This window comes from Phoxinus phoxinus (genome assembly GCF_949152265.1).
Source record: "Phoxinus phoxinus genome assembly, contig: scaffold_75, whole genome shotgun sequence".
Taxonomy (NCBI): Eukaryota; Metazoa; Chordata; class Actinopteri; order Cypriniformes; family Leuciscidae; genus Phoxinus; species Phoxinus phoxinus.
The window spans coordinates 35,133-101,137 of record NW_027639413.1 but is presented as its reverse complement, the minus strand read 5'-3'; the positions used below and the strand labels follow the sequence as shown (position 1 = coordinate 101,137).

At 40.7% G+C, this 66,005-nt stretch overlaps 1 protein-coding gene and 1 long non-coding RNA gene across 2 annotated transcripts; one reads left to right on the top strand and one right to left on the bottom strand.

Annotated features, from left to right (window-relative positions):
* The first annotated feature begins 8,928 nt into the window (after positions 1-8,928).
* Positions 8,929-29,760, top strand: LOC306994247. The gene is made up of 3 exons (XR_013796643.1): positions 8,929-8,959; positions 29,394-29,526; positions 29,612-29,760. It is a non-coding gene; the product is annotated as an uncharacterized lncRNA (long non-coding RNA).
* A 14,662-nt stretch (positions 29,761-44,422) lies between these two features.
* Positions 44,423-61,942, bottom strand: LOC306994248 (GTPase IMAP family member 4-like). Its single transcript, XM_079639856.1, has 2 exons — positions 61,288-61,942; positions 44,423-44,546 (listed from the first exon to the last, which is right to left on the bottom strand). The coding sequence occupies exons 1-2, from the start codon at positions 61,913-61,915 to the stop codon at positions 44,458-44,460; spliced, it is 717 nt and encodes a 238-aa protein (XP_079495982.1). The 5' UTR covers positions 61,916-61,942; the 3' UTR covers positions 44,423-44,457.
* Positions 61,943-66,005: the final 4,063 nt, after the last annotated feature.

Below are 66,005 nucleotides of genomic sequence, written 5' to 3'. Positions count from 1 at the left end.
TGTACTGTATGCCTAAATACTGATGAAATGGATGTTTTCAATTGAATATATATATATAAATTATTCTAAACACTATCTGTTCTGATTGGGTGAGCAAGATGCCCATGCAAGAGTATTTATGACCCAAAATGTAGCAATAAAACCATAAGAAAAGTTTAATTTTTTGGGAATTCCTTGATAGAAAAGATTAATTGGAAAAAAAATGTTATAGAGACACTGGCCTTTATTCATACAATTAAAAAAAATCTCTGTTGTTTCGTTAATTTTGGAAATTAAATGTGAAATGATTACAACATAAAAATGTTAGGTTCGATTAATTACAGAAAAAAAGTGCGATTAATTATGTTTTTAATCGTGTCCTTCTCTTTCATATGCGATACAGAAGCACGTGTTCAAGCGTATTGAGTAGCGTACTACTAACACTTTCTATTTTAAAAAAAAAATGCGTTGGATTGTACTGTGAAGGGGTCATAGCACTTACATACTGTTGTCCTACTGCTAGTTTAATTGCTTCTATTGTTTCTCATTTGTAAGTCGCTTTGGATAAAAGCGTCTGCTAAATGAATAAATGTAAATGTAATGTAATGTAATGTATAAGCGTATTTTAGGGACGCAAATGTTTTTTTCTGACGCGTGCTTTGCGCATTAAATCAATTCATTGTCCATTCCTTCTAAATAAATTCGGATATGCCAAATCCATTTATTATATGTTTCATTGCAAACAACAAATAAAACGAAAAATAAATACTGCAAACTTTGACCTATTACTAACAGACGAACATAGAAGAAACTGTTGGCATGAGCACATTGCACATCGCGACGCTCAACACAGCACAAGGCCAAAAGGTTAGTTTGACCTTCCATGCGCGCTCCTGTAACTCATCATGACCTGCTTAATATACTCAAAACTCACACGGAGAATATAATGAAGAGTGGAATAAAGTCGTTAGTTTTTTTGCGCACAAAAAAGTATTCTCGTCGCTTGATACACATATGGTTGAGCCACTGTGGTCACTTGGACTATTTTAATTATGTCTTTAATAACTATTCTGGGCCGACCAGTTTTAATCCCTTAGAAGCCTATGGAGGAGTGAGACAACTCTCAGTTTTCATCACAAATCTCTTCATTTGAGTTCTGAAGATGAACGAAAGTCTTACGGGGTTGGAACAACATGAGGGTGAGTAATTACTGACAGAATTTTCATTTTTGGGTGAACTACCCCTTTAAGCCTTGTTTATACTTTCGCCTGGCTCCGCAGACTGCGCGCGCACCTCTCCAAACGGTCGAGGCGTTTATACTTTCGCGCTCCTGCTCTGGGGTCTCATTTATAAAACTGTGCGTAGGATTCTTACTAAAAGTGTCCGTGCGCCCGAAATGTAAAAATGGGCGTGCGCAAAAAAATATTGAGACTTATAAAAGCGTGCGTACGCCAGAACCTGCAGAACTCACTTTATAAATCCCACTCAGCGGAAGATTGTGCGCACCTGCGTCTCCTCCCCGAAATAACCATATATGGAGCTTACAACGCCTAATTTTACTATGCATATCCTCATCTGCATATCATTTGCATATGATTATTCATCCACGTGATAACATGTTTAACGGTACAAGACATTAGGAAAATATGAAATACGGATGTGCCGTCACATTACATTAATAAATATCATTTAGTAGCCTATCCTTTGCCTTGTTTTTGAATAAATACACAAAATAGTGTAAAATACATTTCAGAGAAAGATTTTCTCAATCTTTTCCACTGACCAAATAGTATTTTAATTGATTTATATTTGTAATGGAAACATAGATAGACCTTGTTGTGCTTTATATTTGCACAATGATACGCAATTATCTCTGAAACATTAAAACACAGCATGCCAACGGAAAAGTGTTCGAAAGCATTGCATCCACAACAAATATTTATAGGCTATTTATTGAATATAATTTTTTTTTTTTTTTACTTTTCAGTAAATTTCATGTAGGCCTACACGTATTTAACTCCATTTAATACTCCATTTTTATATCAGAAGTAAAACCGTTTAAATCATTATTGTATTTCAACTGTTATGTGAACATGCACTGTATTTATGATTAGGACTCATAATGAAGATTTACAGTTTTACTTCATCTGCCGTTAGATATGCGTAAACGGCCCAACGCGCTCGCTGCGCGGACATTTAAGATGTGGATATTTGCTTCAAGTGATAGGCTTGGTGAGTGAAATTATATTTGTATTATCTTTGTCTAATTTTCTTTAAATGTTCTGTCTAAAAGTGACCAAAAATACATTTAACTCCAGCTCACCATCGGTGTCGCCAAACTGCTCCGTCTCCGAAATGGGTCAGAGTTTGCGTGCTGGGGTCTCATTTATAAAGCGTGCGTACGCACAAAACGGGGCTGGAAATGTACGTCCGCCAGTTCCCACGCAAAGGTTGTGATCTATAAAAAACTAACTTGAGGGAGAATGTGCGCATCTTTAAGCAAACTTTGAGCCGTGCGTACGCACATTCTGGAGACAAAGGGAATTGGCGACACCGATGGTGAGCTGGAGTTAAATGTCTTTTTGGTCACTTTTAGACGGAAAATCTAAATAAAATGATACATATACAGAAATATAATTCAAATATAATTTCACTCACCAAGCCTATCACTCGAAGCAAATATCAACACCTTAAATGTCCGCGCAGCGAGCGCGTTGGGCCGTTTAGTGAAACTGACGCATATCGGCAGATGAAGTAAAACTGTAAATCTTCATTATGAGTCCTAATCATAAATACAGTGCATGTTCACAATAACAGTTTAAATAAAATAATGATTTAAACTATGTTTTACTTCTGTTATTATCATTTAGATTAAATATGCCATTCATGGACTTAAACACTTAAACTAGGCCTACATGAAATTTACTGAAAAGTTAATATATATATATATATATATATATATATATATATATATAAATAGCCTATAAATATTTGTTGTGGATGCGATGCTTTTGAACACTTTTCCTTTGGCATGCTGTGTTTTAATGTTTTAACTACAGAGATAATTGCTTATGATAATAGCAGATTGTGCAAATATAATGCACAACAAGGTCTATCTGTTTCCATTAAAAATATAAATCAATTAAAAAGACTATTTGGTCAGTGGAAAAGATTGAGAAAAACTTTCTCTGAAATGCATTTTACACTATTTGATTTATTTATTCAAAAACAAGGCAAGGATAAGCTACTAAATGATTTTTATTAATGGAATGTGACGGCACATCCGTATTTCATATTTTCCTAATGTCTTGTAGCGTTAAACATGTTATCATGTGGATGAATAATCATATGCAAATGATATGCAGATGAGGATATGCATAGTAAAACTAGGCGTTGTAAGCTCCATATATGGTTATTTCGGGGAGGAGACGCAGGTGCGCACAATCTTCCGCTGAGTGGGGTTTATGAAGTGAATTCTGCGCAGGTTCTGGCGTACGCACGGTTTTTACCCCTGGGGCCTCATTTATAAAACTGTGTGTAGGATCCTTACTAAAAGTGTATGTGCGCCCGAAAGCCAAAAATTGTGTACGCAAAAAAATATTGAGACTTATAAAAGCGTGCGTACGCCAGAACCTGCGCAGAATTCACTTTATAAATCCCACTCAGCGGAAGATTGTGCGCACGTGCGTCTCCTCCCCGAAATAACCATATATGAGCTTACAACGCCTAGTTTTACTATGCATATCCTCATCTGCATATCATTTGCATATGATTATTCATCCACGTGATAACATGTTTAACGGTACAAGACATTAGGAAAATATGAAATACGGATGTGCCGTCACATTACATTAATAAATATCATTTAGTAGCCTATGCCTTGTTTTTGAATAAATAAATCAAATAGTGCAAAATACATTTCAGAGAAAGTTTTTCTCAATCTTTTCCACTGACCAAATAGTATTTTAATTGATTTATATTTTTAATGGAAACAGATAGACCTTGTTGTGCATTATATTTGCACAATCTGCTATTATCATAAGCAATTATCTCTGAAACATTAAAACACAGCATGCCAAAGGAAAAGTGTTCAAAAGCATCGCATCCACAACAAATATTTATAGGCTATTTATTGAATATATATATATATATATATATATATATATATATATATATATATATATATATATATATATTTTTTTTTTTTTTTTTTTTTTACTTTTCAGTAAATGTCATGTAGTTTAAGTGTTTAACTCTATTTATTAGAAAATTAGAATGGCATATTTAATCTAAATGTTTATATCAGAAATAAAACATGTTATTGTGAACATGCACTGTAGCCTATTTATGATTAGGACTCATAATGAAGATTTACAGTTTTACTTCATCTGCCGGTTAGATATGCGTCAGTTTCACTAAACGGCCCAACGCACTCGCTGGCGCGGACATTTAAGATGTGGATATTTGCTTCAAGTGATAGGCTTGGTAAATTAAATTATATTTGTATTATATTTCTGTAAATGTATAATTTTATTTCGATTTTCTGTCTAAAAGTGACCAAAAAGACATTTAACTCCAGCTCACCATCGGTGTCGCCAAACTGCTCCGTCTCCAAAACGTTCGTACGCATGGGTCACAGTTTGCGTGGAGGTGCGCACATTTTCCCGTCAAGTTTGTTTTTTATAAATCACAACTTATGCGTCGGAAGTGGCGTACGTACGTTTTCAGGGCCTGTTATGTGCGTACGCAACGGTTATAAATGAGGCCCCAGATCATCAGGAATGTCATCTATAGCCTAGTGTTCTTTACTCACGGAACCAAAAGAGTTATTTGGCCTACACGTAAAATTATTACAACATTGTATTTGTTTTTATTTTAATTTTAGTTTGGCAGACCTTTCATATCAAGTTATATAGGCTAACTATCAGGTAGATATGTCAATTGTGTAGCCTAACAGTTAAATTGCAGGTTTATCTTTAATACAGAATTAACATTATTTAAATTTCTTCATTTGCCTCGTCAAAACATGCCTTGGTCTCTTATATTGACGGGAAACATCTTCATATCGCACGTGCTCATATGTGACCATTCGAGTTTCATTGTGTCATTTAGATCCAGAAAGTGTTTTTTTGAGTCACCAAGCTCTCCGAGCAGATTCATAATATAATTAATATTCGACATAACCAGCTCGAGCGTCGTCCTCTCCCGCGTGCACGCGCTGTGTAATAACGCGCGCCCGAAACGCGTCACTACAGACGGACTAACTGCACCCACACACCGGACGCGAATAGCGTTTTACGCGCGTAACGCGTCTTTGCATTAGGCTTGTTTGAGATGCGCCTTGCCTCGCCTGTAATGTAGTCGAGAGTAGGCGGCTGCAGTGATGGGAGGAGTGAAAAAAGTGCAGGCAAGCCGGACAGTTCTCTCTTCTCACAGTGGATCTGACCGTGGATCTGACAGCTGTGAGATCAAAGATGGATATCGCGGGATTCACGGAATTCACGCTCGTGCACAGTGTTGGTAATAAACTGGATGTAATTTAAGTTCTGTTGCTTTTATATGAAAATAAATATAGCTAATGAACAAGACACCCAAAGCACTTATTCAATCCCTCCCACTCCAAATAGGCTACGTGTTTATCAATCATTTGTTTCTTTACTACAGACGTGTTTTTATATATGGCCTATATATATATATTTTTGTATATATATATAAAAATGACATAATCACATAATCCATAGAGATCGCACTGTCAGAGAGTTTGGGAATACTCACACATAATTTATACACATAAAAACACGAAATCAGAGTTTTAAATTCAAACATTTCAAAAAAGAACAATACACGGTTGTTTAAACCAATGAGCTTGAAGCTGTGTCGTCAGCAAGTCGTTTCCCATCATGCTTTTGAACCGCGCAGTCGGTGGAGAGCAACTGCGCGCGACTGCAGAATCCGACAGGTGTGCCTTGCGCTCGCGAGAGATTTTTGACATACGTCAGCATGACATCAGAGCCAGGCGGAACGCAGTCGGACACATTTCTAACCGGCATGCATCTCGCGGTGATCACCGGTGATCGGTTCTGCGCAGATTTTGCTCATCTCAAACAAGCCTATTGACTTAACATTGAAATGACTCGCGCCTGACGCGCTATTCGCGTCCGGTGTGAACGCACCATAAAACTGATCATATCGATGATCATTTATGCATTAATACATGACGAAATTACAATCATATGTGTAGATTAAAGAGCAGACACAGATAAACCTGTCGATGTAACTGCTACACGATTTATAACTGATAGTTCGTAGGCTATGATATAAGTGAAAAATAAGCATATCGTGCAAAAGTTCATTTATTTCAGTAATTCAACTTAAAAGGTGAAACTAATATATTATATAGACTCATTACATGCAAAGTGAGATATTTCAAGCCTTTATTTGTTATAATTTTGATGATTATGGCTTACAGCTTATGAAAACCTAAATATGTTCTGATATTTTGAATCTGAGTTTTTTCATAAGCTGTAAGCCATAATCATCAAAATTATAACAATATAATATAAAATAACAGCTTTACACTGTAAAAATAAAATAAAAACACGGTCAAATGACTGCGGCTGAACAAACAAACAAAAACCGTAAAATGACAGTAAAATATCAATATTCAAACAAGGAAAAACATGTAAAGTAAGTGTTTTATACACCTTTTAAAGAAAAATTCTGCAAAATTGTAGTTCGTGCAGGATCATGGCGATTATTATTTTCTAATACAGATATTAAACTTGAAAGACGAATATTGTTATGTGATTATATGATAATCTTTTATTATTAATATATGATAATTGTTATTATTAAATGTGTGCCAAACTGTAAAATTGAAGTAGCCTACAAACACAAATATAATGCACAATATTGTTATATAAAGTTGCCCAGAGTGACAAAACGGGTTCGATGATATTCGTGATTCCCGAGAGCAAAGATCGAGTATCGAGCGCACCATCTCACACACACACACACACACACACACACACACACACACACACACACACACACACACACACACACATTTGTGTAATTTGTGCGAGTGTCATATTTCATCTAAATGTAAAAGAGAGTTTAAATCCTTCTGTTTTCTTTCAACTGTAAATCTGTTTACTTTCATCAAAGTTTCCATTAAAATACTCTATAGAAATTTTCCACGCACATATCGTGATTTGTAAATCAATAAAAATAAATAAAATAAACTACACTATGAATGTGCGCACATTAATGCCGCGGTTTTTATTTTTTCATGTGTTTCGGGCCACAAACTAAAAAGCGGGGCTAGTTGTCACACACTTCAGCATGACGAAACTACTGTTGCCATATCAACACACACAGAGGAAATATTGCGCCGAAATTCAGGAATCCTTGGAATTTTTAAGCATTTATTTAACCATAGCAAAAGTGAATTTCTTACTTATGTTTATTTTTCATCTCCATTTTTTTTTAAATTAGACAAATCTGATATTATTTTAATGTCCAATATGTTATTTAACAGTAATGCATGTTGTCACACTGCGTTGCAATGAGCCTCTATAAGAATATGATTATGTTCTATACTATTATGAATTATGAGAAAACATGAGAAAAAATGTGAATAAAGATTGAGAGTCAATGTTCAGAAATGATTAATTATGATTATGTTTTTTATAACTATGCTGTATATCTGTGTTTCCGTGTGTTCATTGTCAAGCTCAACAATTAGTTTGCTTTTAATTATAAAAAAAATGCAATCATTTTATATTAAAAAGTTAATAAAAGTATTTTATAGACAAAATATTTTAGTTTGTCTTGTACATTTGTTTGATTAGATCAGATTTTAATCTGTCATATGGTCATGTTATGGGGCATGTTGTCACAGTTCACTTCCGTTCTCTCGGGATAAATCAGGAATAAAGTGTACACTGTATTAATGAAACACACAATTGTGCTAGACGTCGGAAATTAATGTGGGACATAATAAATCATCTGAACCCTAAAAAGATTACACAGACTGAGAAAGTCGAAGAGCGATGTTGTGCCCGCTCTCTCCTAATTTATATATATATATATATACTGTTATTTATGCACAATAGTTCGTATATCGTGTTAAGTGTGTTAGCTAGTTTGATATGAGCCAATGATTGGCCAGAGGTGTCGTAGGAGAAGCTACACGTTTAATAGCCTCTTCTTTATTTCTCTGTTTTTCCCTGAGAGTCTTTAAAAGCATATGGTTTATAAGCATAATGATATTCCTGATAAACTCCTGTGAAGCTGCAGAAAACTTTAATCTGGGTAGAGCTGTGTTTATTGTGTATGCATGATGGCCTAAATATTTCCAAAATTGCACACATGCATGAAAATATGTTAATGTCCTTTAAACATATTTTAATGATTATCTTAATAGGCCATGATGATGATTGCATGTGATAAACAATTTAATGTCTATATAACCTTGATTCTTTTCCCAAAGAAGATTGACTTGTGCCGATAAATATCCCTGTACACTTTTATTTTCACTTTGTTTTAAACAAGGCATGTGTATTTATGTTTGTAATAATACAAGTTAGCTGTAAATTACATTTTATTATGTTTAGATCACGTGTGTGTGTGTAAATAAAGTGTTTTTGTCACGAAATGTCACAGAATCAGTTGCTTTTTTACACTAAATGAAACTACGATCATGATGATTTTTTTATATTTGCAGTAAACGTGAAAACGACTAAATAGTCTATTATTTTAGCTGCTGAATAATCTTCTTTATTGTTCTGGGAAACTTAAACTAAAACATTGTGATGATGAAATGAAATGGCCCCTGCTGCCATCTCCACACAGTGAACACACACACACGCATTGGCTCCTCCCCCCGAGTGACGTCAGCTGCCGCTCGCGCTATACGTTCAGGATGCAGTTTCATTCATTCCTTCATTCATCTCATTTAGCAAACGACCCGCTTAAGGTAAGATGTGTTTTATATACAGCCTATATTATATGTTTAAATGCAGTTTGACCCTGAACCGTTTTCCTGATTGCCAGGTTCATAAACCATAGATAGGCATATTGCCAAAAAAGATGAAGTATTCTTGCAGAAGAAGAAGGGATGCTGGAGTGTAACATGTTTACTATGAACAACGCGCGTGACTCTTCTGAACATGTATAACTTGCGCGCCTGTAAAGTAAATCAGCGACTCGTTGTTCCTGATGCTGGACATGATCTCAAATGCTGTTTTTAATATTCTTTATCATCATCAGCATCTGCAGCCTCCTCGTTTCCCGCGCGGGTCCTCGAAATACTCTTTCACTTTTCAAAGCCGCAAAAAAAAGTCTGAAATATCTTTTTAAAAACAGTTTTAATCGTAGCTAATGTCCTTCATCTTTCTGATCACTCTGAGAAATTCAGCTCTAGTCAAGTACATTTTTCAATATAGCGAAATAGCCTCTTCTTTTTTTACATCACAAAGATCTGGCAATAAAGTAGGCTACATTGACTAAATTATCATTTTCGCCGCAGTAATGACGCTATAATGCCTCGCTAGAACGCGATCGCTTCGCTATGACGCTTCCTGGTTTTGTTCTGTTGCGAGCGCACGTGTGTGATCTATGCTTTTTTTTAAACACACGATCAGTGTTTTTCATCATCAGAGATGCACACGATAGTCGGAAATAGACTGTGTGTGTGTGTGTGTGTGTGTGTGTGTGTGTGTGTGTGTGTGTGTGTGTGTGTGTGTGTGTGTGTGTGTGTGTGTGTGTGTGTGTGTGTGCGCCACTGTGGCACACACACACGACCGTCAGATTTCAACGCTGAAATTCACACTGTTGGTCACCATTGACTTTTTGGACTAAAAGCACAAGTACGATCTACTTTAAAAGCTGACACCTGGCAATTTATTTTAAATTTAGAATTAATTAGTGTCACAATGAAAAAAATGGTTATAAGTAGCTTCAACGTATTGGTAAAGTTATTAAAAAATGTATTTTTATGAAATATCTTCAGGAAAATAAAATTGAAGTTGGCATTGAATCAATCTAGAAATGCGGAGAACCCGATGCGCGGGCCGTCCTGCTTCCCTGCTCAGCGTCGCAGGCGCGGGTTATGGACGACTCGCCACTCCATGTCCCTGCATATGAGGAGCTGGAGGAGTCAGTATGGCTAGAGGTTTGGACCAGTGGAAGTGGATCTGTTTGCGTCTCGAGACACTGTCCCACTAAGCAAAATGATGTCCAAAACACGTCTTTTCAACGTCTTTGTCACAAAAGTCGGACGTTGACAAGACGGCCACTGAGGAGCCAGAATGAAAATTTTTATGACGTCTTTTTTTGATGTGTTCTGCACGTCCGATTTAGACGTTCATGAACCCTTAGTTCGTACAAGATTAAAAACTAGTTCAAATGTGGTCATTGTGGACATATTTTCAACATCATTTATGGTCTCATTTAGACATAATCACTTTGACTATTGTCAGATGATCTTAGTGAGATAAGATAATAAGATAATATATACTTTATTGTCCGGAGAAGGGAAATTTGTTTTGGACTCTGTCCAGTCCACAGCTTTAGGCTACAGAGACAACACAAAACACAAAGTTACAAAGAATAAACATATCTCAACACCTCCTCTCATATAGTTACAACTCACATATTGCGAGTTCTTAGAAGTATGCATATTGCACAAATGAGATCATGCACACACACCACTACCCTGCAAATCCACAACTAACATATTACACACTCCATACGGTCTAAAATAGCACAACTAACATATTACACACTCCATACGGTCTAAAATAGCACAACTAACATATTACACACTCCATACGGTCCAAAATAGCACAACTAACATATTACACACTCCATACGGTCCAAAATAGCACAACTAACATATTACACACTCCATACGGTCTAAAATAGCACAACTAACATATTACACACTCCATACGGTCCAAAATAGCACAACTAACATATTACACACTCCATACGGTCTAAAATAGCACAACTAGCATATTACACACTCCATACTGTCTAAAATAGCACAACTAACATATTACACACTCCATACGGTCCAAAATAGCACAACTAACATATTACACACTCCATACGGTCTAAAATAGCACAACTAACATATTACACACTCCATACGGTCCAAAATAGCACAACTAACATATTACACACTCCATACGGTCTAAAATAGCACAACTAACATATTACACACTCCATACGGTCCAAAATAGCACAACTAACATATTACACACTCCATACGGTCTAAAATAGCACAACTGACATATTACACACTCCATACGGTCTAAAATAGCACAACTAACATATTACACACTCCATACGGTCCAAAATAGCACAACTAGCATATTACTGTCACAGGTCGAGGTGGGCCAAGCCAGACTGCACCCACCCCTAGACCAGGATCACCCTGAGGAGCGTGTCAAAGGAGGAGGCAGGAGACAGGAATAAAAAGAATGACAGGCTTTATTAAATATAAAAACAATTTGAAAATCCTAATCTAAAATTCCTCTTCCTTCCTCTTCCCAGGAATCCAAGGCAAGTGGGGGGTCAGGCTCACTTCCTTCTGGCGCTGGTGCCAACTCGCAGTGGCAGGTACTGAACAGGTGGGTATCACAGGTGAGTAAATGAGTCAGGCTTACTTCCTTCTGGCGCTGGTGCCAACTCACAGTGGTAGGTACTGAACAGGTGGGTATCACAGGAGTTGTAAAGGGCGGGCACTTCGCACCATACAGGTGGGTTTCAGGGCTACAGCAGACTCAAGTCACAAGCGGAGCGGGGCTTTGGCTGGCCCAGACAGAATCAACGCTTCAAATAGAGGTGAATAGCTCTCACATGGGTGGCAGGAGACAGAGTCAATAGCTGAACAGGGCTTTCACTGGGACAGACAGCATTCAAACTTCAAGCAGAGGTAAACAGTTCTCACGTGAGTTGCAGGGGACAAAGTCACAAGCTGAGCGGGCGTTCACTGGAACAGACGGAGTCAACACTTCAAATAGAGGTGAACAGCTCTCACGTTGGTGGCAGGAGACAGAGTCATAAGCTGAGCAGGGCTTTCACTGGGGCAGACAGCATTCAAACTTCAAGCAGAGGTAAACAGTTCTCACGTGTGTTGCAGGGGACAAAGTCACAAGCTGAGCGGGCGTTCACTGGAACAGACGGAGTCAACACTTCAAATAGAGGTGAACAGCTCTCACGTTGGTGGCAGGAGACAGAGTCATAAGCTGAACAGGGCTTTCACTGGGGCAGACAGCACACAGACTTCAAGCAGAGATAAACAGTTCTCACGTGAGTTGCAGGGGACAAAGTCACAAGCTGAGCGGGCGTTCACTGGAACAGACGGAGTCAACACTTCAAATAGAGGTGAACAGCTCTCACGTTGGTGGCAGGAGACAGAGTCATAAGCTGAACAGGGCTTTCACTGGGGCAGACAGCATTCAAACTTCAAGCAGAGGTAAACAGTTCTCACGTGTGTTGCAGGGGACAAAGTCACAAGCTGAGCGGGCGTTCACTGGAACAGACGGAGTCAACACTTCAAATAGAGGTGAACAGCTCTCACAGGGGTGGCAGGAGACAAAGTCATAAGCTGAGCAGGGTTCTCACTGGGACAGACAGCATAAACTCCAAGCAGAGGAAAACAGTTCTCACGTGTAGTGGGCGCACGGGGGCTTTTCCTTCTGACATCCAACAGGTGACTGCAATCGATCTTGCTAGACTCTTATGATGGACGGTAGACCAGCATAACACATGGGGAGTGCACGGCGATAAAAGGTAAATCTTCCACACACACACGACAGTCCAATTCCAAACATGCAACGTGATGGGAAACGTCAATTTCAGCACTACAAATCCACTCTTCAAGTGCAAAGTAAGGCCAACACTCACCCAGAGGTCTCGATCTGAAGAGCCGATGACAGTCAGAGTTGGGACAGATGCAGTGAATAATTTCCTCACCACTACAAGCGGCTTCACTTCGCTGGTTTCAATGGCCGAGGGGGAGGCTAGAGATCGACAAGGAATCAGTCTATTTCACTCAGTGCGATGTATACAACGTGATCCAAGCACTTCAAACCAGTATCCAATTTAGTGTAGAAAACATGCGTTTATGAGATTCAATTTGTCAATCACTCATCTCACTCTTTCCCAGTCCAGACGACGAATTCCACTCTTCACAACTGCCCTCGGATCCCACAAGCAACACTCCTCTTCTTTCACGATGATCCTTCAGCTGCAACACTCCACAAACATTTCCCAACGGGAGAGAACCACACCAGATCGCCGGGGGAAGACAAAGAAACAACCACACAACGCGGAGAGAGAACACTCCAGATCAACGGAGGAGGAACAACAACCCCAACCTTCTCTTCCCCTTGTGTTTTATCCTCTCAAAATGCTGGCGTGGCCTCAATCAGGCACTCAAAGTGAAGTCCCCACACCTGTTGCCAATCTGCCGTTTAGTTGTCATGACAACAGACACACACACCGGCCCGGGGACAGTGTTACACTGAAAGTGCCCCGGCGGGAACACTTCTCTGGTGGAATCAGTTCCGGGGATTATTTGTCACCCCGTGACATTACACACTCCATACTGTCTAAAATAGCACAACTAACATATTACACACTCCATACGGTCCAAAATAGCACAACTAACATATTACACACTCCATACTGTCTAAAATAGCACAACTAACATATTACACACTCCATACGGTCTAAAATAGCACAACTAACATATTACACACTCCATACGGTCTAAAATAGCACAACTAACATATTACACACTCCATACGGTCCAAAATAGCACAACTAGCATATTACACACTCCATACTGTCTAAAATAGCACAACTAACATATTACACACTCCATACGGTCCAAAATAGCACAACTAACATATTACACACTCCATACTGTCTAAAATAGCACAACTAACATATTACACACTCCATACGGTCTAAAATAGCACAACTAACATATTACACACTCCATACGGTCTAAAATAGCACAACTAACATATTACACACTCCATACGGTCTAAAATAGCACAACTAACATATTACACACTCCATACGGTCTAAAATAGCACAACTAACATATTACACACTCCATACGGTCCAAAATAGCACAACTAGCATATTACACACTCCATACTGTCTAAAATAGCAGAACTAACATATTACACACTCCATACGGTCCAAAATAGCACAACTAACATATTACACACTCCATACGGTCTAAAATAGCACAACTAACATATTACACACTCCATACGGTCCAAAATAGCACAACTAACATATTACACACTCCATACGGTCCAAAATAGCACAACTAACATATTACACACTCCATACGGTCCAAAATAGCACAACTAACATATTACACACTCCATACGGTCCAAAATAGCACAACTAACATATTACACACTCCATACGGTCCAAAATAGCACAACTAACATATTACACACTCCATACGGTCTAAAATAGCACAACTAACATATTACACACTCCATACGGTCTAAAATAGCACAACTAACATATTACACACTCCATACGGTCCAAAATAGCACAACTAGCATATTACACACTCCATACTGTCTAAAATAGCACAACTAACATATTACACACTCCATACGGTCCAAAATAGCACAACTAACATATTACACACTCCATACTGTCTAAAATAGCACAACTAACATATTACACACTCCATACGGTCTAAAATAGCACAACTAACATATTACACACTCCATACGGTCCAAAATAGCACAACTAACATATTACACACTCCATACGGTCTAAAATAGCACAACTAACATATTACACACTCCATACGGTCTAAAATAGCACAACTAACATATTACACACTCCATACGGTCTAAAATAGCACAACTAACATATTACACACTCCATACGGTCTAAAATAGCACAACTAACATATTACACACTCCATACGGTCTAAAATAGCACAACTAACATATTACACACTCCATACGGTCTAAAATAGCACAACTAACATATTACACACTCCATACGGTCCAAAATAGCACAACTAACATATTACACACTCCATACGGTCCAAAATAGCACAACTAACATATTACACACTCCATACGGTCTAAAATAGCACAACTAACATATTACACACTCCATACGGTCTAAAATAGCTCAACTAACATATTACACACTCCATACGGTCTAAAATAGCACAACTAACATATTACACACTCCATACGGTCCAAAATAGCACAACTAACATATTACACACTCCATACGGTCTAAAATAGCACAACTAACATATTACACACTCCATACGGTCCAAAATAGCACAACTAACATATTACACACTCCATACGGTCTAAAATAGCACAACTAACATATTACACACTCCATACGGTCTAAAATAGCACAACTAACATATTACACACTCCATACGGTCTAAAATAGCACAACTAACATATTACACACTCCATACGGTCTAAAATAGCACAACTAACATATTACACACTCCATACGGTCTAAAATAGCACAACTAACATATTACACACTCCATACGGTCTAAAATAGCACAACTAACATATTACACACTCCATACGGTCCAAAATAGCACAACTAACATATTACACACTCCATACGGTCTAAAATAGCACAACTAACATATTACACACTCCATACGGTCTAAAATAGCACAACTAACATATTACACACTCCATACGGTCTAAAATAGCACAACTAACATATTACACACTCCATACGGTCCAAAATAGCACAACTAACATATTACACACTCCATACGGTCCAAAATAGCACAACTAACATATTACACACTCCATACGGTCTAAAATAGCACAACTAACATATTACACACTCCATACGGTCCAAAATAGCACAACTAACATATTACACACTCCATACGGTCTAAAATAGCACAACTAACATATTACACACTCCATACGGTCTAAAATAGCACAACTAACATATTACACACTCCATACGGTCTAAAATAGCACAACTAACATATTACACACTCCATACGGTCCAAAATAGCACAACTAACATATTACACACTCCATACGGTCTAAAATAGCACAACTAACATATTACACACTCCATACGGTCCAAAATAGCACAACTAACATATTACACACTCCATACGGTCTAAAATAGCACAACTAACATATTACACACTCCATACGGTCTAAAATAGCACAACTAACATATTACACACTCCATACGGTCTAAAATAGCACAACTAACATATTACACACTCCATACGGTCTAAAATAGCACTACTAACATATTACACACTCCATACGGTCTAAAATAGCACAACTAACATATTACACACTCCATACGGTCTAAAATAGCACAACTAACATACATATTACACACTCCATACGGTCTAAAATAGCACAACTAACATACATATTACACACTCCATACGGTCCAAAATAGCACAACTAACATATTACACACTCCATACGGTCTAAAATAGCACAACTAACATATTACACACTCCATACGGTCTAAAATAGCACAACTAACATATTACACACTCCATACGGTCTAAAATAGCACAACTAACATATTGCACACTCCATACGGTCTAAAATAGCACAACTAACATATTGCACACTCCATACGGTCCAAAATAGCACAACTAACATATTACACACTTCATACGGTCTAAAATAGCACAACTAACATATTACACACTCCATACGGTCCAAAATAGCACAACTAACATATTACACACTCCATACGGTCCAAAATAGCACAACTAACATATTGCACACTCCATACGGTCCAAAATAGCACAACTAACATATTACACACTCCATACGGTCTAAAATAGCACAACTAACATATTACACACTCCATACGGTCCAAAATAGCACAACTAACATATTACACACTCCATACGGTCTAAAAAAGCACAACTAACATATTACACACTCCATACGGTCTAAAATAGCACAACTAACATATTACACACTCCATACGGTCTAAAATAGCACAACTAACATATTACACACTCCATACGGTCTAAAATAGCACAACTAACATATTACACACTCCATACGGTCTAAAATAGCACAACTAACATATTACACACTCCATACGGTCTAAAATAGCACAACTAACATATTACACACTCCATACGGTCTAAAATAGCACAACTAACATATTACACACTCCATACGGTCTAAAATAGCACAACTAACATATTACACACTCCATACGGTCTAAAATAGCACAACTAACATATTACACACTCCATACGGTCTAAAATAGCACAACTAACATATTGCACACTCCATACGGTCTAAAATAGCACAACTAACATATTACACACTCCATACGGTCCAAAATAGCACAACTAACATATTACACACTCCATACGGTCCAAAATAGCACAACTAACATATTACACACTCCATACGGTCTAAAATAGCACAACTAACATATTGCACACTCCATACGGTCCAAAATAGCACAACTAACATATTACACACTCCATACGGTCCAAAATAGCACAACTAACATATTACACACTCCATACGGTCCGAAATAGCACAACTAACATATTACACACTCCATACGGTCTAAAATAGCACAACTAACATATTACACACTCCATACGGTCTAAAATAGCACAACTAACATATTACACACTCCATACGGTCCGAAATAGCACAACTAACATATTACACACTCCATACGGTCTAAAATAGCACAACTAACATATTACACACTCCATACGGTCTAAAATAGCACAACTAACATATTACACACTCCATACGGTCTAAAATAGCACAACTAACATATTACACACTCCATACGGTCTAAAATAGCACAACTAACATATTACACACTCCATACGGTCCAAAATAGCACAACTAACATATTACACACTCCATACGGTCTAAAATAGCACAACTAACATATTACACACTCCATACGGTCCAAAATAGCACAACTAACATATTACACACTCCATACGGTCCAAAATAGCACAACTAACATATTACACACTCCATACGGTCTAAAATAGCACAACTAACATATTACACACTCCATACGGTCCAAAATAGCACAACTAACATATTACACACTCCATACGGTCCACAATAGCACAACTAACATATTACACACTCCATACGGTCTAAAATAGCACAACTAACATATTACACACTCCATACGGTCTAAAATAGCACAACTAACATATTACACACTCCATACGGTCCAAAATAGCCATACGGTCTAAAATAGCACAACTAACATATTACACACTCCATACGGTCCAAAATAGCACAACTAACATATTACACACTCCATACGGTCCAAAATAGCACAACTAACATATTACACACTCCATACGGTCTAAAATAGCACAACTAACATATTACACACTCCATACGGTCCAAAATAGCACAACTAACATATTACACACTCCATACGGTCTAAAATAGCACAACTAACATATTACACACTCCATACGGTCTAAAATAGCACAACTAACATATTACACACTCCATACGGTCTAAAATAGCACAACTAACATATTACACACTCCATACGGTCCAAAATAGCACAACTAACATATTACACACTCCATACGGTCCAAAATAGCACAACTAACATATTACACACTCCATACGGTCTAAAATAGCACAACTAACATATTACACACTCCATACGGTCTAAAATAGCACAACTAACATATTACACACTCCATACGGCCTAAAATAGCACAACTAACATATTACACACTCCATACGGTCTAAAATAGCACAACTAACATATTACACACTCCATACGGTCTAAAATAGCACAACTAACATATTACACACTCCATACGGTCTAAAATAGCACAACTAACATATTACACACTCCATACGGTCTAAAATAGCACAACTAACATATTACACACTCCATACGGTCTAAAATAGCACAACTAACATATTACACACTCCATACGGTCTAAAATAGCACAACTAACATATTACACACTCCATCCGGTCCAAAATAGCACAACTAACATATTACACACTCCATACGGTCTAAAATAGCACAACTAACATATTACACACTCCATACGGTCCAAAATAGCACAACTAACATATTACACACTCCATACGGCCTAAAATAGCACAACTAACATATTACACACTCCATACGGTCTAAAATAGCACAACTAACATATTACACACTCCATACGGTCCAAAATAGCACAACTAACATATTACAACACTCCATACGGTCTAAAATAGCACAACTAACATATTACACACTCCATACGGTCTAAAATAGCACAACTAACATATTACACACTCCATACGGTCTAAAATAGCACAACTAACATATTACACACTCCATACGGTCTAAAATAGCACAACTAACATATTACACACTACATACGGTCCAAAATAGCACAACTAACATATTACACACTCCATACGGTCCAAAATAGCACAACTAACATATTACACACTCCATACGGTCTAAAATAGCACAACTAACATATTACACACTCCATACGGTCTAAAATAGCACAACTAACATATTACACACTACATACGGTCCAAAATAGCACAACTAACATATTACACACTCCATACGGTCCAAAATAGCACAACTAACATATTACACACTCCATACGGTCTAAAATAGCACAACTAACATATTACACACTCCATACGGTCTAAAATAGCACAACTAACATATTACACACTCCATACGGTCTAAAATAGCACAACTAACATATTACACACTCCATACGGTCTAAAATAGCACAACTAACATATTACACACTACATACGGTCTAAAATAGCACTACTAACATATTACACACTCCATACGGTCTAAAATAGCACTACTAACATATTACACACTCCATACGGTCCAAAATAGCACTACTAACATATTACACACTCCATACGGTCTAAAATAGCACAACTAACATATTACACACTCCATACGGTCTAAAATAGCACAACTAACATATTACACACTCCATACGGCCTAAAATAGCACAACTAACATATTACACACTCCATACGGTCTAAAATAGCACAACTAACATATTACACACTCCATACGGTCTAAAATAGCACAACTAACATATTACACACTCCATACGGCCTAAAATAGCACAACTAACATATTACACACTCCATACGGTCTAAAATAGCACAACTAACATATTACACACTCCATACGGTCTAAAATAGCACAACTAACATATTACACACTCCATACGGTCTAAAATAGCACAACTAACATATTACACACTCCATACGTTCACACTCCATACGGTCTAAAATAGCACAACTAACATATTACACACTCCATACGGTCCAAAATAGCACAACTAACATATTACACACTCCATACGGTCTAAAATAGCACAACTGACATATTACACACTCCATACGGTCTAAAATAGCACAACTGACATATTACACACTCCATACGGTCTAAAATAGCACAACTAACATATTACACACTCCATACGGTCTAAAATAGCACAACTGACATATTACACACTCCATACGGTCTAAAGTAGCACAACTAACATATTACACACTCCATACGGTCTAAAATAGCACAACTAACATATTACACACTCCATACGGTCTAAAATAGCACAACTAACATATTACACACTCCATATGGCCTACAATAGCACAACTAACATATTACACACTCCATACGGTCTAAAATAGCACAACTAACATATTACACACTCCATACGGTCTAAAATAGCACAACTAACATATTACACACTCCATATGGCCTACAATAGCACAACTAACATATTACACACTCCATACGGTCTAAAATAGCACAACTGACATATTACACACTCCATACGGTCTAAAATAGCACAACTAACATATTACACACTCCATACGGTCTAAAATAGCACAACTAACATATTACACACTCCATACGGTCTAAAATAGCACAACTAATATATTACACACTCCATACGGTCTAAAATAGCACAACTAACATATTACACACTCCATACGGTCTAAAATAGCACAACTAACATATTACACACTCCATACGGTCTAAAATAGCACAACTGACATATTACACACTCCATACGGTCTAAAATAGCACAACTAACATATTACACACTCCATACGGTCTAAAATAGCACAACTAACATATTACACACTTCTTACGGTCTAAAATAGCACAACTAACATATTACACACTCCATACGGTCCAAAATAGCACAACTGACATATTACACACTCCATACGGTCTAAAATAGCACAACTGACATATTACACACTCCATACGGTCTAAAATAGCACAACTAACATATTACACACTCCATACGGTCCAAAATAGCACAACTGACATATTACACACTCCATACGGTCTAAAATAGCACAACTAACATATTACACACTCCATACGGTCTAAAATAGCACAACTGACATATTACACACTCCATACGGTCTAAAATAGCACAACTAACATATTACACACTCCATACGGTCTAAAATAGCACAACTAACATATTACACACTTCTTACGGTCTAAAATAGCACAACTAACATATTACACACTCCATACGGTCTAAAATAGCACAACTGACATATTACACACTCCATACGGTCTAAAATAGCACAACTAACATATTACACACTCCATACGGTCTAAAATAGCACAACTAACATATTACACACTTCTTACGGTCTAAAATAGCACAACTAACATATTACACACTTCTTACGGTCTAAAATAGAACAACTAACATATTACACACTCCATACGGTCTAAAATAGCACAACTGACATATTACACACTCCATACGGTCTAAAATAGCACAACTGACATATTACACACTCCATACGGTCTAAAATAGCACAACTAACATATTACACACTCCATACGGTCTAAAATAGAACAACTAACATATTACACACTCCATACGGTCTAAAATAGCACAACTAACATATTACACACTCCATACGGTCTAAAATAGCACAACTGACATATTACACACTCCATACGGTCTAAAATAGCACAACTAACATATTACACACTCCATACGGTCTAAAATAGAACAACTGACATATTACACACTCCATATGGCCTACAATAGCACAACTAACATATTACACACTCCATACGGTCTAAAATAGCACAACTAACATATTACACACTCCATATGGCCTACAATAGCACAACTAACATATAAGAATTAGAATTAACAGAGGTTTAGATGTTGATATTTGTTTAATTTGAAGTTTCACCATTGTGGTGATCAGTGTTTGCTTTAGTTTGCTTGGTCCCCTTTCCTTCTACTTTAGCTTTTCTTTGGCTGCTGTACTTGTGTGTATGTAACATAATTGTTGTTGCAGAGAAAAGCCAAGATACAGTATGAGGCTTTATCAGCTCATGTTGATGATGACATAATCATGAAAAAATGGGCATCCAATAGTGTATTTAAAGTATTGTGTTTATATTTGGCATTCATATTAACCAACCTTGTGGATCTGCATTATTTGTGCTGATAGCATGAAAATTATCACTTGCTTGAAGGTAGAAAAAAAGCATATGCACATGAACAGTTTGAGCAAGGGTTTGTATCATCTAGTCACACACAGACATAGAGATTTTGGATATGAATCACCATAACGGTGACAATAAAAACAAAAAAGCTTGGGAATTAAGGATGAGGTTAAAAGCTACCCATCATGCATTGCAGCATGAAGCTTTTTTTTATTGTCACCATTGTTGTGACTCATATGCAAAATATTGATGTCTGTATGTGACTAAATGATACATTCGCTCAAAACATCATGCGCACATGTTTTTTATACACCTTCAAAGAAGTGTTAATTTTAAGGTTTTTGGTTCCAATATTGCAGCCACAAAGATGGTGGTTATGAATGCCAAAGTATCTGACAACATCAGATGCTACTTTTGTGATGATTTCACCATCATCAATAAGCTGAAAACACCTGATCTCCAAATTGTTTGCTTTATATGCCACAACAATTGTGTTATACAAACACAATTAAAGAAGTCAAACAAAAGCTAAAGTAGAAGGAAAGGGGACCAAGAGCCCAACTAAAGCAAACACTGATCACCACAATGCTGACACTTCAAATTAAACAAATATCAACATCTAAACCTCTGTTGGGGTTCACACCGGACGCGGAAGCGGCGCGGAACGGAAAATCATGCACGGTCCGGCGCGTGCCTGTTCACACCAGACGCGTATTCTTCACGGAGGTCGACAAGCGCTTCTGCTCAGTTGTTGTTTATTCAGAGCTATTTTTTTTACATCATGGGTAAGTAAATAACCTCATAAAATGAATACACCTTGTTTCTGTAACCAAGAAGTTTGTACACTTCTTTTATTAATCCGTTGTCGAGACACACACGCAGCCAGAGAGAGAATATGGTAGACAGTAGTAGTGTAGATACCGTTGAAATATACATCCTCTCTTCAAATTTATTAAATCTATTTTCCTCTTCCTGTTGCAGTGCGAGTAATTTGACATCATTCATTTTCACTTATCAACTCCTGCCTGCCTCTCTCGCTGTTTCCCTGTTTGTTTGTGTGTTCTCGCGGTATTTTAATTTGAAAATTGACGCGGATCATTCGCGGTTCGCGCAAAAAATAGACTAGACGCCGAAACTGGCGCTTCACGGCGCGGGCCGGCCGCAGCATGCCGCGGCGCTCCGCGTCTGGTGTGAACGACACCATAGGTTAACATGGGCGCCGAAAGGAAGCGGCCTCCGTTCCGCGCCACTACCGTGTCGCTTCTGCGTGCGGTGTGAACCCGGCGTTCTCACTAAGATCATCTGACAATAGTCAAAGTGATTATGTCTAAATGAGACCATAAATGATGTTGAAAGTATGTCCACAATGGCCACATTTGAACTAGTTTTTAATCTTGTACGAAGGGTCCATGAACGTCTAAATCGGACGTGCAGAACACGTCAAAAAAAGACGTCATAAAAACTTTCATTCTGGCTCCTCAGTGGACGTCTTTTCAACGTCCGACTTTTCTGACAAAGACGTTGAAAAGACGTATTTTGGACATCATTTTGCTTAGTGGGCGTGGTTCTCCCTCACACATCAGCCCGCTGGGGTTGGATGCCATGGTGCAGACGTGGCCGAGGCTGTTACCCCAATCGCTCTGTTCCCGGGAGTTCTAGAGAGGGTCAGTTTACCACTAGTAGCCCGTTGTGGCCGGCCCAAGTATGGTTCTCCGACATTATATTGCTCCTAGACGGCCCTCCATGGGAGATTCCTATCAGGAGGGACCCGCTGACGCAGGCAATAGTTCCCCCTCGGCCAGAGCTGTGGAAACTGTGGGTCTGGCCCCTGAGCGGCACAGTACCGAGAGCCCGGCCTGTCAGCAGGAGTAGTCGAGACCATACTTTGGCTCTATATTAAAAATATATCTAAATTACGCCATATGCTCTCATTGACAAATGCTGACAAATAATTCATGCGTTCATGACCTCAAGGCTAGATTATTGTAATGCTCTACTGGGTGGTTGCCCTGCACGCTTAATAAACAAACTACAGCTGGTCCAAAACGCAGCAGCTCGAGTTCTTACCAGAACCAGGAAGTATGACCATATTAGCCCCGTTCTGTCAACACTGCATTGGCTGCCTATTAAACATCGTATACATTTTAAAATATTGCTGATTACTTACAAAGCACTAAATGGTTTTGCTCCGCAGTACTTGAGCGAGCTCTTAACGCATTATAGTCCTTCACGTCTATTGCGATCTCAAAATTCCGGCCAGTTAATAATACCTAAAATATCAAAAATCGACTGCTGGCAGTAGATCTTTTTCCTACTTAGCACCAAAACTTTGGATCAGACTTCCTAACATTGTCCGGGAAGCAGACACACTCTGTCAGTTCAAATCTAGATTAAAGAGATCTCTTTGGCCTAGCATTCACATAATGCATTATAGACTTCTATAACTCAATGTTAGGCTGCAAAGATTAGGTCAGCCGGAACTGGGAACACTTCCCATAAATCCTGATGTACTCGTTACATCATAAGAAGAATGGCATCTATGCTAATTTTAGTGTCTTTGTTTATCCCGAGGTTTTCCCGCAGCCTGCCGGATCCAGGTCCAGATCTGATGAAGGACCTTCGCCTGGACCCGTTGACACCGCACCGTTGAAGTGCCAACTAGCCTCTCCCTATGGAGGATCCCTGTACCACTCTACAGATAAAGCATTCTGGAAATTTCGCGTATCTCCCCGTAGTGATCAAATAAAATTCTGTATCAAATTTATAGGCAGGACAAGTAGTTTAAGGCTTGGTTTGTAGAGAATTACAAACATGCGCACATATATTCAAAAGCACATAGAATTAATTCTTGATGCGCACGTGAGCGCCATCAGCGTTTCTCACAGGTTCGCGTTTAAAGTCTGTGTAGAGAGAACGGTGTCGTCTTAGCGGCCCCTAATTTAATAACAAATTATCCTTTCGACGGAAGTGAATCAATCAAAACTAACTTTAGCTGGAAAGTAACATTATTCAAGAACCGCTATAAAGCCAAAACAATCTGTTACCTTAAATTATACGTTTATCTCTGTAAAGCAGATTTGAATCAATCTACATTGTTAAAAGCGCTATATAAATGAAGATGACTTGACTTGACTCTAGAGCTCCCTCCACGAGGAAATTGTACGGCCTAAAATTGAATGTTTTCACCGTTTGGTGTAGAGAGCGTGAGGTGGACCCAGTTAACTGCCTGGTGGCTTCAGTGCTGGAGCTCCTCCAAGATCGCTTCTCGGCTGGTCTTACCCCGTCCACACTCAAGGTGTACCTGCCATTGCTGCTTCCCACGCTCCTCTGGGTGATGGGCCTCTGGGAGACATCAGCTGGTCGTGCGGTTCCTCCGGGGGTCTCGGAGGATGAGGCCTGCGGCTCGTACCAGGGTTCCCTCATGGGACCTGGCAGTGGTTCTTGAAGGCCTGGTCAAGGCCCCCTTCTAACCTCTGGAGTCGGCTGAGGCCAAGAACCTTTCCCTCAAGGTAGCCTTTTTATCAGCCATTACTTCTCTGAGGAGAGTAGGAGATCTTCAGGCGCTCTCTATATCTCACGGGTGCCTGTAGGGCTATCTTGCATCTCAGGCCGGCCTGTGGGCCTAAAGTAGCATCTAATGTGGCCCGGCCTACGGTTCTGCAGGTGTTTCATCCTCCACCTCAGGTGATGGCGGATGAGGAAAGGCTTCATTTGCTCTGCACTATCTTTAAAAATGTATCTTCAGAATTCTTTATGGCGGAAGTCAGACCAGTTGCTGGTGTCATTCAGGTCACCCAAGAAGGGGCTTCCCGCATCCAAACAAAGCATCAGCAATTGGATTGTTCAGGCTATATCTATGGCATATCAGGTGCGCAGTTTGCATTCACCTTTGGCCACAGCAGGATGGGTCACCCCTCACTCTTTTATTAGGTTCTACAGTCTGGACATCCCCTCTATGCCAGGCACTCTAGTGCTCTCATCCTAAGTGTGCGCTCACACCGGACGCAAATAGTGCGTCAAATTCGTGCATGCCGCGTCTAGTTATACGCTTGACCACTTTGTGTCCATTCGCGCGTCAAGAGCGAAATTGACTGGCATAAAAACATAAGTTTTAAGCTAAATTTACGCGCGTGAAGGCGAAAGTTTAAAAAGTTTAGAAACCCGTTGGCGGCCATCTTTTTACAAGATGTCTGATGTTGATCGATCATTTATCGAGAGAGTCACCGCTCTGTATTTGCTCTGGAGAGCAGAACGGTGGTGTGGGGATCATCGCAGTATTTGGGTCCACCAGACCCTTCGGAGGCGAACCCAGTTTGGTGAGTTTTTCACCATTTGCTCCAGGAGCTGCGCCTGGATGACGGCCGCTTTCAGCGGTACTTCCGCCTGTCCCGCGCCCAGTTTGATGACCTGCTGTCCCGCATCGGAGCGATCATAATTCTATGTCACTTTATGCCATGTGAAGCAAGCAGATTCCTGATTGGTTAACGCAGCATGAATTGACGCAGGAGTTCAGATTTTTCGACTTGGGCGGCAGACGGGAATTTGCGTCAAACGCGTGAACATACCATTAGTGTGCCTATGCGCAGCTTCACACTGGGGCAGGCAGGGCTCATTGTGGCATAGTGGGTACTCGTTCCCCAAAGTGTCGGTAGTCGACGCAGTTCGAGTTCCCTCGAAAGGGAACACCTCGGGTTACGACTGTAACCCTTACTCCCTGAGAAGGGAACGAAACACTGTGTCCCTCCGCCATCCCTTCCCCTCCCTGGGACTTGCTTCATCACAGAAGCTGACGCTGTTGTGTGCCGGCGTCCCTTTGTAGCTTCCGTGTATTCCGTCACACATTCAGTCATGACGCAACCTCAATGATTCACTTCCGTTGCAAAGATCATTAGTTATTAACTTACGGGCTGCTAACAGGACACCGTTCTAACAGAAAAACCTTAACACGCTCCGGCTGCTCATTCGCACGACAACAGTGGCTGGTGGCTCGAGAACGCAAACCCTAAAATAGATTCCAATCTACAAACGTTGAACATTTTAAAAAAAGTTATCTCAAGTTAAAAGTTATGTGCAAAGTTATCTCTGCACATGTGTATTACGTATTTAGTCTATATACTCAGGTATGCGCGTTTGAATATGTGCGTGGGCATGTAGTCTTTCTTTACAAAATGACCTCAACAAATTACTTGTCTGGCCTTAAAAATGTTTAATACAGAATTATTCATCGCGTCCTTGTAGCCATGTGAGCCGGAATTATCCCGACAAAGTATTATCTGTATAAAGGTAAAGGGAAGAAGGCCTTCACGGGGAGAGACTAGTGGACACTTCAGGACAGCGGTGTCGTTGTGTCCGGGCGCTGGTCCTTCATCAGATCTGGATACGGCCTGGATCCGGCAGGCTGCGGGAAAACCTCGGGATAGACAAAGAGACTAATATTAGTGTAGACGCCATCCTTCTTATGATGTACCGAGTACATCAGGATTTATGGGAAGTGTTCCCGGGCCCGGCTGACCTAAACTATGCAGCCTAACATTGAGTTATAGAAGTCTATAATGTGTTATGTGTATGCTATCTAGGTCAAAGAGATGTGTTTTTAGTCTAGATTTACATAGACAGTGCGTCTATGCTTCCTAATAATATCTCCTAATGGTAGCATGTACAGAGTGAACAGCAGCGGTCCTAGTACTGAGCCTTGTGGTACGCCATACTGAACTTGTGATTGATAAGACATCTCGTCATTTACTGCTACAAACTGATAACGGTCAGATAAGTATGATTTAAACCATGCTAGTGCAATTCCACTAATGCCAACATAATTTTCAAGTCTATTTAAAAGGATGTTGTGGTTGATAGTGTAAAATGCAGCACTAAGATCAAGTAACACTAATAGAGAGATACAACCACGATCGGATGATAAGAGCAAATCAAGTTGTATCATAAATTACATTATATGATTGATTAGAGATGGAGCTAACGCCTGAGGGACAGTGGACCTCAAGGGCAAGAGATTCCCACACCTGAGGTTGAAGACGAAAACTGTTCAGCAGTGAAAAAATATAAGAAACATATATGCCTCAATCTTAGGACACTTAGACCTGTTATACATGCGGCATATTTTTTTTATTTTTTTTGCATCAAACAGATCACAGAAACATTGATGACTTGGGCCTTTTTTTACCCTAATAGGTCATCATATCCCGGGAGGTACAACTCATAAAATCCAAACTATATCAAATATTGAAAAAAATCCATTGGATATGTTTTACTTAAGTCCAGATGACATCAAAAGGGACATGAAATAATTTTTCGATGATCATTTTCCACTCTTGCCTGTTTTAGGGGTAAACCGTAACATCGGTGCGAATCTCGGCTCCAGTGGCCTGGTCTAACATGCCCGTTTTAATGTGATGAGCATATTTAACCATAAATATGAATATTTTATTCTTCTGTGAACTCGTGTAGTGGAAAACAAGTTTGACGGTAGTCTCGCTTTCAGGAGCCACTAGAAAAAGACGTACACTTTCTAAAAAGAAATGAATACTTATGATTTCAATGTTTTAAATGTTTATGTATATTTTGTCATTCTATTTTGGATGTTTATTTGCCGTCAGTTGGTAAAATGCTGCAGGTAAAAAGCACTTCTGAATGTGAAAAGTTTTTTCAATTTATTTTTAGTTAAAAAAAAGAGAACTTAATGAAGAGAAATTACAGGAGATGAGACTAACATTTTCACCGCTTTAAATGCACATCATTACACCTTTTTCACACGTTTCCAAATTGTTTGCTCTAAAAAAACACCTGTCACGCAATATAATATGCAATAATTTGTTCTGTGATTTATATAACAGCTTCTTCTGCAACATGAACATCAGTGTGTCCTGCGGAGAGATTGAGACTGAGGAGGGGTTTGTGTTCAAACTTCCCTCTGATTTACTGAATCACACACTCAATGCAGACTGTGAGCAGGGCTGGTTCTCAGAGGTGAATATTATACACACACACACACACATACACACACACACAAACACACACTCACTCTTGATCCTCTTGTGTTTGGTGTGTTCAGGACGGACATCTGTTAGTAGATCCATCAGCTCCTGAAACACTGAGTGATCCTGTTACTTCAGTTTCATCTGATCGCCTCGTCACGTCTCGCTGTGTGAATCTGGATCATGAGATCCTCTGTGACGCTTCAGGAGTAAATCAACTCTCACACATCATTCCTCTGTTTTCATATTTCATCTTTCATTAACATGATTCTCTAATGCTTCTTTCTTTCTTCACAGTTCAGATTCGAGAGCGAGTTCAGAGGTGAGAGAGACACTTCAGCAAAACACAGCAATCAGGGATGCGCGATACGGTGTAGGCCTATATATGATATTTTTTTTATGTTATCGGTATCGGCCTGAGACGTAAATTTGGCCTATATATATACATATAGTCAATAAATAATGTATTATTTCCTTCAGCTGAGACACTTCAGATGCGCACTGTTCAACATAATGATTTCACTTCAAAAAGGAAAATACAGTAAAGTGCAACATGTGCAGCACAAGTCTGTCATATCCACCTTATTTTTCATTATTAGCATTATTATTGTGAACACGCTGGCAATGTGAGTTGCTTGTTATTTTCATGTTTTAGTCAAACAGTCAACAGTATATTTGTTTCATACAAGCTTCAAACAAGATGGCTGCCTCGGCTGTTAGCTGCGCAATTGTTTGTCTTATTTTGTGTGTTAAATCAGTGTTCTGCGACAATCCTCAGATTGTTTTTGTCGTATTATTGGGCATAGATTCAAGCGACACATTGTAGAGCAACTTAACAGTATTTATTTATGCATCATTCCAAACTCACATTCAACACGTGAACCCCGAGCACCTAGTAGTTCCGGTACTCCCTGTTGGACGCTTCATAATAACCTGGGTTAGGGTTACGGTTAGGGTTAGGGTTAGGGTTAGGGTTACGGTTAGGGTTAGGGTTAGGGTTAGGCTAACCCCTTTCATAATAAAACCCATTACTCCACATCCCCCTTTCTAGGAGATGAATGCAGACTTAAATGAACATTTACTGCATGAATGAAAACACTTTTTTTTCTCTTTTACTTTTTACAACTAAATGAACACTTTCTTTTTATGTAACTCTTTTGTATTCACAAGTCCAGTCTTTGAGGTTTTATGATACTTCTACCAGACCTGGTTCTGACAGGACCTGGGGAAGCTGCCTTTGGAGTCTTAACTGCAGGCTCTGAACCGTTCGGTGTGAGCCTGGCGCCCTCTGTTGGACAGACTGGTGTACTTGGAATTTGAACCTTTGGTGTGATTTCAGGCAATGGCAATAGATGATGCCTATTCCTCCTGATGACTCCTGACGGGCTCTCCACGATGTATGAGCATCTCACCTGTAGAATGAGGTGAGATGACAGTCCCTTCACTCTTGGTGTCTGTGATCCACACCGGTTGTCCTGGTGAGAGCTGAGGGAGATCTCTCACACGATGTCTTTTGTTAAACACTGAACTGTCCTTTAGTCTCCTCTCTCTCTCTCTCTCTTCACCACTGTAGCCTCATCTGGCAGGCTGGGAATGAGCAACGAGGGAAGCTGAGGAACTGGCGTACGAAGTCTCCGTCCCATTAGTAGTTGCGCTGGGCTGTAACCATTAGCCAATGGGGTCGCTCTGTAGGCTAAAAGCGCAAGATATGGGTCTTTTGCTTTCTTTAGTAGTCTTTTCACAGTCTGGACATGACGCTCAGCCTCCCCATTGCTTTGAGCAAACTTTGGACTGCTGGTTACATGTCTGAAACCATATGCTGCAGCAAAGTCTTTGAACAGCTGGCTTGAAAACTGAGGTCCATTGTCACTGTAGAAAAGCTCTGGAATGCCATGTTTGGAAAAGATTGACTTTAGGTGTACTATAACGTCTTCTGATCTTGTGGGCGTCAGTTTTGCTAACTCCACAAATCTGGAATAGTAGTCCACCACCAGAACATAGTTACTGTTGTTAAGAGTAAAAAGATCAGCTCCAACTTTTTGCCATGGTCTTTCAGGGAGTACACTGGGCATTAAAGGCTCCACTGAATTGGCACGTTCCTTAATGCATGTGGTGCAGTTTTTTACAAGCTCGTTGATTTGGCCACTCAGACCAGTCCACCACACTGTCTCTCTAGCTCTCTCTCTGCACCTAGACATCCCCTGATGTCCCTCATGTAGGGCTATGAGAACAGAGTTGCGCATAGTGGTAGGAATCACGAGTCTGGTGCCTTTCAGTAACAGTTCATCATGTACAGTTAGAGTGTCTCTGTGTGGCCAATATGCTTTGATTGGACCTGTGAGATGGCTGTAATCTGGCCAGCCTCTCTTACACAAAGACATGACTTCAAAACATGTGTTATCTGTCTTTAATTGTTCTTTCAGTTGTGTGATGTATGTTGAGCTAGCAGGCAGGCTTCTGAATATTTCATCGGCGTAGATGTTTGTGTCGGCCATTAGATCTGCAGCAGCTCTAGAATCTGAATCTTGCACGACAGGTGCGCGTGAAAGGGTGTCCGCTGTGAAGAGTGCTTTGCCTGGAGTGTGTGAGATGGAGTAACTGTACCTCATGAGCCTGAGTCGGAACCGCTGGATCCTGGGTGGAAGCTCGGCTAGGGCTTGTAGTCCCAGCAGACTGACAAGTGGCTTGTGGTCAGTTTCCAAGGAGAAGTGTCTCCCGATGAGGAAGTCTTTAAATCTTTCACATCCCCACGTTAGTCCAAGCGCCTCCTTCTCCACCTGTGCGTACCTCTGCTCTGTCTCAGTTAAAGAGCGTGAGGCGTATGCTACCGGTCTCCACTGCTCCCCTTCTTTCTGAAATAGGACTGCTCCGAGTCCGTAGGATGAGGCATCAGCAGACAGCTTCAGATCTTTGTTTGGATCATAGAGTGTGAGAACAGGTGGTGATGTCAGTTCACTTTTCAGCTGATCAAATGCTTTTTGTTGTGCATAGCACCAAACCCACTGGTTTTTCTTTGAAAGCAGATCTCTTAGGGGCTTATCTTTTTCAGCCAGTCCTGGAATAAATTTACCTAACTGGTTGACCATCCCAAGAAAGCTGCTCACTTCGCTGACATTTGACGGCTCTTTCATCGCTTTGACTGCTCTGATTTTATCCGGGTCAGGTTGGACTCCCTCCGCAGACAAAACGTGTCCAAGGAACTTTATGTGCTGACTCAGGTGACAATGGGACCTGCCAAAACCCTCTGTTAGCATCTAACTTACTGAAGACGATTGCTCCCGCCAGAGATCCTAGTGTCTGTTCCACTGAAGGTAAGATGTACTTCTCTCTGCACACTGCATTATTGAGGTGAGTGAGGTCCACACAAATGCGCACTGAGTCATTTTTGGTTGGCACTGGGACCATACCTGAGCACCATTCAGTTGGCTCTTCCACTCTGCTGATTACTCCCATGGACTCCATTTTTTCCAGTTCCTGTTTCACTTTTCCCAAGAAAGGAATGGGGACACGTCTTGGTGTGGCCAGGGAAAAAGGAACAGCGTCAGGTTTTAGCTTAATAGTGTAAGGTTGCTGCATTAACCCCAAACCCTGACACAGCTTTGGGTATTTCTCATTTAACACTTTCATGTCTATGCTATCTGCTCTAGACACAAGGTTTAGCTTGACACTTGCTGGCCTTCTCAACAGCGCTATGTGCAAATCTTTGATAACATATACGTTTTCTTCAATTTCTTCTTCACCTTTGCACAATGTTTCTCTGCACATACCCGGAGGAGATGTCGACAGCCTTCACGTGGCCTCCTCTGTGAGTAGCAAGAAATGGTGCAAGACCAGCTTGCGAAACTAATGTCGCCAACCAGTCATCATCTAGCTGGCAGACCGAGGTGCAAGAGACCGAAGGGACATGGTGCGTCCATGTCAGGACGAGTGACCATCCCGACCATCGAGTACCAAGGTCTGTCGGTGTTCCAACTTAATGTAGAGGGCCTTACCATCGCTAAAATGGAAGTCATCTACCATCTCGCTGACTCCCACAAAGTAGCAGCCGTCCTCCTCCAGGAGACACACTGTGACAGTGCACATACCCAATACATTGAGAGGAGTGCCCCCAGGTCCAAACAATGGTCTGTCTGGTTTGCATAACTCTGTCACATTGTGATTTATACTGTAGTACATCTGGGCTGGGATAACTGAAACATCCGCTCCAGTGTCTATCTTAAATCTGACTTTGTGGTTTCTGATGGTAAGATCTGCATACCAAGGATCTGAACCTGCGTCCACAGAACCAAGGAACGTGGGTGTGTCATTATATTCCTCTGTTTCTATCACATGCACGGATTTAACAGACTTACACACCTTACTGTAATGTCCTCTTTTACCACAAGTATGACAGGTCACATCTTTTGCCGGACATTGAACTTTAGCATGTGCAGGTGTTTTACCACATCTGTAGCAGGATCTCTCATTTGGTGTTTTGGACTTTGTTGAGTATTTTGGCTGAGTTGGGGACTTGTATTTTGGATACGTTTGTTTTGGATGCTGTTGTTTTCTATATTTCACAGAGACAGCATCTATTTCCGTGTAATTCTCTCCTCTAATGTCTGTTTGTTGCCTTTTTATGACTTCTGACTGCCGGGCTTGATTTACTGCCTTCTCCAGCGTCAAATCCTTGTCCATTTGTAATCTCTCAGCTAAGCTTGTGTCTCTGAGTCCCACGACGAGGCGATCTCTTATTAGCTCATCGTGTAGAGCACCGTAGTTGCAGTTTTCAGCCAAAGCATAAAGCGCGGTGACAAACGAGTCAACAGTCTCATTAGCTAGCTGTACTCTTTGATTAAAATGGGCTCTTTCATAGATAATGTTTTTCCTGGGCACAAAATATATGTCCAAAGTGTCTTTTACCGCTTGATACTGTTGTCTCTGCATGTCCGTTAAAGCTTGACCTCGAAGAATATCGTCCGCTTTATCCCCCATACAGTAGATGAGCGTGTTTACCTGGTTAGCCTCTGAGCTAAGATGCAGATTGCTGGCTAGACGGAATCTTTCAAATCTCCGTATCCACTTTTCCCATTGCTGAGGCTTAGAAAAATCAAACGCTTCGGGAGGCTGAATGGTGAATGTGGCGTTCAGGGGTGGATTTGCGTTAGCATTGTTGCCGCTGTGTACCTGTAGCTGGGGCGGTAGCCCGCGAGGCTGCGTATGCGGTGCGCTTGCTCCCGCTTCCTCTGCATCCGACATTATTTTCTTCCGATAAAATCTTCTTTTTCACTCCCAGAACAGCTTACTTTCACTCCCCGGCAATTAAGCTCTTACTGCCGCCCGACTTCTGACACCATGTCGTATTATTGGGCATAGATTCAAGCGACACATTGTAGAGCAACTTAACAGCATTTATTTATGCATCATTCCAAACTCACATTCAACACGTGAACCCAGAGCACATAGTAGTTCCGGTACTCCCTGTTGGACGCTTCATAATAAAAAACCCTTTCATAATAAAACCCATTACTCCACAGTTTTCTCAAGAGAGGCAATCTTAAACATTAGAGAAACAACTCCTGTGGATCTATTCCTTTTTTTTTCGTAACACCAGTCGAATTACTGGATATTCTGGTTAAAGTTACATCTGCACTGTGTCTAGCCGTGAAACACAGTCGGCGAGGTAAAAGAGCCGGAGTGCTTACACGCTCTAGGTGCCGCGGACTGCGGACTCCGCTACCCAGAATATTTATTGCAAAGGTGCGTTCACTTAGCAACAAACTGGACGAACTTAACTTGCTGTTGTTGGGAAAAAACAGAGACCAGTCCTCATCTTCTGTCATGTGTTTCACGGAAACGTGGCTGTGTGGATCTATACCGGACTCTGCGCTTCAGTTGCCTGGTTTCTCTTCCGGGCGGATCGCAACTCAGAACTCTCGGGATGTAGTTTTTACATCAATAACGACTGGGGCAATGATGTTACAGTCATATTACGCCACTGTTCTCCTGACTTGGAATCTTTTTTTATTAACTGCAAGCCATTCTACAGCCCGCGGGAATTCTCCTCATTTATCCTGATCGGTGTTTACATTCCACCGCAAGCCAACGTGCTGTACACTGTAAAAAAAATCCCGTATTTTTTACGGAATAATGCTGGCAACTTTGGTTGCCAGAACAATTCTGTAAAAAATACATTAAAACTGTAATCACCTTTACGGAGCAGCATGTAAGTTTTACATTTTAAACTGGTATATTTAACAATGGATTTCAGCAATATTGACATGGCCATAAAGTTATTGAACAAATTCCTTCAGTAAGAATTGAAGACACCTGATGTTAACAAGCAGAATCACTGAAGGAGAAAACCATAATTAAAGTCTCCATTATGGAGATCAGTGTGTGTTTTAGTTGGGCTCTTTACCCTTAAATATTAACATTAAGTTTTGTTTGGCTGCTGTACATGAGTTATAACAGCAGATGATGAACAAAGAGAAAAGGTGATTTGATGGTGTTGGTTGTGTTTGAGTAACTACTCGCTGGCCTCCGTTACACCTGCTTTTGTTCCCTGTATGCCTGTTTGTGAACAGTCGTGGATCGTGGGCGGAGAAGTGGCGAACAAACAACGTCAGCATCCTCTCAACGTCCGATCAACGTTACACACTATAAAAATTAATCTTAACTTCTTGAAAACGTTACCTATAAACAATATTCACGGCTGGTCGCGATTAAAGACATTCACAATGCACTAAGCAGCGTAGCATCGATTGTAGCTTTTTCAGGGAACAGGGTCACAGTAACCCGGAACGAATCTTCTGTCAGTGAATGATTGTGAATGTGTTTTTCAGTGAGGAATGAAACTGCAGCGACTCCAAACTACGGTGAGTTTCAGCTGATAAATGTGTGTTTAATTTACTAATAAAACACTGATTCAGACTCAATCCAGTTTCAATGTTTTCTGTCATATTGTCTGATATTTGTGATCATTGTGTGTTTTAAAGATGTTCTGAATGAAGTGACTCTCCAGATCTCAGGTAAAACATCACGAGCTTTAAACATCAATTCTAATATTGATTTATGATTATTGATCAGCAGATTTGATATTTGATCTCTTGTATAGAGTTGTGGTGGCTGTTTGCTCTCTTCATCTTCATCTTCATCATCTTCATCTTCATCATCTGTTTTATACTGCGTAAAAGGATCTTCAGGTGAGTCCAGTCTGATCTTATAACGTCATACTTCAGTCTTTACATCTGACACTAGTTCACAAGAGCTCAGCTCATCGTGAATCACATTTACATTCATTTGATCAGATTATTTTATGATTCTGTCACGTTTAGTAGAACATGTATTGATTTTGGTGTAGAAAACAAGAGGTGAAAATATAATTCATGATTTGACCTCAGTAGCAGTCAATGACGTCTCAGATTGAATTATTAAATCAAGGGGAAATGTCAAGTTTAAAATCCCTCTGAATAAGCAGAATATAATAGTGTGTATAATAAGTGTCAGTGTGTTGTCTGATGTTTTCAGGGGGAAGCGATGGTTCATCTGTCAGACTGATGATGATACAGAACAACAAGTGAGTGAATCAACCTGAGAGAAAGAGTTATTTACCTTTGTCACATGATCCTCTCAGAGATGAGACCGATGATGATGATGAAGATTAATCTCAGCTGAATCTGAATCTGTTTCACACAGGGATTTGAAGGTCGGATCTGATGATCCTCATTCTCCGAATGAACATCAGAAGGTGTTGAAAGATTCAGAACAGCTTCCTTAATCAATCGTGTCTCATGTAATCCATCAATCAGTGTTTCAACCGTCAATAAAACAGCTGGAGAACAATAATGACATATAACGTCACATTTAAATGGACTGCATTTATATAGCGCTTTCACAGACCCCATGGCCACCAAAGCACTTAACAACATTGCCTCACATTCACCCATTCACTCATTCATACACCGACGGCGGTGTCAGCCATGCAAGGCGATCCAGCTCGTCGGGAGCAGCTGGGGTTAGATGTCTTGCTCAAGGACACCTCTACACTTGGTCAAGTGGAACCGTGGATTGAACCACCAACCTTCCGGTTTGTAGACAATCTACATGAACCACTGAGCCACTGCCGCCCCATTTACCTGAGAAAAGCCTTTCAGTGTCCATACACTCTAAAGAGGAGCATTTTAATTGATATATATTACACATATTTCTAACTAACCTGTTGGTGATGTCTTCATTATTTAATGAATGTTTGACTATTTGACTATGACTGTTTAAATGTTTATATTTCAACAATGAATTGGAGTAGATAGTCATATATCAGAAGATTGCATTAAAAACTGCAGTAAATGTTCAGAACACTAAACATGGCAATAGAAGTAATCTCAGATCGAGCTGGAACTGAAATCTGCTAATGTGAACATGAGTACAGTCTAAATGCTGCACCTTAATGGAAATTAAACAAAATGCTGCGTTTTTATTAGTAGGTTGAAACAGTACTGACAGACTTAATGTAAAGACAGAGCCATAGTTTGTTCACTAAACCACAGTTAAAAAAAAAAAAACGTGACTTAAAAACGAGGTATTTAATTGTTGTGTAGCGCTACACTGCATTTCACTTCTCGCTGCTTTAGCTGGTTTCCTAAAGCTGTCTAACAGATCTGTCTTTATGTTGTAATATCACTAGCTCTGTGTTCAGTTGATTGAGATTTGATTGAATAAAGTAAATAAAGCTGTTCATGTTTTTAATGTAGTTTATTCAGTAGTTTGGTTTGTGTCTGTGCTCATTGAAGAGAAGAGCTCGTACATGGACACTTGTGTTCACTTATTCTGATTGAGCCACCGAAATACAGAAACGCTCCAACATGTCAAACACAACTTGACATCTCTCCCTTTTCTCAGAAATGCATAATATTTAACACTTCATTTCAACATTTACTGTTATTAACCGGCACTATGCAATGCATGCTGGGAAATAACCCTGACACAGAAAGTGTTCAAGCAAACTTTTGAAAAAATATAGTGGATTGAATGTAATAACATTTAATGCCGATGACAATGAGACAAAAAAACAAACAAATCAAGAACACTGTTGCTTTAGCTCTCTTTATTTAAAACAGCATGTGTATCAGATCTTCTACTCCAGGCTATCTATAGGGAACGATGGGCACATTTACACTTATGCATTTGGTACACGCTTCTATCCAAAGAGACTTTCATTGCATTTCAAGGTACACATTTTTACCAGTTCTTGCTCTCCCTGGGAATCAAACCCATGACCTTGCCAACGCTGAGCAACAGCCTGTAGATGAATAACTGTCCTCCTCCTCCATAAACACCAGCGTTTGATCTGTTTCTGACACTTTATATTACAGAAATATACAACTCAGCTTATATGAATGCTAGGTTAAAGAGATGCGTCTTTAATCTAGATTTAAACTTGGAGAGTCTGAGCCCCGGACATTATCAGGAAGACTTGCAGAGTTTAGGAGTTAAATGTGGAAACATTTAAAGGAGGGAGAAACACTCTCCCTCCTTTAGTGGACTTAGATATCATACTACCAGAAGACCAGAGTTTTGTGACCTTAATAGACAAAACTATAACATATTTACTGTCACCAGTCTTTTACAGTACTCTCACAGCACTGCTAGGTTCCTTGTACATGTATTTGACATTAAAAAACATTAGCTTTTGACTCTATCCTAGATGGTTTATATATATCAACAAGAACAAAAAGCATTAGTTATAGTGCTGCACAATATATCGAATTTATCGAAATATCGCAAATGTATGTATCGCAATATGCATATCGCAACAGCTTGCAATGAATGAGACACAATTTTTCTTAGCTTTAATAAGTCTCAGGATATATTTAATTCGTGAAAACTAAGCAATGTTTTATTTTTATATTTTATGATTCAGTATCTTTTATTAACTAAACCTAATGTAGGATAACCTGAAACCCTGTGGTTTACACTGATGTTAAAATAACACTTCTTACTTATTTTCTTGTCATAAAAAGAATGTGAAACCCATGTAGGTTATAATTGAAGTTTATTTTACACAATTTAAGCATTATTGTATCGCATATCGAATTATTTAAGGAGTTATCGCATTTTTTTTTCAATATCGCACAGTTAGAATAAAAGTTTAGAGTTCAGTTGAAGGAGCGTGTCTAGATGTCAAGAGCTCATTTGTCTGACCGGTACTGAACCTCTCACTGAATCACACACATCTTCTGTCTCGCTAGTTTCCCTGTAGCTCTGAATGCAGGTCTTGCTGCGTCTCTACGACTGATTCCTCTACTCTCAGCCTCATTAACGGCTCTCTCTTTCTCTTCACGGCTCATTGCGGAAGCAGCTGTTTTCAATCCATCAGAAACTTTAAAAGGAGGATTTAGAAGAACAATTCTCATGTAATCAGTAAAAGACAGCTCAGCCTCCTCTCGTGACTCCTCTACTAAACTCCAGTATATTTTCTGCCATTCTGTCTGAGTGACCTCTTCATGCTCCTGTTTGAACTGCTTCACTTTCTCATCTAACTTCTGCTTCTGGATCTCCTGAATGTGTTTCTCTGTTTCCTCAAACATGTCATTGGTGAAGTGTGTCCCTCCATTCTCTTCCATCATCATCTCCACTTTACTGATCAGATCTCTGAACTGTGGGAAACTGGCAGAGTTATTATCTAAACAGAAGAACCGGTTTCCACAACTCTCTACAAGTTCTTTAAGATCATGATTACCGTTTTGTAGAAACTGCTCAATGGTTTTATTTTCATCCTGTAACTCAGAGGTTCTCAACCTTTTGCAAGCTGGGCCACCCCAAAGCTGGTTCATTGCAGTTGGGGCCCCAGTGCCCCGACCCCATCCCCCCACCTTGCATAGATAGATAGATAGATAGATAGATAGATAGATAGATAGATAGATAGATAGATAGATAGATAGATAGATAGATAGATAGAGAGATAGATAGAGAGATAGATAGATAGATAGATAGATAGATAGATAGATAGATAGATAGATAGATAGATAGATAGATAGATAGATAGATAGATAGATATATAGATAGATAGCCCTATGCTATTATTTTTAGGCCCACATTATTATTATTATTATTATCATCAGTAGCGGTAGGTAGGCCTGTTATCATTACTAGGCTATTGTTATAATTGCCAGTAGCACCAGACTTCTAATGTGAGCTTGCAGGCATTATTATTATTATTATTATTATGAGTAGGCCTATTATCATTACTAGGCTATTGCTATAATTGGGAATTGGCACCAGACCTCTGATATTAATTGCAAAAGAGCGATAATCCTCTTAAAGTACGTCGCAAATTGTTTTCTCATTGCTGACGCTCAGACGCTGATTGAAATAGGGAGGAGAAATCGTGTGACGTGCCTGCATCAGTGATAAAGTCTGCAAGGGTGGGGAACATGTCACAGTTCCCTCGACTGATGCGGCCGTGCCAGAGGTCTAGTTTTTGTGTGAAGGCGTGCACTTTGTCTGCAAGGAGCAAAATATGAGTTTCGCAGCCTTGCAAAGACAGGTTGAGGCCATTCAAACGGTCAAATATATCTACCAAATAGGACAGAGACGCAAGCCACATAGTGTCATCCAGATGCTTCGCCAGATCTGATGTGATTTCTGTCAAAAACCGCTTCACCTCCTCTCGCAGCTCATACAACCGCTGTAACACGCGCCCCCTGGAGAGCCAGCGAACTTCAGTGTGCAGAAGCAGCTGTTCGTGCCCTGACCCCATTTCCTGGCAGAGGACCCCAAACAAGCGAGAGTTTAGCGGCCGTGATTTTATGAGATTTATCATTTTCACGGATTGGTTCAGCATGGAGTCAAAGAGAACCGGCATTTTTTAGCAGCTAGTGCTTCGCGATGGACCATGCAATGTGTCCATTTCACAAGTGGAGCTACTTGCTGAACGCGAGCAGCTAGGCCACGCTCACGCCCCGTCATTGCCTGCGCACCATCCGTGCATAGGCCAACGCATCGGTCCCAAGCCAAACCATTTTCACGGATAAAAATATCAAGGACATTGAAAATGGCTTCTCCTGTAGTGTGCGACTGAAGAGGCCGGCAAAACAGGACATCCTCCTCAATCGCCTTGTCCCGCAGATACCTGACATAGGTGAGGAGCTGAGCCTGCCCAGCAATATCAGTGGATTCGTCCAGCTGCAGCGCATAGTAAGGACTCTTTTTTACGAACTCTATCAGTTGCTCTCTGATATCATTGGACATGTCTACAATTCTCCTAGCGACTGTGTCATTGGACAGTGGTACTGCACCGAGTTTGGCTGCTGCACTATCGCCTATCATTATTCTGCACATGTCTTGCGCTGCCGGCAAAATGAGAGTCTCTGCGATTGTATGCGGTTTACCCAGTTTACCGATTCTTTTGGCCACTACATACGATGCCTCCAAACACTGTTTAGACACCGTGCTGTGCACTGAAATGGTTGCTTGTTGCTGATGGAGGCCATCAAGCTTTCTTTTAAAATATTCAGCCGGTTTATTTTTAATGCCAGCATGCTTTGTTTCGAGGTGCCTTTTTAATTTGCAGGGCTTCATACTGTCGTTTGCCAGCACCTCGGCACACACGACACACTGCGGTCTCAGATCAGCCGTGACTGTAAACCCAAACTGCAGGTATGCTTCATCGTAACGGTTGGCTTGTTGGTCCTCACAAGAAATTTCTCCATTTTTGTTATGTGTTTTCAATACAGTTTAGGCAATATGTAACTGTGTGTGTGGCTATGTTGAGAGACGTATAATCAGTCGGGACTTAGGCACAATCTTTAATTAAACAAACAAAATAATTATTTTGCAGACAATTCAGATTTTATTTTAATACTTAACGATTGCAGTCCTCATCTGTGTGTGTGTGTGTGTGTGTGTGTGTGTGTGTGTGTGTGTGTGTGTGTGTGTGTGTGTGTGTGTGTGTGTGTGTCTTAGTCGCGTGGGTAGTTTTAGCTAAGTGTAGAATGCCTAGCAGTTAAAAAAAATACTAGCTAGGGCTGAGATTTGATCTAATCTTTAACAAAAATGTTTGTGGGTTTAGTCTTTAAAAAGACTGTTGGGGTTTTGTAGTAAAGGCCTACGTAAATCGAGATTGATAACAGACTAGCAAGAGCTGGCACAAGCGAACTTGGCAAGAGACTAGAGTGAATGGAGAGCTATGTCGTGGGTCAATTTAAATGCAGTGATTTATTTTTGTGTGAGTGAGTGAACATTTACATTTACCCCGCTCTGTAAGCCAGGGCGGGAACCATGCGCATGCGCGATTCATTTGCAGCCTGGACGCGGAGGGGTATGTGTCTCCTCTCTGCTCTGACTGCAGGCTGGGACTGCAGCGCGAGGCTACTGAGAGACTGACCGCCTGTGAGTGCTTTTGGACGGGAGAGGGGCTCACGGCAGCACCCGCTGCTCGTTGAGCACAGTAGGCCTAACTGCAAAGTGATTCGTGCTTTCGAGTCTCCAAACACCACAAAAGTCGCTGGATTTGTTGCTTTGACCAAAAAAAATAAAGTCGCCAAGAGGATGATTTGTTTGTGTTATAATCAGTGCTTGAAGTGCGGGGAAAAGGTGGCGGTACTCTCTTTGCATTGGCAAATCATGACATTTTTACAGTGAAAAACAAAACTTGGAGATATTGCTGTTACAACAAATATGTTTTTATTATTGTTATTTATTTATTAACAACATAAATGTTTTTTAAACATGTTTGTGTGTGCGTGGCTGCTTGCGTCTGAGCATTACACAAAAATGAAAGGAAAGCTAACTGTAGCCTATATTCTGACTAGCTTATTCGTTTATATATAAAAATACGACCTCACATTTTATACGTTTGCAGCCTCTGAAACTTCCGTCCGTCATAAAAATGTATTCGGGTGGTTCGATTTTCTGCATTTTTCGCATCCGTAGCAAATATTTTGAAGGGTGTTTTTGACAATTGGAGCCACCAAATGACGAATATGAGAAACGAATACGACAGTTTCGGACTCAGTCAGGGTGCAAGGACCTTAAACTTTTGAGGCTTGCGCAGCTTCTCGAGGAGAAATTAAACAAATGAGCGCCGTTTTCTAAAGTCTATAAGCGCAGCACACACAAATAAACTAAATTGACATACTGCAGATAAAATTCTAAATGTGGTGTTTTTATATTTATAACATTTGAATACAGTTCAGCAACATACATCACACGACCTGACGACCAAGAAAGCTGACAATTGACCATCACTTAATTTACCATCACCTCACGATTGAAAATGTGACACTGATTTCATATGACGTTCAACAAACAAGTAAATAATATTAAGTCACTTAGATTTTAGACGAAATAATGACTGATTTGGTCTATTTTAGCAGCGAAAATAGATCCGATGAATCCAAACAAAGATCACAGCAGCGCATCTCACATCAACACTCAATCGTGTTTTGAATGATTCAGGGTTTTGAACAAATCAGTTGAGTCAAAGATTCAATGACCCAATCATAAATATCTATCTCATTCTTGATAAATCGGCCGTTTGAACGAATCGTTTGAATGAACGACTCAGTGACTCGCTTAATAAAACCGCTTATCACCTGCATTTTCGCTCACTATCGACAAACCAATCAAATTTGTTTAAAACTTTTTTTTTTAAATCAGTCCAAACACATTTAAATTTGTATTCAGGAGTTATGTATATACAAAACTATAACTTTTTATGACAGTAGTTTAGTGCAAATTATTATTATTATTATTTTTTCCGTTTTTTTCCCCTCCCATCTGTAGCCTACTCGCACCCCCCAGGAGAGTGTCAACCTGAGATCTCTTTACCCATCCTCACTATAGTTTCTACCCGACACCGTTTCGTCTGAGAGTCCGAGCCGGAGGAGGATTCAAGCAGGTTTCTGCCGATGATGGTGTTTCCAGAAGCACTTTTCCCAGATCAAGTTTTTCCCAGCAGAACCAGTCTGATCTGGTCTTTCCTCTCAGGAATCTGATGCTCATCTTCTGCTGTTGAACTTTCTCCTGAAACTGCAACACAACAATCACATTAATGTGCAATTTAACTAAATGCAACCTTCTCTAACAGCTCTTCTCTTTTAAGATTATAAAAACAGCTCGATCATGCAGGTTTGCACTGCACAACATCAGGAAGATCAGGCCCTTCCTAACTGAGCATGCAACACAACTTCTCGCCCAGGCCTTGGTTATCTCTAGGCTTGATTACTGCAATGCTCTTCTGGCCGGTCTCCCATCATGTGCAACTAAACCTCTACAAATGATCCAGAATGCTGCAGCCCGTCTTGTCTTCAACGAGCCCAAAAGGGCCCACGTCTCTCCTCTGTTCATCTCTCTGCACTGGCTACCACTCGCTGCTCGCATCAAGTTCAAGGCATTGACGCTTGCTTACAGATCGACCACAGGCTCAGCTCCCTCCTACTTTCACTCGCTCCTACGAGTCTACATCCCTACCAGAAGCCTGCGTTTGGTCAATGAGCGATGGCTCGTGGTACCATCACAGAGAGCCACAAAATCACTCTCCAGAACATTCTCAATCACGGTTCCTTGCTGGTGGAATGATCTCCCTACCCTCGTCCGGAATGCAGAATCCCTGACCACATTCAAAAGACAACTGAAGACTCATCTCTTCCGTGAGCACTTGACATAAAAAATTAAATAAAAAAACATTTTCCTTTAATCCTCCCTTGTTTGGCTTATGCTACTCTGAGTAATGCCTGAACTTTGTATTTTGAGCACTTCTTGCGTTATTTCTGCCTCTTCACGATGACTTGCTTGCTGTAGTCCTCAGTTGTAAGTCGCTTTGGGTAAAAGTGTCTGCTAAATGATTAAATGTAAATGTAAGATCAGTGATATTTACATATCAGGCATAAGTCTCAAACGGGTTATGAAATGCATTTTTTAAGTTCTTTTATATTTCATGAGGTGCACTTACAATAATAATTTGTTACATTTATATAGCGCTTTACTGGGTACTGAAAGCACTTTACATGGAAGAGGGGAATCTCCTCAAACCACCCTCAATGTGCAGCATCCACCTGGATGATGGACAGAAGCCAAGTGGCAAATTTGGCCAGGATGCCGGGATCACACCCCTACCTTTTCGAACAACATCCTGAGATTATTAATGACCCCGGTTTAACGTCTTATTCGAAGGACGGTGCTCTTTTGACAGTGTACTGTCCCCGTCACTACACTGGGGCGTTAGGACCCACACAGACCACAGGTTAAGCGCCCCCTGCTGGCCTCACTAACACCTCTTCCAGCAGCAAACTGGTTTTCCCAGGAGTCTCCCATCCAAGTACTGACCAGCCTCAGCCCTGCTGAGCTTCAGTGGGCAACCAGTCTTGGGCTACAGGGTGATATGGCTCCTGGCACTTATAAAGCTAGTATGATTTTTACATCAAAAATGGTTATAATTTAGAAATAAAAGGCATTTTTCCTACCCTCATTTTAGCCCTATGATTTGAATGCTCAGTTTGAATGGTTAGCCAGTCTAGTGTGAGACTTCAGTGTAAACGCCCACTTCTGTAATTGGCTGTGAGACTTAAGTGTAAACGCTCACTGCTGTGATTGGCTGTGAGACTTAAGTGTAAACGCTCACTGCTGTGATTGGCTGTGAGACTTAAGTGTAAACGCTCACTGCTGTGATTGGCTAACATCTTTGCATATTAAATAATTACTACATGTGGAAGCCTCCCAAAACATTTTAATTTAATTTAATAAAGGGGGGATGAGACACAGTGGTAGAGGGAAAAACAGAGGAATGAATAAAAAGGCTTGATGCAGGTGACATGGAAGACAGGGCGAACACGGTGAAAGGGTTACAGGAGACGAAGCCGGACCGTCACCGGACTGATCACCTTGACAATAGGGTATGGCCCGATGAACCGCGGCGCCAACTTCCTAGATGGCACCATAAGAGGTAGGTCCCTGGTAGAAAGCCACACCCTTTGCCCACAGATGTATTTAGGTGCTTCAGCCCGACGACGGTCCGCCAATCTCTTGGTGCGTTCCCCATTTTGCAGCAGTGCCTCCCTGGCCCGACTCCATGTCTGCCGGCACCGATCAATGAATGCCTGAACCGAGGGAACAGCAGCTTTGGGACCCTGTGAGGGAAATAGAGGAGGTTGATAACCAAGACAGCATAAGAAAGGAAATAAACCAATAGACGACACTGGCAAGGAATTATGGGTGTATTCAGCCCAAGTGAGCTCCTGGCTCCAGGACGAAGGATTGTGGGAAGCAAGACACTGGAGAATCCCCCCAAGATCCTGGTTCGCCCACTCTGTTTGATCATTGTTCTGTGGATGGAATCCCGACAAGAGTATAGCAGTAGCACCAATCTGCCGACAAAACTCCCTCTAAAAGTGAGAGATAATAGTCATAGCCCACGTCCTCGGGAAGACCACGAATCCGGAAGACGTGGTCCACGACCACCTGAGCCGTCTCCCTGGCAGAAGGGAGTTTGGGAAGGGGAATGAAATGGACCGCCTTAGAGAAACGGTCCACCACCATAAGGACCCGAACACGAAGTCCAGTGCAATGTGGGACCAAGGGCGGGAGGGAATAGGGAGAGGTTGGAGCAGACAAACGGGCATAGAGTTACAAGACTTGTTTTAGGCACAAACAGAGCAGGAAACCACAAACTAGGGCTGAACGATATTCTGTTTTAACATCGACATCGCGATGTGCGAGTGAGCGATAATCACATCGCCGGAACATTCGATGTGAAGGGTAGTAGCACAGTAGCACCAGCGGCTTGGGGTGTCTGTATTTCTATACTGAAATAATATCGGCATTATAATTACTGATTTTTCATATTTTGGTGCCCCCTCAGCTCTTGGTGCCCTACGCACAGCGTATGACGCACGTGGTGGGAGCGACAGCGCAGACAGGCGGTATGGTGTAAAGCTGCTGTTTAAATGCGTTCTGCCTTTCTGTTTACAGAATGTTCTAATTTTGTGTTGGCGCACATTTAAGTTGTTTTGCACGCGTGTTTCGGGCGTGCTGTTTCCTTGTGGCTTAAAATAATAAAATACGGTACAAATAATAAACTTTCACAAATCTGAAATTAAAGTCGGATATACCAATCCATTTATTAACATAACAAAAAATGAAACCTTTCTTCAAACATAAACTTAACTCAAGTCAGTCTCCATGATTACACGCCGTGCCTCACGGTCAAAAACCATGCACCTCGCTGTGCGCCACACCTGCACTAATTAACCCCTGTCTTAAGTAGACTTGTGGCAGAACACAGCTCCAACCCATTACAATACAGAATGGCTCCAACACAACCGGCCCCTAATTGTTCATGGCACCACAAGACATAACAATTATAAACATATACATGTATGGAGACATTAATACAACAAAATTGTAATACAACATCTTACCATAAAAACAACAAACAAATAAACAAAAAATAAACCCCTCTTTAGTGTGTTTGTTCACTTTACATTGACTGTTCTACCAATAGGCCTAATTTTGTCACTGGTCTTTCACATACATTTGTTTGTCTGGAAAGGATTTAATAACCCTTCCAATCATCCAAGAATTTCGTGGTGCTGTAGCATCTGCAACCAAAACGATATCTCCTGCTGTAAGATTACGTTTTGTTTTGTTCCACTTTTGTCTTTCCTGTAGAGTAACAAGATACTCTTTTGTCCACCTTTTCCAGAATAAATCTGAAAGATACTGAGCCTGTTTCCACCTTCGTCTTACGTACTGGTCCTTTTGATCAAACAGACCTGGAGGCAAAACTGGTTTCCTTTTCAAAGTAAGAAGATGGTTAGGCGTCAGTGGCTCTAAATCATTAGGATCCTCAGAAACTCTTGTAATCGGTCGGTCATTCAAGATAGCTTCGGCTTCGCATAAGACTGTGACTAAGGTTTCATCAGTTAAAGCCTGTAGATGTAAAACAGATACTAAGACCTTCCTGACCAGTCTGATCATGCTTTCCCAAGCACCGCCATGATGTGAAGCTGTAGGTGGATTGAACGTCCACTTGATGTTGTCATGTATTAAAGCTTTCTCAATTGATTCGTTGTTTAACTCTGCAATTGCTCTTTTTAGCTCCTTCTCTGCTCCTGTGAAATTTGTGCCATTGTCTGAGCGAAAGTGTGCTACGGGTCCTCTTCGGCATATGAATCGACGAATAGCACTGATACAAGAGTCTGTGTCTAATGAGTGTGCCACTTCTAAATGAATTGCTCTGCTGGCCATGCATGTAAAGATAACCCCATAACGTTTCACATAGGAACGTCCTTGTTTTACCTCAATGGGCCCAAAATAGTCCACTCCTACGTTAGTAAATGGAGGTAAGTCTGGAGTAATCCTTTCTTTGGGGAGATCAGCCATTTTTTGATCACAAATTTTTCCTTTGTGACGTTTGCAAAAAGCACAATTTGACAAGATTTTCCTTGCTGCTGCATTGGCATGAGTTATCCAGAACTTTTCTCTGGCTTTGGAGAGGATGTAATTTCTCCCACCATGCCTCGTCTGTTCATGAACATTTTTAAGAATTAACATGGAGATATACTGATCTTTACACAGGATGACTGGGTGTTTGCTCTCTTCGGGCATTGCAGTCCTGGACAATCTTCCACCTACTCTTAACAGTCCACCCTCTAGAACAGGATTCAGCTTGTAGATAGGGCTACACCTTTTTACAGGTTTTTTTGTCATTAGTGCACAAATCTCTTTGTCAAATCTTTCTCTCTGACAGAACTGAAGGATAGCGTTTTCTGCTGCTAATAGATCCTCAGTTGATACACGGTCTCGTTCCAACGACTTTCTGGCTTCCAACATTTTCTTGTCAACACAAACATCAGCCATTTCACCCTTCACAAGTTGCTTCCTTCTTTGACTCAACTCCAATAGAATCTTCCTGACCTTGAGTAACCATGCCACTGCAACCTTCAACCTTTTCCAGTCAGAAAAATATGTGATAAGTTGATTGGTTGCATTATTCTCTTGTATAGTTATTGTGTTTGTAGAGATCTCCAGTTTGACCTCTGGATCATCCTCTTCCATTGTGGACTCTACTTCATACTGTAACCACGTTTCACTTGCTTTCCACAGAAATTCTGGACCTGACAGCCACGTTTTGCTGTTCAGAAGCTTATGGACTGTCAGTCCTCTAGATGCGTCATCTGCAGGATTTTGTTTTGTGTGAACATACCGCCACTGTACTGGGTCTGAAGCTTCCCTAATGATGGCTATTCTGTTGGCCACAAATGTTCGAAATCTTTTGTTTTCGTTGCTGATGTACTTCAACACTGTACTACTATCAGTCCAGAAACAGGATCCTGGCAAAGAAAGCTGTAACTCTGATTTTACCATCTTGTCCACCCGAACAGCCAAAACAGCAGCAGTGAGTTCCAAACGAGGGATGGTTACGGGTTTAAGAGGTGCTACTCTGGCTTTTCCAAGAAGAAAGGAAACATGTACATGACCTACTTTGTTCTGTAGCCTCAGGTATGTTACCGCCCCATATCCTCTTTCGCTGGCATCAGCAAAGTGGTGCAACTGGGCATGGACTGGTGTTCCAAAGTCGTGTGGTTTCAAGCACCTACTCACTCTGAACTCTGAGATATCTTTTAGGTCAATCAACCAATTTATCCATTGTTGCTTTAAGGCTTGTGGAATTTCTTCATCCCAGCCATAGTTCCTTCTGCACAACTCTTGTAAAATGTGCTTGGCTGGAAGAAGGACTGGCGCAAGGTACCCTAAGGGATCGTACACTGAACTAATGACTGATAGAATCCCTCGTCTTGTTTGCATACGTTCTTTGCAGTTCATACGAAAGTTAAATTTGTCATTTTCCATACACCAATGTAGCCCCAGTGCCCTTTCCACCCGGAGTTGGTCTATGTCTAAATTGAGTTCACTCACACTTTTAGAGTGTTCTTTCTCAGGAATTGTTTGAAGGACTTTGCGGCTGTTACTGATCCATTGTGTAAGATGAAAGCCTCCTTTCTGGCAAAGGTCAGCCAGGTCATGGACAAGGTGTACCGCTTTCTGCACAGATGGTGAGCTTTTCAGACAGTCGTCCACGTAGAAATTTCTATGTACCGTGTCAACCACTTCGTCCGAAAACCTGTTTCGATTGTCGTCTGCAGTCTTCCTTAAAGCATAACATGCACAACTAGGCGATGACACTGCCCCAAAGAGATGTACAGTCATTCTGTACTCTTCAACTTGCTTACACAGATCTCCATTAGGCCACCACAGGAACCTTAGAAAGTCTTTGTCCTCCTCAGCCACTTTGACTTGATAGAACATAGACTTCACATCAGACATAAAAGCAACTGGTTCTTGTCTGAATCGTAGAAACACTCCTATTAATGAACTTGTGAGGTTCGGACCCTGCAGAAGCTGTTCATTCAAAGAAGTTCCTTTAAACTTAGCTCCACAGTCGAAGACAACTCGCAACTTGCCTTTGCGTGGGTGATACACTCCATGATGAGGAATATAGAACAGGTTATCTTCTCCAGAACGCAATTCATCCTGTGGTACTATTTCTGCATAGCCACTGCTGATGACATTCTCAAGAAAGCTTGCGTATTCTTGGTGGAACTTCACATTTCTTTCCATTTTTCTTCTTAGTCCAATGAGGCGCTGTTGAGCAATACAACGATTGTTTGGCAGTGTTACCTCCTGGGCTTTAAATGGCAGCTTTAAACTGTAATGTCCGTCCTTTAATTTTACAGATTGATCCATTATTTCAATGAATCTTGCCTCCTGCCTTGACATTTCTTCTTTGTCGTCAGCGACTTTTTCATTGAAGTCACTTTGGTACTGCTTCTCCAATAGCAGCTGAAGTGATTCCACAGATAATCTGTTTACAGCAACACTATGACAGCCATTGTCATTTATGTTGTCTTTGCAATCCTTTCCTAATCCATTGACCACCCACCCTAATAGGGTTTTAACAGCAAAAGGACCCTCACCTTGGCTATTCACAATTTCCCATGGTTCTAGCAACATTGAAGCATTAGTACCTATTAATAACTCCACGTTAGCATCAATTTCAGGGATTTCAATGTGCTCAAGGTAAGGCCACTGTGTAAGGTCCTCTTGTTTTACAATATTTGCTGTATTTACTGGCATCGTTTTCTGTGTGTAAACATTTGGAAGTCTGTAGTACCTTGTTCCATTAAGGCTAGCTATTTCAAGTCCATTTACAATGTATGTTGACACTGATGTCTTTGGGCTCATTGTTAGCAAACATATTTTTGACTTTGTCCCAGTGAGATTAAGCCTACGCATAAGAGCTTCAGAACAGAAGGTGGATGTTGAGCCATTATCAAGAAAGGCATATGTCTGAATCACCTTGTTGCCTTTTTGTGCTTTTACCTGAACTGGCAAGATGGAGAGCATTCCATTGCTACCGGCCCCGGTCTGGCTCCCAAATGTCTGAGCTGACATAAGCGTATGGTTTACAGCTGGTTTAGGTTCATTGGGGTAGATGCCGCTGCTGTTCACTGATTTGTCCACTTGTTTGACGTGAATGTGTAAAGCTGTTGGATGGCTCTGTTTGCATTTTTTACAGATTTTACGCTTATCGCAATTTTTGCTCAAATGCCCAGTGTTGAGACACCCAAAGCACACTCCTTTTTCCTTTAAGAAGTTTATCTTTTCACGATGTTTGTTCTTGGCAAATAGTTGACATTCATCCAGACTGTGATCTTGTAAACAGAATAAACAATTGATGCTGATGTTGCTGTCCCTCTGCTTACCTTCTTGTGTGTCCTTGTGTTGTACTTTGCTAACAGCGCAGACGTTTGTAGCAAAGTTGTCTCGCTTCAACTTAGACTTTGCTGTATACACATCCCTTTTAACCTGCTTTTCTCTTTCAGTAGTTTGAATGTCACCAAAAATAGGATCAGACAAGATTTTGACTTGATATTCCACAAAGTCAACGACATCATTAAAGTTAGGTCTGCGGTTGTGTCTCTCCCGAATATCACATGCAGAACTTCTAAATTTTTCCCTCAATTTAAAAGGAAGTTTCGAAACAATAATTTTGAGGTTGGCAGACATGTCCAGCTCTTTCATATCCTCTAAATCCGACATTGCATTACTGCATCCACGTAAAAATAATGCATAGTCCTGTAGTAACGAAACACTTTCAGCCCTCACCACAGGCCAGTTGAGAACCTTTTCCATATATGCTGTTGTGATCTTTGTTTCATTACCGAAGTGTTCCTGTAGGAGAGCTTTAGCTGTTTCAAAGCCTCTCTCCGCACTCATATGTAAACAGCTTTGTACAAGGTCGTGTGGGCGCCCTCTGGTGTACCTTTCCAAAAAATACATGCAATCACCTTTAGATGCAGCTTTCTCCTCCACACAGTGCCTAAAAGCTTGCATGAACATTTTGAACTTCAATGGGTCACCTTCAAAAACAGGCATTTGTCTTGGTGGCAGTTGGCTTGCTTTGTGTTGTTGTATGAGCAGTTCGGATATTTCATTTTGCCTTTGCAGAATCTGACGTGTAGAATTGTCATCAACTGCATGTGCAACATTTCTAGTGGATCTGGCTACTGCAATGGGTAAGCCCTTATTTCTCATCAATCTGGTAGATTTTTCAAACTTTGTATCAGGAACGTCAGGTCTTTCTTTTGATTTTTGCTTCTCAACATAAGATCCCATTTTATCCTGATCTGAAAATGCTTCCAGTACTGCCAACTCTGCATCTGAGGCTTCAATCTCAGCATCCATTTCCACCTGTTCCATTCTTTTGCGTATTGATTCCGCCTCCTTTTCCAATTCATGTTTCTTTTTTAGCGCTGATGCGCGTGCCAGGAGTGCAGCTTTTTTGGCTTCTGCTTGCGCATGTGCAACTTCAAATGCAGCTTTGCTTGATCGACTTGATCTTTCACTGGTGCTGCTTTTAGCGCCTGCTCCAACATTTGATACACTGTCCGTTGGCTTTATATCATCCTCAAGGTGAACATCTTCAATAGTACCATTTGTACTCTTAAAATGATTTTCCACACACTGGCAAAATTCGTTCACACTTAAAAGCTTTGCTTTGAACCAGGTTTCATGCTTTTCCTTTTCATCCACGGGTAGCAACTCAAGCAGATTGTTATGTGCAACCTTTGCGTCGTTAATCAGAGCTTGATATTTGCTGAAGCTACTTTTTATTTCAACTTCATACCCAGACTCGCATAATAAACCTTGAACAGTTTGTTTGATGTTGGCAGCTTTACTTAATTTTGATTTTCTTAGTGTCTCTAAGTCACTTATTTTAGAAAGCAGTGCTTTTGTTGTAAGTTTTATAGACCTTTTTTTCACAGAGGCTTCTTCTTCATTAACATTTTGAGAATCAGCTGACACCACCTGAGTTACCTCAATACCTTGATGACTTTCATCCATTTTAACTTTTTTTTTTTTCAACAGACTACCCCCAAGAAAACCACATTTCATTTAAATATCATAAAACGAGAAATCAGAAATAAAGCATAAACACATACACTTTCTTATGGTAACCCTTTGACCCAAATGTCTCTTATTTCAAGTCCTCGTTTACTTTAAACCAAATGTCAATGTATTGTATTCTCTTGTTGTCACTCTTGCTGTTTACACTTTGATAACTGCAGCTCTTAAAACTCGTACATCTTCTTATGTGTGTGCGTGTGTGTGTTAACTGCCGCTACCTCGTTTTACTCGTTTCAGGTCCAAAAGAACTTTCCTCCTGGTGACGTGCATCGAAGTGTCCAATCCTCACTGTCCAATGGGAGGGCGCTCATCAACCTCAGTCGTCTTTGGCGTCCGTCCTCACCGAGTCCGAACCGTTTCACTATCCACTGAAGCCCAAAGCGTTTTACTCCGACGCCTGCCGCTACCGATCACCACCGCTGTCCGTCACCGATCTCCGCTCGTCCGTCACCGATCTCCGCTCGTCCGTCACCGCTTCCTGGCCGCCTCGCTGTCCAATGCGCCAGCGTTTCCATTCAGCCGATGACCGTCGAACACAAGGTGCACAGACAGCACAAGGACCGTGTCGTTTAAACTTGATCAGTCTTTTCCTCATACAGAGGAGGTTTTTGACTCTTTGTTGGCGCACATTTAAGTTGTTTTGCACGCGTGTTTCGGGCGTGCTGTTTCCTTGTGGCTTAAAATAATAAAATACGGTACAAATAATAAACTTTCACAAATCTGAAATTAAAGTCGGATATACCAATCCATTTATTAACATAACAAAAAATGAAACCTTTCTTCAAACATAAACTTAACTCAAGTCAGTCTCCATGATTACACGCCGTGCCTCACGGTCAAAAACCATGCACCTCGCTGTGCGCCACACCTGCACTAATTAACCCCTGTCTTAAGTAGACTTGTGGCAGAACACAGCTCCAACCCATTACAATACAGAATGGCTCCAACATTTTGGAATAAAATATTAAGTGACCTTTTTGTCACTTGTAATGAAGCTTGCTTATTAGTGAAATTATTAATATCATGGAATGGTAATTATTGACTTTAGCCTGGAGTTATGGCTCTCAATATCGCAATATATATCTATGGGGAAAAAAATATCGCAATGTAATTTTTTCCAATATCGTGAAGCCCTACCACAAACCAATGGACGTCTCCTCCCATGGACGTCTCCTCCCAAAAACGCTGGCGAAGAGCAGCCAGCGTTCTTCTCACTGGGTGACAGACTAACCTGGACGAGTGGCACCATTCCAGAACCTCTGGCCGAACCGACTCCGGAACAAACAGTTTGCCCACCGGGCACCCCCTTGGCGCCTCTGTTCCTGACTGGGCCTCAATGCCCCAGGTGACGGATCCCACCACACAACCAGAGGGGAGGATAGTATCTGGCGGCCCCACGTTCTCCGAGGCAGAGATTTGATGTGAATGCGCGTCAGGCTTACCATTTTGGCAGCCCGTTCGGTACGACCAAAAAAAAAGTTGTCTGGAGTTCAGCAGTTTGGCCGGCCATTTGAATGTAGTCCAGGTTCCGGTGATCAGTCCAGACCAGGAACGGCTCCACTGAACCCTCCAACCAGTGGCGCCACTCCCACAGTACCAAGCTCACGGACAGCAACTCATGGTTACCGATGTCATTGTTCCGCTTTGTGGGTGACAAGCGGTGAGAAAAGTATACACAAGGGTGTAACTTATTATCTTGAGGGGACCGTTGGGAGAGAACTGCTCCAACACCTACTTCTGACACATCGACCTCCACAAGAAACTGTCGAGAAGGATCTGGAGTAATTAGAATAGGTGCCGAAGGAAAAAGGCTCTTAAGTTAATTATAAGTTAATTTTGCTGCCGGAGACCAGCAAAAAGGCTTTCTTGTGGAGGTCAATGCAGTCAGAGAGGCCTCCACCTGACCAAAATTGCGAATAAGAAATTGGCAAAACCGATAAAACATTGCAATGTCTTTCAGCTATCAGGTGTAGGCCAATCGGAAACAGCCCTCACCTTCGCAGGGTCAATGTGGATTCCCTCCACTGAGATGATGTGACCCAAGATGGAACTGGTTATGAAACAAACACTTCTCCGCCTTAGCATAAAGTTGGTTCTCTAACAGCCGCTGCAGTACCCGCCTGACGTGCTGAATGTGTACCTGGAGAGAACAAGAAAATATCAGAATATCATGCAGATACACAAAGACAAATTGGTTGATCATCTCTCTCAGCACGTCATTGATCAGAGCCTGGAAGACGGCTGGGGCATTAGTAAGGCCGAAGGTAAGGACCCTATATTCAAAATGCCCTGTGGAGTGTTAAATGCCATCTTCCATTCGTACCCCTTCCTGATCCGAACCAAATGGTAGGTGTTGTGAAGGTCCAACTTCGTAAAGTACTTTTCTCCCTGCAGAACCTCGAAGGTTGAAGATATCTAAGGTATAGGATACCTGTTTTTGATAGTTATGTCATTCAACCCGGAATTCTATGCAAGGACACAAAGAACCATCCTTTTTTACAAAGAAGAACCCTGCCCCTGCCGGCGAGGAAGAAGGACAAATAAGGTCGGCTGCCAGAGACTCTGAAAGGTAACTCTCTATGGGCGCCCATTCAGGAGCGGACAGGGAGAACAACCTTCCTTTGGCAGGAGAAGTGCCAGGGAGGAGATTGATGGCACAATCATAAGGACGGTGCGGAGGAAGGGATACGGCCCGAGAAGACCTACCGCAAATCATGATAGACCTCAGGAACCCGAGATAGATACACAGGCTCCTCCTGCAACACAGCGGGAGAAAAGACAGGAGACAAGGCAGACACAAGACAATGGGCATAACAAGAACTCCATGATAAAAAAAATAGTTTTCTGACCAATTAATATGCGGGTTGTGAGTAGTAAGCCAAGGGTCAAGGGTTTCCTGAGACGACAGGAGCAAGAGGTGAATGACAAATAAGAAAAAACAATTCTTCCCTGTGATTAACCGAAGTGACAATAACTAAAGGAATAGTGGTATGAGAAGTAGTGGAGAGTTCTCTGCCATCAAGAGCGTGAGCCGTGAGAGAGGGAACAAGAGCTTGAAAAGGAAAACCTCTCTTAGAAGCCCAGGAGAAGTCCATAAAATGTCCCTCAGCCCCTGAGTCTAAAAAAGCGGAGAGATGAAAATTGGTACCATGGACCATTACAGAGATAGGGAGCATGGATCGGGAACCTGCAGATGGGGTGGTAGAGGTGGAGCTTGCCAGTACCCCCTTAGCTATTGGCAAGCATTGGCTTTTGCTGGACAGGTGGTCGCAAAGTGCCCAGGCTTCCCACAGTACAGGCACAGCCCTTTGGCGAAGCGCTGTTGCGTCTCCGTGGCAGATAGGCGATACCTGCCTAGCTGCATAGGTTGAGGAGAGGGTAGATGAGCCAGAGCCTCATGGGCCACCCCGACAGGAACAGCATCCTGGAATGATGTAGGCTTTGAAGAAATGATAGAGGTCCCGCTGATTGTCCAAACGAATCGCCAATTCCACAAGCTTGTCAAAACCCTCAGGAAGCTCACTTGCATAAACTTCGTCCCATATATCCTCTACCAGTCACTCCGCAAACCTGGCTTCATTGTTCCACCCACTTGATGCAGCCAGAGTACGGAACTCTACAGCAAAATCCACCACTGAATGTCTTCCCTGCTGCAGCCAAGAGCCGAGATGCTTCTTTTCCAAGGGCTCACAGATCAAACACCTTCAACATTTCCACCCTGAACAGTGAAAACTCCTTGCAGAAATCGGCTTCCTCAGACCACACAGCCGTGGCCCATTCCCGAGCCCGTCTGGTAAGGAGGGAGATAACAAAAGCCACCTTAGAAGAATCCAAGGCATAAGTGATGGGTTGTAAGGAAAAAAACACCTCACACTGGATGATGAAGGGTTGGCACATAGTGGGCTTACCGGAATGCCAAGGTGTCAACGGCATGATGTGCGGCTGTGAGCTCCTCCTGGTGACGTCCAAGCATAGCTCCTTGTGGCATAGATGACTAATCTGCTGAGTCCATCCTGGCCAGAGTGTGATAAAATGGCTGGACAAAAAAAAAAACAGAGAACCCAAGAGCAGATCAGTTCCAACCGTGTTTATTGGACAAAAATCAAAGTAAAAGGAAACAATATTTAATCAGGCAGCCGAGTCACATAGGGGTAAGAGATGACTCCGTAGTCCAAGGACAGACAAGGGTCAGCAACGGGTAGGCAGTCCAACAAGGCAACAATGCAAGAGGGCAAGACAGGAGAGTGGTCAAGAGGCAGGCAGGGTCAGAACCAGCAAACACAGTCCACGGAACAGTGGTCTGTTCTTCGTACGTTGCTAACTCAGTTAACTGGAATTGATTGTTGGCGATTTGGCATGATCTTGGATTGTTTGGTTCTTCGACGCTCATCCTGGAATTGCTGCCATAGCAACAGTTCCGTAAGCTTAAACCTGCTCAGGAGCCGCTTATTTCATGTAAACAAGATTAGATTGCGGCTTTATATGATACAGGAAGTCCTTTAGTGCAGCGCGTTAGTGTACTTTTTGAGATATCGTTTTTCTCGTGACTCGTGAGAGTGTCATTTACATCATTCATTTGTTGGAACCACACATTTAATATTCGACTTGTCGGAGTCTGGCTTTAACAACAGCACAAACTGTGTGCATTGCCCTGAGATTTTTTGCAAGTCCCTTCACTTAAGTGAAGTCCCAAAATTATATGGGATTATACTGCAAAATAATGCAATATATTACATAATCCATTTCCATAAATGGGAAACTAGTGCTTATATTTTTCGATATACTGCAATATATATGCATTGACCATGTATGGCTATATATTAATACACATAAAATATTTAAATGAAGACAAAAATAGCATTACATGTAATATTCAAAACGTGTTATCCTTTATTGTGTACATATATTGCACATAAATGTTCCCAGATAAATGTGAATGTATGTTGTTCACACAATGAGTTAGGCTACGGATTTCTAGTTCCCAGTATGCTTTGCTTCTGACTGTTAAAGGAGAGCAAGTGTTACAATTAAGAGTTATTTAATGTGTTTTGCTCAATATAAATATATGGGGAGATCTTTTAGATTTTAATGTTCTATTATTTTTAGAAATTAAAAAGTTTTCTGGTATGTGTGAGTTTTTGGGGTCTCACCCCAAAAGCTTTTGGGGGTTTTCAGATCAAAATACTACTTTTTCTGTTGAAAAACTATCAACATATGCCTCTTGCAACAAATAAAAAGGAAAAGTACACTGCCCAACTCTGTATCACTTCTTTGTGCAGACTCTTCTGTAGATGTGGACTCCTGCAACTCACATTGCAGTCAGAAATAATAGGCACAGTATAAATGGGTATAAATTATATGAAGTTACTTATGCACATACAGGTACTTCCTCCAAAGGACAGTGATCTGAGAGGTAAAAAGTTAGAGAAAGTCCACTTACTGCACGTTTCAGCCACCACTTTCTTAAGAACAGATTAAAGTGTTGGTGTATTATGTAAAACTGCACAAAAGAATGTCCTTAATGAACTACACAGGGAAAAAATGTGATCAATAACTTATGGCAAAATATTTTTTTCATTCACATAAGTTTATCAGTTTTCACTTTCACAAGTAAAAGCAATTCATCACTACTCAAGATTTAACAGTTTAAACGACTGTACCAGCCATTTGGATTATACTACTTAATTTACCTACTTAATTTAATTATTTGATAGTTTAGTAAGGACATTTAAATCTGTTGCTGCTACTGGTCCCTGGCTGTGGGTCTAAGGAAGAACTAAACCCAGGATGCCCTTCACAATGGGTCGGTTCACATTCAACCCAAGGTTTGCAGGACCACCACCGTTTTTTTTTTTTTTTTTTTTTGCTCAGCCTTTTTCTTGGTTGCTGTTATTAACAGACAAACACATAATTCAACAGTGCTTTTTTTTTAAAGAGACTTGGAACAGTATGTACCTAGAAAAGATTACTATTTTGTAGAATATTCTTGTACTTCACTTTTACTTGTTCCCATGTTCTATTGGACGGTGGCTCTGACATTAAAATTTAACAAAGTAATTATGAAATTATTAAAATACAAATATATTCTGTAATAAGTGTAGCTCTTTCTCTGCTGCGGAGAAAAACTGGCCGCGCTCTTTTGCCACGGTAAGCAGCCAATAGCAGCGTTGCTGATCAATGTTTCTACTATCGATACATATCCCCTTTTAAACCAGCCCATGAACGCGCAATTATCTCAGATAACTCAACCCAGCTATACTAATCTTAACCGACAGGTGTGTTCGAAGAACCCAATTAGCCAGATCATGATTAGGCAGATGATATCATCTTGGATGTCTCATTTGATCTCGGATGTTTTAAGCAACGTACGAAGAACGGACCCCTGGACAGAGAATAATCCAGGTACATGCAAAGGTCCAATAACAGAGGCAAATCCAAAATGGTTGGGGGAAACTAAGCTGCAGGGCTGGACAGGGCTAGGAGAAACAAAACAGGATCAAATACCTTGACAAGGCAAAATATAACAATATTTGAATGGCTGGAGAATGACAGAAAAACAGTCAAAACACTCTGGCAGAGAAGATGGAAAAGAAGGGATCTAAATAGTGTGAGAAATCAAACAAGAGGGAAATCAGGTGAGAGAGGTGTGCAAGAGCACTAATTACAATGAGTAATTTGAGTAACCAGTAGACAAAACCACAAAACAACAAATAACGCTCTGTTTACTAACGTAACCTCGGTTCCCTGAGATAATGGGAACGAGCATTGCATCGATTTTGGCGCATATCAGTATTCTCTGAATACATAAGCCTGATTGGTTCACTTTTCAGCCCGCCAAAATGAGCAATGCCAACTGCCTATTTAAGTCAGGCAAAAAGACCATTTCTGAATAGCAATAGCGTTGACTTGCACAGTAGCACGGCAGGATACGCAATGCTCGTTCCCGTTATCTCAGGGAAGTGGGCTATAAACACAAAACTGACTTCATGTTAAGAAGTGTTATGTTCCTGCAGTCTGCCATGTTTGGCAAATAAAGAAAATGCTAATATAAAAATATTTCTGGTTAAGGTTTGTATTTGTAATGTATGGAACATTAATGTCCTTTGTCAGTCACATGCCTGTTGAAGTGATGAACTGCACTACTCGTGGTTGTTTTCAGAGATGTAACAGATGTTGTATATTGTTGTATATTAAACTTTCAGCCTCTGCAGCACCAGTACTGTGTGTAACCAGTTCACATACAGCCCTGTGGCCCAACTCATCATGCATTATTGTAATAATTCACATCAACAGAACAACTTACAATTCATTCCTATGTCCTTGCTGTTGCACCTCCTCATCTCTTCCATGATATATTTCCCACCGTTCTCCGTCATCATTCCTTCGATCTTCTGCAGTAGTTCTCGTTTCTGACTCTCTGATTTACTCTTGTTATTGAAACAGTGAAAGTTTCCTCCACATTCAGTCACCAGTCGCTGGAGATCCTCATGATCTTGTAGATATTCATCAATGGTCTGATCCAGATCCTCCAGCTCATCTCCACGTGTGAACAGAATCATGATGTGCTTCTGAACTTCAGGACCTAATAAACACTTGATATAATCCAGGATCTCCTCCTCATTTCCCACAGGTTCCTCTAGAGGAACGGTGAGCAGAACTGCACTGAGTCCTGATGAACATCGAGAGACCAGCTGATCCTTCATCTTCTCCAGCTTCTCTTTATTCACATCTGGATCCAGTAGATCTGGACAATCAATCACACACACCTGCTTCTCTCCGGTCTGAGTTACTTCCTCACACACTTCAGCTTCATGTTTCTTAACTTTAAACCTCTTTTCTCCCAGTATAGTGTTTCCAGATGAGCTTTTCCCAGAACCCTTCCTGCCCATCAGAAGAATCCGGATCACTGGATCATCTGGACCAGCGGACATCTCTGAAAGAGACAGAAAATATGGAGTCTGACTGTACACATAATGTCAAGTGTATTGTCAATGTATTATTTGTATGGCCCCAAATGACTGAAATTGCTGTGGATTGTTGTTGTTGTTGTTGTTGTTGTTGTTGTTGTTGTTGTTGTTGTTGCTTTGCAGTGAAGACCCACCAATAATCATAATTTATCTGTGTAATTAATGTTACTGTTAGTGAAAGTATAGCTGTGAATATACACAACAACAAAAATATTAAATGAACTCTCTTGCCAGGATCTTTCTAGTAATCCTGAAGACATTGATTGGCTGCTTCAGGTGTGCTTCATAGGGTCCCAGATAGCAAGCATCCATCAAAACAACGTTAAATCAATGTTAATGTGTCAATGTTAACTGCATTGGATCAACATCACTTTTGCACTTGCGATTAATATTGAACATTTTCTAGAATTTCATCCACAAAACATTGGTAATGTCATTGAATCAATGTCACAATGTATAATCATCATTTGACCTGAATCACTGAATTGATTTCAGCAGCACTGTGATTCTAAATCATAAAATCCAGAATTTTTTTGTATATCATTTTGGACAGCTATTAAATAAGCATTTTCTAAGAACTCGGGATTGGGCGAGCACACCGCGCATTAGCACCGAAGCCCAACAATCCGCAAGCAAAGCCACAGTCTATTAATTCTCAATAAGATCTTCTGTAGACGTGTGACAGAAATACAGTCAGTCTGGTTAGTAATAAGTGAAAATGCTGTTTGTGGAGTTGTTTAATCAGATCTTGAGAGAGTTAATGTCTTTTATCTTCAGTTCGTCTAAGACTGTGTCTGAATAAAGTTGTAGTTTGTGTTCTTATTACTCTTTCGCAAGATGATTGAAAATGTTTCAGGAACATCACACTAACCTTTAAATAACACACTAGTAACATTAAGCAAACTGGACATTTTTATGTTCTTGGAATGTTATAAATCAATGTTTCTAGAATATTGAATTTTAAATCAAAATGAAGTTGAAAGACGGTTTGAGGAACATCATACCTTTCCTCTAACGTCAAGAAAACTGGACATTTTTCACGTTCCCAGAACCAACACTGAATATATTTTGGAGAGCGTTCTCATAACAGAAGTCTGTTAGCTGGGAATCTGCTATCTTCTATCTTGGATTTAGAATTTTACAGTCAGAAAATCTAAATATGTGAAAAACACCTATTTTAGCTTCAGGTTAACAGGGTTAACAGTAACACTTAAACAGTGTGGAGCCAAATAAACCCCCAGGAGAGTTTAACACTGGAGTTTTGGCTGTGGATAAGTTTAACACTTATTATACCATGGTCTGGGAATCGTGGTCAGTGGACGAGGTGCAGACGTTCCTCTCGTTGGTTGCTGAGGAGCGGATCCACCCACTTTGAAGCGGTACTAACTGCAGTGGAAAAGCAACCGAGCTAAAGCGAACCGAACCGTGCCGGACTGAGTCGAGTCGTACCATGCAGTGGAAAAGCTCCATAAAAGCCTGTCTAACAGCGCCTGTTACTGGACTAAGTTATCTTTTGAGTCTTATTGCGCTAATACTGTCAAATACACACAAGGTTTACATAAACAAAGTTGGTTATGTCTAAAGAGAAAGAACAGTAGTAAAAAATAAGAGAAAATCTGCTTGTCAAATGCGTGTAGACTCGTTGCGCGCAGATCTTAAAGAGACAGTAGCCTAATAGCAAACATGCTGCCGCTTGTCCTTAAAGGGATAGTTACCCGAAAATAAAAATTCTGTCATTATTTACTCACTCTCTAATGTTGTTCAATACCTGTTCAATATTAAGTTCTTTCTTGTGCTGAACACAAAGGAAGATATTTTGAGGAGTGTGGCTAACCGGGCGGTTGCTGGTCCCCATTGACTACCATAGTAGGAAAAAACTATTATGGAAGTCACTGGGGTACATCAACTGTTTGGTTACCCACATTCCTCCAAATAACTTTTATTTTCAACTGAAGAGGGAGACTTATTTGGGTTTAAAACGGCTTGAGAGAGTAAATGATGACAATTTTATTTTTTGGGAGAACTATCACTGTTAATAAAACAACAAAATACAAAAAGCAAATCACTCACTACTCTTGACTGAGAATTTTAATAGTAGATTTAATAAGAATCAATGTACAATTTAGGCAAGGCAAGGCAAGTTTATTTATATAGCACATTTCATACACAGTGGTAATTCAAAGTGCTTTACATAGAAGAAATTAAAATAATCAAAATAAATAAGAATAATTAAAACCCTATCTGAGATGGAAGTGATTGAGCAGGTTTGCGGTGCCACTGGACCTACAATCCAGGGACGTCCTCTGCTGGGGTGGTGTCTTTCTCACACACACACACACACACACACACACACACACACACACACACACACACACACACACACACACACACACACACACACACACACACACACACACACAAACACACACACACACAAACACACACACACACACACCAGGGACGTCCTCTGCTGGGGTGGTGTCTTACACCAGTATTGCCCAATGGGGCCCCCACAGAGCACGTTTCACTTTTGCTGTTTTAAACAAACAGCGAATCTCTATACTCTCCGTAGTATAGCTAATCTTCACTCGCCTCGTCGGAGTGAAGCTCTCCCGTTCCCCTTCAAAATCTCTTCCAATCAGACAGCCCTGATAATCAATAATCACCCCTATCTGAGATGGAAGTGATTGAGCAGGTTTGGGGTGCCACTGGACCTAGAATCCAGGGACGTCATATACAGTGAATATACAGTGAAGTTTATGTGTATCTTTGTTCTTAATTTTTAATAACAAAAAATAATGACAAAGATTTTTATCTTCGCCACTTTGGTCTAAATGTCTGCCATTCTTTTTATTTTATGTTTTGTTATCTAAGGCTTTGTTTTAAAAATAAGGACATTAGTTTGGCTGTAATGCTCAGTGACAGTCACTTGCAAAATAGTAAAACCAACATGAAAAGGAATCGTGATAAAATCGTGAATCGTGATTTTCCAGAAAAAATCGTGATATGATATTTTTGCCATATCGCCCACCCCTAATATCAATGTGTGCGACATAGGCCTACCTGTTTTTGTGTACCACTAACCAGCTAAAGTTTGTTTATCTCTAAAGTTTGTGGTGGTGGTGGTGGTGGTGGGCGTGGCTGCGAGAGTGGGCGGAGCTGCAGGGGCGGGGTCAGCGCTAGGGGCGGGTCTAGGGGGCGGAGCTGTGACCAGTTCAACCGCACTGAACGGCATCGGAACGACCGCGCGCATCCTGAGCGAGATCGGGCGAGCGGCGGCGGGAATCGCTCTGGCCGGAGGATTGGTCGTCAGAGTGGTGAAGGAGAGAGTTCGGTCCGCGGAGAACGGCTACAGCGAACGCCACTCCTACGAGATCCACTGGAACAAGTGAAGCACGCGCGGATGGACATTAATGCAGTGCGTTTACCACGTGTTTATCATTAATGCTCAATCATCACATAATTATCTCATCAACTTTAACACTGCTTCAATGGTACTTAAACTCAGTAGTGTGTACACACACATGAACACTAAGCAGTGTTCATTTATCATGAGCATTTTGCTGTGTACTATTACATAAATCTTATTTGTTTCACTTGTGTATGACTGACATATTTAAATCACATTCAGTCTATTCATTTGTTTATGTTAAAACTATGCAATCCAAATGGATGGAAATTTTACATGCAATTCAAATACGTAAGCTAACCCTAACGATCATGAACCAATGAACGCATGAACTCACGATTCTCCAAAAGCCTTTTAAACTTCATCCCGGTCCTAAAGCAAAACTTTGGAGAATATTTTTAGCACTCAATACTCATCATGTCTTGAAACTGTGACGATGAATGTCTGTATTCTTTAGGGAATGATGTTTGTTTCAGTCTAGCTTTTTTCAGATCGCGCTCCCACTCCCACTCATTTAAATTCTCCATACCAATGGTTTTCCTACTCCCTGGGTACGGTATTTGTGTGTTTTTTGTAGTCTCTCTCTCTTTTGTGCACTATGTTGTAATGAATAAATATATTAATTTTCTTGATTTAAACTCCCTT

What these genes read in the sequence shown, in the direction of transcription:
- LOC306994248 (XM_079639856.1), bottom strand. Translation starts at nt 61,915, where the DNA reads ATGTCCGCTGGTCCAGATGATCCAGTGATCCGGATTCTTCTGATGGGC. An exon ending in CAAGGACATAGGAATGAATT is followed by an intron (nt 44,547 to 61,287) that starts GTAAGTTGTTCT and finishes GTTGTGTTGCAG; the next exon opens with TTTCAGGAGAAAGTTCAACA.